This window comes from Triticum aestivum, chromosome 1B (genome assembly GCF_018294505.1).
Source record: "Triticum aestivum cultivar Chinese Spring chromosome 1B, IWGSC CS RefSeq v2.1, whole genome shotgun sequence".
NCBI lineage: Eukaryota > Viridiplantae > Streptophyta > Magnoliopsida > Poales > Poaceae > Triticum > Triticum aestivum.
The window spans coordinates 124,571,399-124,643,487 of NC_057795.1; the positions used below are offsets into that span (position 1 = coordinate 124,571,399).

Below are 72,089 nucleotides of genomic sequence, written 5' to 3' on the forward strand. Positions count from 1 at the left end.
GATCCAAATCACCGAAGATCCTAGTGCCGAACGGACGGCACCTCCGCGTTCAACACACGTACAGCCCGGTGACGTCTCCCATGCCTTGATCCAGCAAGGAGAGAGGGAGAGGTTGAGGAAGACTCCATCCAGCAGCAGCACAACGGCGTGGTGGTGATGGAGGAGCGTGGCAATCCTGCAGGGCTTCGCCAAGCACCGCGGGAGAGGAGGAGTACTTGGGAGAGGGGGAGGGCTGCGCCAGAACTTGGGGTGCGGCTGCCCTCCCACCCCTCCACTATTTATAGGTGGGGAGAGAAGGGGGCCGGCCCCCCTAGATCCCATCTAGGGTTGGGGCGGCGGCCAAAAGGGGGAGGAGTGCCTGCCAAGTCAAGTGGGGGCCCTCCCCCTTAGGGTTTCCCCTCTCCCATGCGCATGGGCCTTGGGGCGGCTGGTGCCCCTGGCCCATTAAGGTTAGGGCACCCCCTTACAGCCCATGCTGCTATATTGGACGTGGTGGAACAATTTCCGGACCTCCGGAATCCTCCGGAACCTTCTGGAAGCTTCCTGGTACAATACCAAAAAACCCGAACTTTTCCCGAAACCCGAACAACAACTTGCCATATATAAATCTTTACCTCCGGACCATTCCGGAATTCCTCGTGAAGTCCGGGATCTCATCCGGGACTCCGAACAACATTTGGTATCCACGTATATCTATTCCCTATAACCCTAGCGTCATCGAACCTTAAGTGTGTAGACCCTACGGGTTCGGGAACCATGCAAACATGATTGAGACAACTCTCCGGCCAATAACCAATAGCGGGATCTGGATACCCATGTTGGCTCCCACATGTTCCATGATGATCTCATCAGATGAACCACGATGCCGAGGATTCGATCAATCCCGTATACAATTCCCTTTGTCTAGCGGTATTGTACTTGCCCGAGATTCGATCGTCGGTATCCCGATACCTTGTTCAATCTCGTTACAGGTAAGTCTCTTTACTCGTTCCGTAACACATCATCCCGTGATCAACCCCTTGGTCACATTGTGCACATTATGATGATGTCCTACTGAGTGGGCCCAGAGATACCTCTCCGTCACACGGAGTGACAAATCCCAGTCTCGATTCGTGCCAACCCAACAGACACTTTCGGAGATACCCGTAGTGCACCTTTCTAGCCACCCAGTTACGTTGTGACGTTTGGTACATCCAAAGCATTCCTACGGTATCCGGGAGTTGCACAATCTCATGGTCTAAGGAAATGATACTTGACATTATAAAAGCTTTAGCATACGAACTACACGATCTTTGTGCTAGGCTTAGGATTGGGTCTTGTCCATCACATCATTCTCCTAATGATGTGATCCCGTTATCAACGACATCCAATGTCCATGGTCAGGAAACTGTAACCATCTATTGATCAACGAGCTAGTTAATTAGAGGCTTACTAGGGACATGGTGTTGTCTATGTACCCACACATGTATCTGAGTTTCCTATCAATACAATTGTAGCATGGATAATAAACGATTATCATGAACAAGGAAATATAATAATAATAACCAATTTATTATTGCCTCTAGGGCATATTTCCAACAGTCTCCCACTTGCACTAGAGTCAATAATCTAGTTCACATCGCCATGTGATCAACACTCACAGGTCACATCGTCATGTGACCGACATCAAAAGAGTTTACTAGTGTCACTAAACTAGTTCACATCATCATGTGATTAAGACTCAATGAGTTCTGGGGTTTGATCATGTTTTGCTTGTGAGAGAGGTTTTAGTCAACGGGTCTGCAACATTCAGATTCGTATGTATTTCGCAAATCTCTAGGTCACATTGTAAATACTGCTTCCACGCTCCACTTGGAGCTATTCCAAATGGTTGCTCCACTATACGTATCTGGTTTGCTACTCAGAGTTATTCAGATAGGTGTTAAAGCTTGCATCGACGTAACCCTTTACGCCGAACTCTTTATCACCTCCATAATCGAGAAACATGTCCTTTATTTAATCCAAGGACAATTTTGACCGCTACCCAATGATCCATTCCTGGATCATTCTTGTACCCCTTGACTGACTCATGGCAAGGCACACTTCTGGTGCGGTACACAACATAGCATACTATAGAGCCTATGTCTGAAGCATAGGGGACGACCTTCGTCCTTTCTCTCTCTTTTGCCGTGGTCGAGCTTTAACTCTTAACTTCATAACTTACAACTCAGGCAAGAACTCCTTCTTTGACTGATCCATCTTGAACACCTTCAAGATCATGTCAAGGTATGTGCTCATTTGAAAGTACCACTTAGAGGTTTTTGATCTATCCTCATAGATCTTGATGCTCAATGTTCAAGCAGCTTAATCCAGGTTTTGTATTGAAAAACACTTTTCAAATAACCCTATATGCTTACCAGAAATTCTACATCATTTCTGATCAACAATATGTCAATAACATATACTCATCAGAAATTCTATAGTGCTCCCACTTACTTCTTTGGAAATACAAGTTTCTCATAAACTTTGTATAAACCCAAAATCTTTGATTATCTCATCAAAGCGTATATCCCAACTCCGAGATGCTTACTCTAGTCCTTAGAAGGATTGCTGGAGCTTTGCATACTTGTTAGCGTCTTTCAGGATTGACAAAACCTTCTGGTTGTATCACACACAACCTTTCCTCAAGGATATCATCGAGGAAACAATGTTTTGACATTCTATCTGCAAGATTTCATAAATCATGCAGTAATTGCTAATATAATTCCAACAGACTCTTAGCATCGCTACGAGTGAGAAAGTCTCATCATAGTCAACTTCTTGAACTTGTCGAAAAACATCTTAACGACAAGTCGAGCTTTCTTAATGGTGATACTTACCATCATTGTCTGTCTTCCTTTTAAAATCCATCTGTACCCAACGGCCTTACGACCATCAAGTATTTCTTCCAAAGTCATGGATCCTCTCTCGGATTTTATGGCCTCGAGCCATTCGTCGGAATCCGGGCCCACCATCGCTTCTCCATAGCTCGTAGGTTCATTTTTATCTAGCAACATGACCTCTAAGACAGGATTACGTACCACTCTGAAGTAGTATGCATCCTTGTCGACCTACGAGGTTTGGTAGTGACTTGATCTGAAGTTTCATGATCACTATCATAAGCTTCTACTTCAATTGGTGTAGGTGCCACATGAACAACTTCCTGTGCCCTGCTACATACTGGTTGAAGTGATGGTTCAATAACCTCATCAAGTCTCCACCATCCTCCCACTCAATTCTTTCGAGAGAAACTTTTCCTCGAGAAAGGACCCATTTCTAGAAAAAATCCTTTTGCTTCTGGATCTGAAATAGGAGGTATACCCAACTGTTTTTGGGTGTCCTATGAAGATGCATTTTATCCGCTTTGGGTTCGAGCTCATCAGGATGAAACTTTTTCATATAAGCGTTGTTGCCCCAAACTTTCAAGAAACGACAGCTTAGGTTTCTCTGAACCATAGTTCATACGGTGTCATCTCAACGGAATTATGTGGTGCCCTATTAAAGTGAATGTGGTTGTCTCTAATGCCTAACCCATGAACGATAGTGGTAATTCGATAAGAGACATCATGGTACGCACCATATCCAATAGGGTGCAACTATGATGTTCGGACACACCATCACACTATGGTGTTCCAAGCGGTATTAATTGTGAAACAATTTCCACAATGTCCTAAATGCGTGCCAAAGCTCATAACTCAGATACTCATCTCTATGATCATATCATAGACATTTTATCCTCTTGTCCCGATGATCTTCAACTTCACTCTGAAATTACTTGAACCATTCAATAATTCAGACTTGTGTTTCATCAAGTAAATATACTCAACATCTACTCAAATCATCTGTGAAGTAAGAACATAACGATATTCACTGCATGCCTCAACACTCATTGGACTGCGCACATCAAAATGTGTTACTTCCAACAAGTTGCTATCTTGTTCCATCTTACTGAAAACGAGGCTTTTCAGTCATCTTTCCCATGTGGTATGATTTTCATATCTCAAGTGATTCAAAATCAAGTGAGTCCAAACGATCCATCTGCATGGAGTTTCTTCATGCGTATACACCAATAGACATGGTTCGCATCTCTCAAACTTTTCAAAAACCGAGTGAGTCCAAAGATCCATCAACACGGAGCTTCTTCATGCGTTTTACACCAATATGACTTACATGGCAGTGCCACAAGTAAGTGGTACTATCGTTACTATCTTATATCTTTTGGCATGAAAATGTGTATCGCTACGATCGAGATTCAATAAGCCATTCTTTTAGGTGCAAGACCATTGAAGGTATTATTCAAATAAATAGAGTAACCATTATTCTCCTTAAATGAATAACCGTATTGCGATAGACATAATCCAATCATGTCTATGCTCAACGCAAACACCAAATAACAATTATTTAGGTTTAACACCAATCTCGATGGTAGAGGGAGTGTGCGATGCTTGATCACATCAACCTTGGAAACACTTCCAACACATATCGACAGCTCACCTTTAGCTAGTCTCCGTTTATTCCGTAGCTTTTATTTCGAGTTACTAACACTTAGCAACCGAACCGGTATCTAATACCCTGGTGCTACTAGGAGTACTGGTAAAGTACACATTAACATAATGTATATCCAATATACTTCTATTGACCTTGCCTGCCTTCTTATCTACCAAGTATCTAGGGTGGTTCTGCTTCAATGTTTGTTCCTCTCATTACAGAAGCACTTAGTCTCGGGGTTTGGGTTCAACCTTGGGTTTCTTCACTAGAGCAGCAACTGATTTGCCGTTTCATGAAGTACCCCTTCTTGCCCTTGCCCTTCTTGAAACTAGTGGTTTCACTAACCATCAACAATTGATGCTCCTTCTTGATTTCTACATTCGCGGTGTCGAACATTGCGAATAGCTCAAGGATCATCATATTGTCCCTGTTAAGTTATAGTTCATCACGAAGCTCTAGTAGCTTGGTGGCAATGTCTTTGGAGAAACATCACTATCTCATTTGGAAGATTAACTCCCACTCGATTTAAGTGATTGTTGTACTCAGACAATCTGAGCACAAGCTCAACGATTGAGCTTTTCTCCCTTAGTTTGTACGCTAGAAAACTCGTCGGAGGTCTCATACCTCTTGACGTGGGCACGAGCCTGAAATCCCAATTTCAGCTTTTGGAACATCTCATATGTTCTGCGACATTTCAAAAATGTCTTCTGGTGCCTCAATTCTAAACCATTTAACATTACCGAACTATCATGTAGTCATCAAAACGTGTATGTCAGATGTTCGCAACATCCACAGACCACGTTCGAGGTCCAGCACACCGAGCAGTGCATTAAGGACATAAGCCTTCTACCGTCCGCATAATTTCTACTGTTAACTTTCAACTATATTTTCTCTAGGAACATATCTAAAACAGTAGAACTAAAGCATGAGCTATGACATAATTTGCAAAGGGGTTTTTGACTATGTTCAGGATAAATAAGTTCGTCTTATGAACTCCCACTCAGATAGACATCCCTCTAGTCATCTGAGTGATTACATGATCCGAGTCAACTAGGCCGTGTCCGATCATCACGTGAGATGGACTAGTCATCATCGGTGAACATCTTCATGTTGATCGTATCTACTATACGACTCGTGCTCGACCTTTCGGTCTCTTGTGTTCCGAGGCCATGTCTGTACATGCTAGGCTTGTCAAGTTAACCTAAGTGTTTCGCATGTGTAAATCTGGCTTACACCCGTTGTATGTGAACGTTAGAATCTATCACACCCGATCATCACGTGGTGCTTCGAAACGACGAACTTTCGCAACGGTGCACAGTTAGGGGGAACACTTTCTTGAAATTTTAATGAGGGATCATCTTATTTACTACCGTCGTTCTAAGCAAATAAGATGCATAAACATGATAAACATCACATGCAATCAAAAAGTGACATGATATGGCCAATATCATTTTGCTCCTTTTGATCTCCATCTTCGGGGCTCCACGATCATCATCGTCACCGGCATGACACCATGATCTCCATCATCATGATCTCCATCATCATGTCTCCATGAAGTTGTCTCGCCAACTATTACTTCTACTACTATGGCTACCGGTTAGCAATAAAGTAAAGTAATTACATGGCGTTATTCAATGACACGCAGGCCATACAATAAATTAAGACAACTCCTATGGCTCCTGCCGGTTGTCATACTCATCGACATGCAAGTCGTGATTCCTATTACAAGAACATGATCAGTCTCATACATCACATATCATTCATCACATTCTTTTTGGCCATATCACATCACATAGCATACCCTGCAAAAACAAGTTAGACGTCCTCTAATTGTTGTTTGCATGTTTTACGTGGCTGCTATGGGTTTCTAGCAAGAACGTTTCTTACCTACGCAAAAACCACAACATGATATGCCAATTGCTATTTACCCTTCATAAGGACCCTTTTCATCGAATCCGATCCAACTAAAGTGGGAGAGACTGGCACCCGCTAGCCACCTTATGCAACAAATGCATGTCATTCGGTGGAACCTGTCTCACGTAAGTGTACGTGTAAGGTCGGTCCGGGCCGCTTCATCCCACAATACCGTTGAAACAAGATTGGACTAGTAACGTAAGCATATTGAACAAAATCAACGCCCACAACTACTTTGTGTTCTACTCGTGCAAAGAATCTACGCAATAGACCTAGCTCATGATGCCACTGTTGGGGAACGTAGCAGAAATTCAAAATTTTCCTACGAGTCACCAAGATCTATTTATGGATAAACTAGCAACAAGGGGAAGGAGAGTGCATCTACATACCCTTGTAGATCGCTAAGCGGAAGCGTTCAAGAGAACGGGGTTGAAGGAGTCGTACTCGTCGTGATCCAAATCACCGGAGATCCTAGTGCCGAACGGACGGCACCTCCGCGTTCAACACACGTACAGCCCGGTGACGTCTCCCATGCCTTGATCTAGCAAGGAGAGAGGGAGAGGTTGAGGAAGACTCCATCCAGCAGCAGCACAATGGCGTGGTGGTGATGGAGGAGCGTGGCAATCTTGCAGGGCTTCGCCAAGCACCGCGGGAGAGGAGGAGTACTTGGGAGAGGGGGAGGGCTGCGCCAAAACTTGGGGTGCGGCTGCCCTCCCACCCCTCCACTATTTATAGGTGGGGAGAGAAGGGGGCCGGCCCCCCTAGATCCCATCTTGGGTTGGGGCGGCGGCCAAAGGGGGGAGGAGTGCCTCCCAAGTCAAGTGGAGGCCCTCCCCCTTAGGGTTTCCCCTCTCCCATGCGCATGGGACTTGGGGGGCTGGTTCCCCTAGCCCATTAAGGCTAGGGCGCCCCCTTACAGCCCATGCTGCTGTATTGGACATGGTGGAACAATTTCCGGACCTCCGGACCCCTCCGGAATCCTCCAGAACCTTCTGGAAGCTTCCCGGTACAATACCAGAAAAAACTGAACTTTTCCCGCAACCCGAACAACAACTTTCCATATATAAATCTTTACCTCCGAACCATTACGGAACTCCTCGTGACGTCCGGGATTTCATCCAGGACTTCGAACAACATTCAGTAACCACATATATCTATTCCCTATAACCCTAGCGTCATCGGGCCTTAAGTGTGTAGACCCTACGGGTTCGGGAACCATGTAGACATGACCGAGACAACTCTCCGGCCAATAACCAGCAGCGGGATCTGGATACCCATGTTGGCTCCCACATGTTCCATGATGATCTCATCGGATGAACCACGATGTCGAGGATTCGATCAATCCCGTATACAATTCCCTTTGTCTAGCGGTATTGTACTTGCCCGAAATTCGATCGTCGGTATCCCGATACCTTGTTCAATCTCGTTACAGGTAAGTCTCTTTACTCGTTCCATAACACATCATCCCGTGATCAACCCCTTGGTCACATTGTGCACATTATGATGATGTCCTACTGAGTGGGCCCAGAGATACCTCTCCGTCACACGGAGTGACAAATCCCAGTCTCGATTCGTGCCAACCCAATAGACACTTTCGGAGATACCCGTAGTGCACCTTTATAGCCACCCAGTTACGTTGTGACGTTTGGTATACCCAAAGCATTCCTATGGTATCCGGGAGTTGCACAATCTCATGGTCTAAGGAAATGATACTTGACATTATAAAAGCTTTAGCATATGAACTACATGATCTTTGTGCTAGGCTTAGGATTGGGTCTTGTCCATCACATCATTCTCCTAATGATGTGATCCCGTTATCAACGACATCCAATGTCCATGGTCAGGAAACCGTAACCATCTATTGATCAACGAGCTAGTCAATTAGAGGCTTACTAGGGACATGGTGTTGTCTATGTACCCACACATGTATCTGAGCTTCCTATCAATACAATTGTAGCATGGATAATAAACGATTATCATGAACAAGGAAATATAATAATAATAACCAATTTATTATTGCCTCTAGGGCATATTTCCAACAGGAAGGAGAGGGAGAGAGGGAGGAAAGAGGGGGCGCCGCCCCCGCCCTCCTTGTCCAATTCGGACTCCCAAGGGGGAGCGCGGGGCCAGCCCTAGGCCCTCTCCTCTCTCTCTCACAAGGCCCATGTTGGCCCATTAGTTCCCCTGGGGGTTCCGACAACCCCCCGGCACTCCGATAATTATCCGGTGACCCCCGGAACACTTCCGATGTCCGAATATAGTCGTCCAATATATCAATCTTTATGTCTCGACCATTTCAAGACCCCTCGTCATGTCTATGATCACATTCGGGACTCCTAACTATCTTCGGTACATCAAAACACATAAACTCATAATACTGATCATCACCGAACGTTAAGCGTGCGGACCCTATGGGTTTGAGAACTATGTAGACATGACCGAGACACGTCTACGGTCAATAACCAATAGTGGAACATGGATGTTCATATTGGCTCCCACATATTCTACAAAGATCTTTATCGGTCAAACCACATAACAACATACGTTGTTCCCTTTGTCATCGGTATGTTACTTGCCCGAGATTCGATCGTCGGTATCTCAATACCTAGTTCAATCTCATTACCGGTAAGTCTCTTTACTCATTGCGTAATGCATCATCCCGCAACTAACTCATTAGTTACATTGCTTGCAAGGCTTATAATGATGTGCATTACCTAGAGGGCCCAGAGATACCTCTCCGAGAATCGGAGTGACAACTCCTAATCTTGATCTATGCCAACTCAATAAGTACCATCGGAGACACATGTAGTGCACCTTTATAATCATCCAGTTACGTTGTGGTGTTTGGTAGCACACAAAGTGTTCCTCCGGTATTCAGGAGTTGCATAATCTCATAGTCATAGGAACATTTATAAGTCATGAAGAAAGCAGTAGTAATATACTAAATGATCATGTGCTAAGCTAACGGAATGGGTCAAGTCAATCACATCATTCTTTAATGATGTGATCCCGTTAATCAAATGACAACTCATGTCTATGGCTAGGAAACTTAACCATCTTTGATTCAACGAGCTAGTCATGTAGAGGCATACTAGTGACACTCTGTTTGTCTATGTATTCACACATGTACTAAGTTTCCTGTTAATACAATTCTAGCATGAATAATAAACATTTATCATGATATAAGGAAATATAAATAACAACTTTATTATTGCCTCTAGGGCGTATTTCCTTAAGGAGCCTCTTCTTCTGACCTGCGACGCCACCGCTTCCCCATCCGCTTCTTCTCTAGATCCAATCCTCCTCCGCCTATCTCCCTCTCATTCGCGTCGGTCCTCTCGATGGATCGCTCGCATGGCTCCTCCAACGAGGCCTTGTCCAGCCAGAAGCGCCGGTGGGAGGGCTCTGTTGAGGGGGAGGTGCATCTGGAGTACAAGGCAGCCCTGCGCTCCAAGCTCCAGGCAGATCATGCTCGGGCGGAGGGGGCCACGGTGGAGCTCGGCGGCCCCTCGTCCCTTGATTCTGGATCTGCTGCGGCCGGGCCCTCTGCTCTCCATGGCGGCTCCTCATCGTGCCCCTCAGACCCCTGGGAGGTGGCGGCCGCAGAAAGTAAGGCTGGCTCTGCTGACCCGATCTCGCGGCCGGGCAGGAGGCGCGGGCCCCAGCCCGGTCCCCGGTGGCCTCGGCTGGTGGCCCGGGCCGGTTCGTGCCTTGCAGCTTCTCTTGGGCGCCGGGTTGCCATCCTCCCTCCGATGGTTCAAGCTTTGCTTCTGGTCCCTGTGGGGACGGAATCCTTCCTCCACCACCCCCTGCTCCGGCGCGCACCCCCCCCCCTTCAACCCAAGTGGCCAACCCCACCCTCACCTGCTTCGCCTACCACCACCCTGGTCACTTTCAGTCCCGATGCCAAAACCCTCCTTTCTGTCTCATCTGCAGGGAGGACGGTCACCTCACGGTCGACTGCCAGAACTGTCTTAAGCCTCCTGCCTTCGTGCACTATGACCTCGGCCTCCCTGGCTATGCCTTCTTCGCGCTCGACAGCGAGGTCCCTCAAGTGATTCCCATCCCTGCTCTCTCAAATGCTGGCATAATGACAGTCAAAAATAAGAAAATCTCTCCCCAGGTTCTCCTCAACGAGCTTCAGCTTTGGGACGATGGTGGATGGGACTGGCAGATCCACCAGTTGTCGGAGTTTGAGTTCGCAGTCATCTTCCCCTCCAAAGAAAGCCTCCGAGTGATATCGTCTTGCACCAGTTTTACCCTTCCCCTTAACCAACTTGTTGTCTCTGTCAAGGCCGCCTTCAATGGTTCAAAAGCCATCTCTCATCTGTCTGATGTTTGGATCCTCGTTGATGACGTCCCACCTATGCTTCGGTCCCCAACCTTCCTCATGGCATTCGATGTTCTTATTGGTAAACCAATTGAGGTCGATCCGGCGTCTTTGCTTGTCCTGGGCCCTTCATAGTTGCGGGTTTGGTGCGTTGATCCTCACTGCATCCGTGGCTCGGTTGACATCTTCCCTTCTGCTAGCGGTTTTTGTCTTAGGGTCTGGGTCAAGGGCGATGCTTCTCAGGTGTTGCCCCCGCTCCCTCGGCCGGCCTCGGACAAGGATGTCAATGATGATGATGGGCTCCCTGATGATTCGAACCCTGGTGTCGAGCATCATTTCACACAGTTTGAGTGGGATGGGCTGACCTCTGAAGATCGTGACTTGCTTATGCAGAACGCTCCGGTGGGGGTGGGAACAAGGATGCGGAGGGTGACATTGGAAGAGGGGCTGCTGCCTCTGATGGAGCGATGGGCACCCCTTTTTCTGGCGTGTGTTCTAACCTTCCAGCCCTCCCTGCTTCGCCTTCCTTCTCTAGCATCGAAGATCTGCCCCTTGCCGGACCTGTGTCTAAGAAGAAGAAGAAGAAGAAGAAATCGTCTGTCAAGAAGTACTCCGCGCGTAGCAGGGCCTCAGAGGGCTCCAAGCAGTCTGCGGCAGGGATGTGCTGCAGGCTTGATGCTGATCTGGGTGCGGCTTCGGGTCCTTCGTCTGCGGCGGCCTCACCGTGTCGTGCTCGCCCCACGCCGGTGCGCTCCCCCACTTCCACTGAACACAAGAGAGACCAGGTCTTCAACAATGGCGAGCGGGCGGCCGACCGGGCGGCGTGGCACGCTGCAGCCAGAGATCTTCCCCTCTCAGGTACCCCTCCATGTCCTCCAACCCCCCCCCCCCGCTTATTTCCCTGTTCGGTTAGTTCTTCCGCCGCATTCCAATGAACATCTTCTGCATATTTTATCGGACGTAGGCATATCTTTTGATCCTAGTTTTGGTTCTCCTTCTGCCTTGTTGGATGTTATTCGGGCCAATGGAAAGGCCCAGGCTGATATTGGCAGGGCCAAGGACGCTGCTTGTCAGGATGGACCCACACTGGTTGTGGCTGGTGGGGTCGAGGTGGCACCTGCAAGGGATCAGGTGCCCTCAGCTGCGCCTCGGTGCGGGGTAGGCAAGCGTGCTAAATCCTGCATTGCCCCATGCAGGTCGAGCCTTCGCCTCAAAAATCTTTCCTTCCGATGAAGGCTCTCTTTTGGAACATTAGAGGTTTTGACGCTAGGGGCGCAGAGACCAGCTTAAAGACCTTGTTCGGTCAGAGAATATTGATATCATTGGACTTGTCGAAACGCTTAAACCCTCCTTCTCTCATAATGAATTCTCTGTTGTTGCTGGGATCGATAGGTTTGAATGGAACTACCTAGCTTCCTCAGGCCACTCCGGTGGAATTCATATTGGCACTAAAAGAGACATGTTTGATTTTGTTGCCTTCGATCATGGCATTTTTGGGGCTAGCACAGTAGTGTCTCACCGATCCCTCAATATGCTGTGGGAAGTTATGGTAGTTTACGGTCCGGCTGGCCATTCCCTTTCCTACTTGTTCTTGGACAAAATTTTGAATAAGATCGAATCTTGTGATCTCCCTTTGCTCATCGGTGGTGATTTCAACTTAGTACCCTCTCCTTTGGATAAAAACTCCCCTAATTTCTCTTGGCCGCTGGTTGATGCTTTCAATGCTTTTATCCGTGATTCTGCAATCCGCGAACTGCCTAGGGTGGGTGCCCGTTTCACATGGATGAATCACCAAGCTTCTCCTATCAGATCTGTTCTTCACCGCGTGTTTATCTATCCTAGGTGGGATTCCTTGCTCCCACGGGCCTCTCTTCGGGCTCTGCCCATAGTGGGGTCTAATCATGCTCCCATGGTTCTCGACGACGGGATTCGCTCCCCTTCTTTTCCTCGGTTTCAATTTGACGCCTCATGGCTCCTGGTCGATGGCTTTACTGATTTGATTTTGTCTAAAATTACTTCCTTCCCGGCCTCTGCTCCTTGATCTTTTGGCCCGATGGACGACTAGCACCAATGCTCGTATTTTTGATGAAAATTTCTTCGTGGCTATGCCAGGAACCATGTTGCTGAGTCAAGGCGTGACAAGGCTTGGCTCACGGCCCAAATTGGCTCCCCAGATGCGTGTGCAGATGGACCTGGGCTCTCCCCCCTGAACGGCGGACCCGATATGCTTTAGAGGAGGCCCTTTTGACCTTGTATCGTCAGGCTAAAATATACTGGAGGCAAAGAGGCACCATTAACTGGACTTTGAAAGGCGATTCACCTACTGCTTATTTCTTTGCTATTGCTAACGGCACGCGTCATCGTTGCATGATTGACAGCCTGATCATCAATAACTCAGGGTGTCTGACCACTCCCTGATCATGTCGCATGTGGTCAATTTCTTCTCCTCTCTTCTCTCTACTAAGCCCGAGGTGGGCTTTAGATTGGCCAATTCTTTCTGGGCTACACAGGAGCAAGTTTTAGCGATGAAAACGAGGCCTTGATGATCCCCCTCTTTGATGAGGAGATTTTTGAAATGGTTCGCTCCGCTAGCTCCAATTCGGCCTCGGGCCCAGGCGGCTTCCCCATCCCTTTCTTCAGGCGATTCTGGCCACAGCTGTGGGGCCTCGTTCAGGCTATCATTCAAGGCTTCTGGTTGGGAACCGTCGACATCTCTCATCTAAATTACGCTGTCCTTACTCTCATTCCTAAAGTTAAAGGGGCAGACTTGATCTCTCAGTTTAGACCTATAGCCCTGATTAATAACTTCGCTAAATTACCGGCAAAAGGCTTTGCTACTAGGCTCTCTCCCATTGCTCATCGCACTCTTAGTCCTTTCCAATCGGCCTTTGTCAAAGGCAAGTTCATACTAGATGGCATTCTGTATCTTCATGAGATTGTTCATGATTTGCGTGCCTGGGGCTCCAAAGCGGTGATTCTAAAGCTTGACTTTGAAAAATCTTACGATTCGGTTAGTTGGAATTTTCTTCGTCAAGTGTTACTGGCCAAGGGCTTCGATGGGGCAGTGGTTCATAGACTTATGCAGTTGGTCACGGGTGGCCAAACTGTGGTCTCGGTTAATGGGAACATTAGTAACTTCTTCGCCAACAACAAGGGCCTGAGGCAAGGTGACCCGGCTTCGCCCCTCCTCTTCAACTTTGTGGCTCTCTCTCTCTCTCTCTCTCTCTCTCTCTCTCTCTCTCTCTCTCTCTCTTTCTCTCTCTCTCTCTCTCACACACACACATCCTGACTCGGGCTACGGCAGCTGGTCATATTACCCCTGTCAGCTCCCATTGAGGGAGTCCTGGATTAGGGGGTGTCCGGCTGGCCGGACTCCCGGACTATGAAGATACAAGATTGAAGACTCCGTCCCGTGTTCGGATGGGACTTTCCTTGGCGTGGAAGGCAAGCTTGGCGATACGATATGAAGATCTCCTCCCATTGTAACCGACTCTGTGTAACCCTAGCCCTCTATGGTGTCTATATAAACCGGAGAGTTTTAGTCCGTAGGACGAACAACAATCATACCATAGGCTAGCTTCTAGGGTTTAGCCTCTCTGATCTCGTGGTAGATCTACTCTTGTACTACCCATATCATCAATATTAATCAAGCAGGAGTAGGGTTTTACCTCCATCGAGAGGGCCCGAACCTGGTAAAAACATCATGTCCCTTGTCTCCTGTTACCATCCGCCCAGACGCACAGTTCGGGACCCCCTACCCGAGATCCGCCGGTTTTGACACCGACATTAGTGCTTTCATTGAGAGTCCTCTGTGTCGTCACGTGAAGGCAGATGGCTTCTTCGATCATCAACCACGACGCGGTCCAGGGTGAGACTTTCCTCCCCGGACAGATCTTCGTATTCGGCGGCTTCGCACTGCGGGCCAACTCGTTTGGCCATCTGGAGCAGATCGAAAGCTACGCACCTGGCCATCAGGTCAGGTTTGGAAGCTTAAATTACACGGCCGACATCTACGGGGACTTGATCTTCGACGGATTCGAGCAACGACCGAGCATGTCGCACTATCACGATGGGCATGATTTAGCTCTGTCGCTGGACAATGCCCAGAGCGCCACTCAGGTGTCCGCTCCGACCATTAGTTCGGAGCCTACTGCACCAGTCGGGGATGGACGGTTGGACGCCGCCCCGGAAGCCGCGATCTCTACGGCCATAGAGCCGGATACCAGCCTGGTCCTTCGCAGGGCCCGTGACTCCAAGGTGCCAGACTCCGCTCCAGACTCTGTATATCCCGCACCTCTTCCGATCGAGCCCGATTGGGCTCCGGTCATGGAGTTCACCGCTGCGGATGTCTTTCAGCACTCGCCCTTTGGCGACATCCAGGATTCACTAAAGTCTCTCTCCTTGTCAGGAGAACCCTGGCCGGACTATGGTCATCACGGTTGGGACGCGGACGATGAAGAAATTCGAAGCCCACCCACCACCCACTTTGTAGCCACTGTCGACGATCTAACCAACACGCTCGACTTCGACTCTGAAGACATCGACGGTATGGACACCGATGAAGGAGATGACCAAGAACCAGTACCTATAGGGAACTGGAAAGCCACCTCGTCGTTAGACATATACATGGTGGACACCCCCAAAGTAGGGGATGGCGAGGAAAAAACGGAGGATGGTCCCTCCAAGAAGCAACCCAAGCGCCAATGTTAGCGGCGCCGCTCTAAGTCCCACCCAAGCAAAAACGGCGATTCCGGCACCAGAGATAACAACATGCCGGACAGTGCCGAAGACAACCCCCTCCAGCAGGATTCAGTGCAGGAGGACGAAGGAGCCAGCCCTCATAAGAAAGCGGCCGACAGAGAGGTTGAGGACGACAATTATATGCTTCCCTCCTAAGACGAGGCAAGCCTCGATGATGATGAATTCGTCGTGCCAGAGGATCCCGTCCAACAAGAGCGTTTCAAACGCAGGCTTATGGCCACGGCAAGCAGCCTCAAGAAAAAATAGCAGCAGCTTAGAGCTGACCAAGACTTGCTATCCGACAGATGGACCGAAGTCCTGGCGGCCGGAGAATATAAACTCGAACGCCCCTCCAAGAGTTACCCAAAGCGTAGGCTGCTACCCCAACTTGAGGAGGATGCTACTAAACCTACATCACCAGCGTACGATGCGCCCGATCGGCCACCCCGTCATTGCGATAGAGAGGCCCTCAGGCCCTCGACTCAAGCCGCACCCCGGCACCGCTCAAAACATACCAGAGTACGGGGAGACGCAACAGACCTGCGAGACATATTGGAGAATAAGGCAAGGCAAACAAGATCGATCTACGGATCGCATGGGCGCCCCGCGTCATGTGACGCTAGCCGTCACGCCGGACATTATAAGTACGGCCCGGCCGAATACAACAGACCAAGCTCGTCCGAGCCGCGTCGCGATATAGCCCAGTACAGGGGCGCCACACACCCACTATGCTTCACAGACGAAGTAATGGATCATCAAATCCATGAGGGCTTTAAACCCGTAAACATCGAATCATACGATGGCACAACAGATCCCGCGGTATGGATCGAGGATTATCTCCTTCATATCCACATGGCCCGTGGTGATGATCTACACGCCATCAAATACCTCCCGCTCAAGCTCAAAGGACCATCTCGACATTGGCTTAACAGCCTTCCAGCAGAGTCAATCAGTTATTGGGAGGACCTGGAATCCGCATTCCTTGACAACTTGCAGGGCACCTATGTGCGACCGCCAGACGCCGATGACCTAAGCCACATAATCCAGCAGCCAGAGGAATCGGCCAGACAATTCTGGACACGATTCCTAACCAAGAAAAATCAAATAGTCGACTGTCCGGACGTCGAGGCCCTTGCAGCCTTCAGGCACAACATCCGAGACGAATGGCTTGCCCGGCATCTAGGACAGGAAAAGCCGAAATCTATGGCAGCCCTCACGACACTCATGACCCGCTTTTGTGCGGGAGAAGACAGCTGGCTAGCTCGTAGCAATAACATAACAAAGAGCCCTGGCACTTCGGATACCAAGGACAACAATGGCAGGTCATGTCACAACAAGCATAAGCGCCGCATTAACGGCGATAACGCTGAAGATACGGCCGTCAATGCCGGATTCAGAGGCTCTAAACCCAGTCAACGGAAGAAGCCATTCAAAAGAAACCCTCCGGGCCCATCCAACTTAGACCGGATACTCGACCGCTCGTGCCAGATACACGGCACTGCCGAACAGCCAGCCAATCACACCAACAGGGATTGTTGGGTGTTCAAGCAGGCAGGCAAGTTAAGTGCCGAAACCAGAGACAAGGGGCTGCATAGCGATGACGAGGAAGAGCCCCGGCCGCCGAACACCAAAGGACAGAAGGGATTTCCCCCGCAAGTTCGGACGGTGAACATGATATACGCAACCCACATCCCCAAAAGGGAGCGGAAGCGTGCTCTCAAGGACGTCTATGTGTTGGAGCCAGTCGCACCAAAGTTCAACTCATGGTCTTCCTGTCCGATCACTTTTGATCGAAGGGACCATCCCACTAGTATTCGTCACGGCGGATTCGCCACATTGGTCCTAGACCCAATTATCGACGGATTTCACCTCACCAGAGTCCTAATGGACGGCGGCAGCAGCCTAAACCTGCTTTATCAGGATATAGTGCGAAAAATGGGCATCGATCCCTCAAGGATTAAACCCACAAAGACAACCTTTAAAGGCGTCATACCAGGTGTAGAAGCCAGCTGTACAGGCTCGGTTACACTCGAAGTGGTCTTCGGATCCCCGGATAATTTCCGAAGCGACGAATTAATCTTCGACATAGTCCCATTCCGCAGTGGCTATCACGCCCTGCTCGGACGCACCGCATTTGCAAAATTCAACGCGGTGCCGCACTACGCATACCTCAAGCTCAAGATGTCAGGACCTCACGGAGTCATCATGGTGAATGGAAACACCGAACGCTCTCTCCGAACGGAGGAGCACACGGCAGCCCTAGTGGCGGAAGTACAGAGTAGCCTTTCAAGGCAACTCCCCAATCCAGGTGTCAAGCGTCCGGATAACGTCAAGCGAGCCCGAAGTAACCTACAACAAACCCGGCTGGCACGCTTTGAGCAAGCATAGCAGTGCGGCCCCAACCCTAGCCCTCGTCAAATGGTGATATCAGTACCACGCGTACATAACTACGCCTTAGAGATACCATGGGCATAAGGGGAGGGGCACAACTACGGCACGCCCAGAATGCGGCTCAACCGCACTAGGGGCTCCCTATTTCGCCGTTTCCTCTTTTTACACTTTCAGGACCCAACTATTCGGAAGGCCTGTCCGGCAATACACTCGCCGAACGCACGATGCAACAGCCAGGGAGAGATCAAGCCGCGTCAAATGTCCAGGTGGTCTCTATAACGAGCTTAATACATGTTCTATTTAAAGTCCCGCAGCTTGTCCCTGGAGGGGGACATGTCAGATAGTCCCATCTCTTGCTTATCGCACTACTTGTATCATTCCCTTTTTTAATAAACAATACATAGCTCTTATCTATTATTGTACTCACCTATTTTTCATATACAAATATGTTCAGTCATGACATTCTGCAACCGTACACTTTGGTACGGACAATACACTAGGGGCTTAAAACACCCCATAACATGGTGTGAGAAGACCGAACACTCTCATGAGTGCGGCACCCCGAACTTATAGCACTATATGCATCGGCTCCGAATCATGTCTTTGGTCAATAGTTGGGTTTGCCCGGCTCCCATGTTTTGGTACCTTATGTTCCGCATTGTTGGCTAAGGTAGCGCTGGGAGAACTACTGCGATTGTGCCCCAGTTGAGCTGGGTTAACACCTCAGTAGAGAAAGCTGAAACTGACTGTCATGATAGCGCGAGAGACCGGTCGCTGTTCGCGAGGTTTTTACGAGTCCTTAAAGACTTATGCCGCTTCGAGCGAGGAACCGGACTTATCCGGCCTAGGCGTGGATAGCGCCCCGAACTCGGTCTTCCGAATACTAGGGGCTTCGCCGAAATTTAAAATTATAGAATTCTATGGCTAAGTGAGAGTGATAAAGCATTATAAGTCCGACGACCTGGTTCGTTGTGCTGAACGCCTTCCTAGATGGACCCAAGAATGGGAACAAGAGCGCTCAGGTTTATCCCGAACACCCCAGCACTCGTGGCATGGGGGTCAAAGCCGACGACTTGCATCTCTCAGATTTGATAAACGGCCGCACAGAAGGTAATATTTTAAATTAACAAGTGTTGCTTCATGCATATGAAAAAAGTTTCAGCGTACAGGATAACAGATGCGAGTCTACTCAAAAATTACATCTTTGGAGCACTCATCCACTATACGGCGGGCACCCTTCAGGACGCCATTATAATACATCTCGGGCGTGCGATACTCCTTGCCCGGCGGTGTCGCGTCCGTCAAAAGCTTCTCCGCGTCCAGCTTGCCCCAGTGCACCTTAGCATGAGCAAGGGCCCGATGGGCACCTTCAATGCAGACGGAGCGCTTGATGACCTCGATCCACGGACACGCATCCACCAGCCGCCGCACCAGACCGAAGTAGCTCCCAGGCATGGTTTCCCCAGGCCATAGCCGAACTACGAGGCCCTTCATGGCCTGTTCGGCCACCTTGTGGAGCTCGACCAGCTGCTTCAGCTGGTCGCTCAGGGGCACCGGATGTCCGGCCTCAGCATATTGATACCAGAACACCTTCTCCGTCGAGCTCCCCTCTTCGGCTCGGTAGAATGCGGCAGCATCATACACACTACGGGGCAGATCGGCAAACGCTCCTGGAGAGCTCCGGATTCGGGTAAGTAACAGATAATTTACTTTTATATTCTTGCTTTGCATAAAAAATGCCTTACCCGCCGCTATCTTCTTCATCGCCTCGATCTCCTGAAGGGCCTTCTGAGCTTCGGCCTTAGCGGTCTTGGCACTCTCAAGAGCCAAGGCAAGCTCGGACTCTCGAGTCTTTGAGTCACGCTCCAAACTCTCATGCTTTTCCACGAGAGCCTGGAGCTCTTGCCGCACCTCCGCCACCCGCACCTCCTGCTTCTCTTGCTCGGTGCGCTCCAAGGCCGCACTGCTTTCGGCCTTGGAGACCGCCTCCTTCAGGATTGCCACCTCGGTCGTGGCCCCTGCAACATTTACGTTGGTCCTGTCATTATTCGCAACCAAGTATTTCTATATACATTTACACACGGTACTAGTACCCTCTTTATCCTCGAGCTGCTTCTTGGCCCGGCCGAGCTCGCTCTCGGACCGGTCGAGGCTTTCCTTCAATGCATTGACCTCCGCAGTCAGTGCGGCAGAGGTTAGCAGCGCAGCCTGCATTCCCATATTGACATATTTTAGTTAGACTCTTGTGTATATCTCTTTAGATCCTCAGCTCGGCTTTTCTTTCCGAACGCCGAACTGAGCATCAGGGGCTACTGTCTATGCGGTAACATTTTTATATGTTTTCAAACACATACCTCAAAGCCTGTTAACAGACTTGTGCAGGCTTCCGTCAGCCCGCTCTTGGCGGACTGAACCTTCTGAATCACCGCACTCAAAACAGTGCGGTGTTCCTCGTCGATGGAGGCGCCATTAAGCGCCTCCAGCAAATTGTCCGGCGCCTCCGGATGGACGGAGGTCACCGGCGTCGTAGGCTTGCCCTTCTTATGAAGGCGCCGCCTGTTGGACTCTGGAACCATTGATGGTTCCGGAGCAGTGTCCGACACCGGGCCGGACTTGGATCCCTCCGGGGCTTTATCCCCTTTGGGCCTGGAGTCCGGGAGGTCGCCTTGCGGCGCCTCCAGGACCACCTCATCCTGGTTTAGTCCCTTTCGGGACTCCACCTCGGCATCGTCCGTAGGGATAGGGGAGGAGGCCGTCGGAAGTGAAGCGCTATTCACATCCGAGAGTCCAAGGAGCCGCTCGTCGAATCGCCGAGCTGAGCTCTGGGCGGGCTACATCATGGAAATTCGGCATCAGAAGCTACCAAATAATAGAGGAGCGCCATAAAAAGTTCGAGTATCCGGACACTTATGACTTTGCCAGGGGCTTGACCCTGGATGGCCATTCCTCCCCGTCGTCTTCGGCATCGGAGGCGTAGTCCGGCAGAAGGGCCTTCCCCTTCTTGGACCCTCCAGCCTCCCCAGATGGGGCGGCCTTCCTTTTCTTCCCTCCCCCCGTTAGAGGGGGAGAGGCTTCTTCTTCCTCCTCCTCCTCCTCCTCGTTCTCCGAGGCGGAGGGTGCTTTGGGGTCGTCGGGCGATGAATCCGACACCACCGGGCGCCGGGAACTCTTTCGGGTCCCCGTGGCTTTCTCCTTGGCCTTCTTCTCTGGCACTACGTGAGGTGCCGGAACCAGTAGTTTCGCCAAGCGTGTGTCCGCTGGGCCTTCGGGCAAAGGGGTCGGACAGTCAAACTGTCCGGATGTCCTCTTCCAGTCCTGTCAAAGGAACGGGAGTTTAGATCCTACATAGAGTCAAACTATGAAATTCGAGCGTCCCATGAAGGACTAAATATAAGCTTACTTCGGAGGCTTGGCGCTTGGCGCAGAATCCACGGTCCTCGGTGACCGAAGGGGAGACCTCGGAACTCTTGAAAAGCACCTTCCAGGCGTCCTCGTGCTTCATTTCGAAGAGTCGGGACAGAGTCTGGTGCTGGGCTGGGTCGAACTCCCACAGATTGAAGTCCCGTCGTTGACACGGGAGGATCCGGCGGAAGAGCGTGACCTGGACTACGTTGACGAGCTTGACCTTCTTGGTCACCAGGTCTCGGATGCAGGTTTGGAGTCCGGTCACCTCTCCCGGATTACCCCACGACAGGCCCGTCTCTTTCCAAGATGTGAGCCATGTAGGGATGCCTGATCGAAATTCGGGGGCCGCTGCCCACTCAGGGTCACGCGGCTCGGTGATGTAGAACCACCCCGATTGCCACCCTTTGATGGTTTCCACGAAGGCACCCTCGAGCCAAGTGACGTTGGCCATCTTGCCCACCATGGCGCCTCCGCACTCTGCTTGTCGGCCTTTCACAACCTTCGGCTTGACGCTGAAGGTCTTCAGCCATAGGCCAAAGTGAGGCTGGATGCGGAAGAAGGCCTCGCACACGATGATAAACGCCGAGATGTTGAGGATGAAGTTCGGGGCCAGATCGTGGAAGTCCAGGCCGTAGTAGAACATGAGCCCCTGGACGAACGGGTGAAGAGGAAAATCCAGTCCGTGGAGGAAATGGGGAAGAAAAACAACCCTCTCATGGGGCCTGGGAGTGGGGATGAGTTGCCCCGCATCTGGAAGCCGGTGCGCGATGTCGTCAGACAGGTATCCGGCCTTCCTCAGCTTTTTGATTTGCCCCTCCGTGACGGAAGAGGCCATCCATCTACCTCCCGCTTCGGACATGATTGGAGAAGGTTGAGGTGGGAAGTGCGGGCTTGGGCGATGGAGCTCGAGCGCGCAGGACGGATAAGCAAAGGAGGAAGAAATCGTAAATGGAAAGGATGGATCCTTATCCCCTTATATGGGCGGCCGAAACTACAAGCCCCCACCATCCTAGTAAAACTCGCTTATCTCCCAAGCGCCGCGGTTAATGGCGCAGTTGGGTTACCCACGCCCGTATTGATGAGAATCCCGGAATAAAGGGACACGATCTCCGCTTCGACAAGACGTGCCAGGGGAACCGCCTCGCTAAACGCGCTGAGGTGGGACAATAAAACGATTCGAATAAAGGCCTGGCCGTGGCGTCACGCTACGGAATACGTCAGTAGATCTGATTGGTGCAAATATTATTCTCTCTGCGGTGGAATGTGGAACTTATTTTGCAGAGCCGAACACTATCCTGGTGTTCAACATCTTCTATGAAGTATTCGGAGGAGGGAACCCACCTTGCAATGTCGAAGACAACTTGCGCGCCGGACTCGTCGTCATTGAAGCCTGGTTCAGGGGCTACTGAGGGAGTCCTGGATTAGGGGGTGTCCGGCTGGCCGGACTAAGACCTTTGGCCGGACTCCCGGACTATGAAGATACAAGATTGAAGACTCCGTCCCGTGTCCGGATGGGACTTTCCTTGGCGTGGAAGGCAAGCTTGGCGATACGATATGAAGATCTCCTCCCATTGTAACCGACTCTGTGTAACCCTAGCCCTCTCCGGTGTCTATATAAACCGGAGAGTTTTAGTCCGTAGGACGAACAACAATCATACCATAGGCTAGCTTCTAGGGTTTAGCCTCTCTGATCTCGTGGTAGATCTACTCTTGTACTACCCATATCATCAACATTAATCAAGCAGGAGTAGGGTTTTACCTCCATCGAGAGGGCCCGAACCTGGGTAAAAACATCGTGTCCCTTGTCTCCTGTTACCATTCGCCTAGACGCACAGTTCGGGACCCCCTACCCGAGATCCGCCGGTTTTGACACCGACACCCATCTTGCCCCTAATGACATCTCTCACCTCCAATACGCGGACGATACCACCATAATGGTTGAATTGAACGATGTTATTATAGCTCACTTGAAGTTCCTTCTCCTCTGCTTTGAAGCACTTTCTCGTCTAAAGATTAACTTTGCTAAGAGTGAAGTCATTGTTACTGGGGTCTCGGACGTTGAGGCCCAAAGAGTTTCTCATCTCCTAAACTGCTCCCTAGACTCTTTCCCCTTCAAGTATCTCGGCCTACTGATCTCCCCCCCCCCACAAGTTCTTGGCTAAGATTTCACTCCGATTGTTACTAAGGTTGGCAACCGGGTCCTGCCGTGGAGAGGCCGCTACAACACTCAAGCTGGCAAGGTCGCCCTAATCAATGCCTGCCTTTCCTCCCTCTCCATGTTCCTGATGGGTTTCTACCTCCTTTCGGGAGGGACCCACGTTGGGTTTGACAAGCACAGGGGTGCCTTTTTCTGGAATTCGGCGGACAACAAGCGCAAATATAGGATGGTGAAATGGAAGTTTATCTGCAGACCTAAAAACCTTGGTGGGTTGGGCATTATTAACACTGGTGTCATGAACAAATGCCTCATCTTAAAGTGGTGGTGGAAAATCATGTATTTTGTGGAGACCCTGCTGTGGCTCACCATTCTCAAGGCTAAGTACTTCCCTACGTTGAGCCCCATGTTTGCTCCATCTTCCGGTGGTTCCCAATTTTGGCATCAACTCGTTAAAGTCCAACCGATTTTCCAATCTTTGGTCAAGTTTTGAGTCAGGAATGGAAAATCTACTCGCTTTTGGTTAGACTGGTGGTGCGGGGAAGCCACCCTTGCGGTGACGTTCCCGGTCTTGTTTTCTTACTGTCCTAATCCGGAGATCTCTATCTTTGAGCTCTCGCTGAATAATTGGGATCTAGACCTTCGTAGAACGCTATCTCCTGAAGAGTTGGAAGACTGGCATCATCTTATTGCTTGCTTCCCGTTGCTCTCGGAGGAAGAGGACTCGGTGGTTTGGCCCCATTCTGCTTCTGATCGCTTTTTGGTTAAGTATGTGTATACTAAACTTATTTCGGGCTCCCCCACTTCCAAGTTCAAGTGCATTTGGAGTGCCCGTGTCCCACCTAAGATCAAAATATTTCTATGGCAAGCATTTCATGGGAAGCTTCCTGCGGCGGATCAAATCCGGAAAAGGAACGGTCCGGGCTCGGACAGATGCGCCTTGTGTGGGGACATTGAAAACACTGATCATATCTTCTTCCGGTGCTCTTTGGCTAAATTTGTGTGGAGTTGTACCCGTTCTTGGCTTCAAGTGGCTTGGAACCCCTCGTGCTTTGTGGATCTACGGAGATTGGTCAACGGCTTATCTGGGGTTTCTAAAAGGGTCTTCTTGGTTGGGTTCGCAGCGATCTGTTGGTCGTTGTGGACCACTAGAAACAAGTTTACCATTGAACATATCTTCCTAGCTAATCCTGTTGATTGCTTATTTAAAACTGGGATATTCCTGCAGCAGTGGAGATCATTGACTAAGGATGCGGACCACGAGGCCTTCGACGTTATGATGTCCAAGATTCGGGTTACAGCTTCCTCCTTGGCGCACAGACATCGGGATGCTTCTTAAACCCTGGCGTCTTCTCTATTTATCTTAGGGTTGGCCTGCGTGTCATGACTGGCTGGTTAGCCATGTATCCAAACTACTTCTATCTGACCCGGCCCGACCGGGCGGTACGCCGAGCTGCCGCGCCCTTCGATGAAGAGTCCTGTCGACGCCATGTCCCTCGCCTTTGACCCGGCCGTGTCGCTGCACTTCGACGTGTTTGTCTTCGAGAAAGATGTATCAGCACAACATAGCAAACAAGCCGAGGCTTCAACGCTCGAGAAAGGGAAAGATGAGGTCGTTGAGGAGGAGGAGGAGCCGAGGGAGCATGTGTTGCCTTTGGAATTGTTCTCGTCGCGTACCTGGCAATGGGAGAAACGAGAATTCATGCCTGGGTATTGTGCCCCAGGGAACCTTTATGACATTCTTGCGACCACTTCGCCTAGAAACCAAACGGTGTGGTCTTCTGAGTGCTGGCGTAGGTCGCTCTACATGCATTGCCACTATAGCATCCTCACGATCCTACGTCCGTCAAAGGGAACTTACGACATGGTTAGACTCCCTGGGAAACCCTGCACGAGGTGCATATACACGTTGCCTTGGAATTCCATCTTAGCAAACTACGAAAGAGGGATTCACTATGTGACGGTCGACGAATTGCATCTTCAAGTATGGATGTTAACCGATTCGACGGATGGTCAACTAGATTGGACACTAGCATACGATGTTAGCCTCAACCCGCACGGTCATATGATTAAGCCTCTTACAATACAGCCCAAGGTGACATGGGGTGTTGTCAGAAGCAGGACTGGACCGACTAGCATAGGCTACAATGACGATTATGATAACTTGGAAGAGAAGGAGGACCAAGCCACAACAAATGACTCTGAATATTTTTGGGACTCAGACAATGACAACTTCATCAACGTGGTCGGAGGAGCTGTCCACCTTAAGCCGCCGGAATGGGGTGCCCACTGTAGGATCATGGGATTCCATCCCCACAAGAATGCACTCATCCTCATACTTGATTGGGCGGTGGTAGTGTATTATCTCGACATGTCGAGGATGCAGTATCTTGGCGACTCACATGAGCTCTTAAAAGACCCTGTGCAAGATGTTTTCTATGTCAAAGGATCGTTTACTTACCGCCCTTGCTACAAGGACGTGCTATGGGTGGGGAAATTTTTCATGCTGTCTTAGACTGGTATATAGCTCTATTGCACTCCCTCCATTCCCAAATATAAGTATTTCTAGAGATTCCACCAAGTTTTTTTTTAGAAAAGGAGGACGACCCCCTGCCTCTGCATCTAGACGATGCATACGGCCACTTTATTAATTATTGACACAAGACCGTACCGAGTCATACAACAATAAGTCTAAAGCCACCAAACTAAGCAACAACCGTCGCTATCCCTATCCAGTTGATGTAGGGGCGCTGAAAGTCTGGGCCTAATACCAAACAGACCACGCAGCCAAACCTAAACATCTAAAGACTTGAGGTCCCATCCAGGACGCCTGCCGGGTATGGGCACCCACCAGTCCGGCGTGCTTCTCAACCAGGACCCCTGCCAAGTGACTACATACGAAGTAAAATAAGTGAATCTACACTCTAAAATATGTCTACATACATCCGTATGTTATATTCCATTTGAAATGTCTAAAAAGACTTATATTTAGGAACGGAGGGTGTATATAGCATTTGAGATGCACTTTACCCCTAGGCTTAATATCGTTTCTATGTATGCTCTCCTGCGTGGTTATATACATATAGTTCCCATTGAACGGAATATTATTTTTTGTTCTGAAACTTGCTCAATAAACTGATGTGTGCTATTTATTTCTTGTGTACAAGCAAGAGATTGCTTGGTCTCTTTAGTACTCCGGATCACTGGTGTGCGTTCGTATAGGTACATATATAGTGTTTCTTGTTTGATCCGGTATATATAGCTTCTTCGTTACTAAGTTTCATGCACCCCTCCCCCAAGTTGATCTGCTCCTGTTGTTTCTCGAAGTTTTGATATTTTTGATGTTCTTGCATTTGCACAAGGACTCACTACAACACGGTAGTATCCAAGGTGTTCTGTAGTATCCAAGGCCGGGTCAGCCACTGACATAGTCGTCCAGGTCAAAACCGAATTGACTTCTAAAAAGCAAATTGACATAGTTTTTTTAGGGTCAAACTGACACAGTTATATACTCCCTCCATTCCATAATGTAGTGCCTATAGATTTTTATAAAAGTCAAATTTTGCCAACTTTGACCAAGTGTATAGAGAAAATTGTCTACATCTACAATACCAAACATGTATATTCTGAAAATATAACTCACGATGTATCCAATGAGGTGCATTTGGTATTCTAGATATACCTACTTTTCTCTATATACATGGTCAAAATTTGTAATGTTTGACTTCTGTAAAAATCTATAGGCACTACATTATGGAACGGAGGGAGTAATGGTTATCACAGATTGGGATTCCATGACTTGGAGGCACTTTCCAAATGAACATATAACAACTTTCAAGGCACTTCCACGACAATTGGACGTCTAACAAAAATTAGAGCAGGGACGACATTAAAACCCAAGTTTGCAGTTGCAGCGCAACAGTGCTTACTGTACCCATCGTAGCTACTGTGCCATAATATTTCTGTACAAGGTGACCTGATCAAAGAACTACTTACAGCTTGCAAAACGATTTGACCTAGCTATTACAATGCGTATGACCTAGACTGGCCTAACTAGTCTCTGCAGAGGACTTGGCGCTCAGTTCTCTTGTGTTGCAAAATCGCCCCGCCGAATGCCCGCCCCCGAAGGAGGATGCATGTTGAAAACGTAAGCAACTTGTCCTGCTACCTGCCCATCAAGTTGACGGATGCCCATGATCGGAAACCACTTAAGAGGCGCTACATTTAACAGGAATGATTCACCAAGAACGAAGAAACACTCCCTTGCCAATTTTTCCACCTATAAAAAAACAGCAGCCAATGTCTGTCATTTTTAGCAGTGGACTGATGTAATGTAATAATGTTGCCTGTTGACTAAGCTGAGATTCTGAAGGTTATTCACAGATGTTAAACAGACCATATGTACCAGAAAATAAATACAGTAAATAAACTACCACTAGACATGCAAAACAAGACACATGGATCCAGTAGATTTATTCACTGTAATGGTGTGATACAACTTAAGAAATGGCGTACCTGTATCTTAACAAACTTTATGTTACTCATGATCAAGATGATCTGCACACTAGATAATGGTCCCGACAATATCTTGATGGCAATATTCTCAAAGAACTTCTGCAAGACGTGGTGGTTGAGTGTTGAACCAGAACCATAATCATCTACCAAAATAATTCGCTTTAGTCTCGTCCAAGGAACTGGTAGTTCATGTTCATCTCCAATAGTTAGATGAGAAGGATCAGCGACATTCTGGACTTTTCTCAGATTGTTTGCAACTAAATTACGCTCAGCCAAATGCAGATCAGGTGTAATGTCAACCATGTTATGAAGTTGAGAGGAAAACTTCAGATTTTTGTCATTCACGACAAGAATGTGACCATTTTCACCTCCAGTCACTAACTTCCTCCAACCTATGTCAGCCTGCGGCCATGGTGGATCTTCTGGATTCATTTTAGAAGTAACAGATGAAGAGCTCAAAGAGCCAAGATTGTGTGCAAATGAACAAGAGTCGCCATTTCTACAACCCTGATCAAAGGAACGACATATCAGAAGCAAAAATGTTAATTCATACCCATCGAGTTGTCAAAATACCAAGTTAACATATACATGCAGTCAGGTAGATATAAAAAGTGAGATACAATGGGCGAGGACCGCCATGGACAATATATTAAGCGAGAGACCACCCGGGTGAGATACCAGAAATTCATTCCTGACGGCATTCAGACTCCAGTCAGGCTACTGCTCAGTTCTCAGTTAGTTAGATATAACTTCTTTTTTTTTGCGGGAAAGTTAGATATAACTTTAACGAAATGCATGTTGGCACAGTATCACTGCTGTCAATGTCATGTGACCTGTTACCACCATTTTATTCCTAGTGTCATCAATGAGTTACATTTAATATTACAATGAAAGAACATGTCAAGTCCTTCGCTGAGGCAGGGAAAAGTGTATCAAGTAGTTGCAGTAGAATATTGAGGATGTAGGTTTGTAGTTCAGTTGGTCTGCATCCGGCTGGCTATAACATGATGTACTATGTCGCAGAAATTGTGGTTACTACAATTTAAGATATGAAATTAGGGCAATCCTTCATTAAGATCTTACTCAACACATAGAAAAATAACCAAATAACGTATATATCCCGCAAATGACGCGCTGGGAAAAAAGGGCAGGTGATAATAGCATGAAAGAATGCAACAGTCCACCTTTAATGTGAGGAAGAACTTGCATGCTCGTTTCGAGGCATTGGATAAATTGTTAAGAGGTCCTCTGTATGTTTCACTAGATCCATCATGGTAGTCCACACACGTCACTGCAAGTTCTATCTTCATCTGTGAACCAATCAAGAAGCATTATATTTATACTACTTTATGTCATATATACAGGTAACTTGACAATGCATACAATTGATATAATACAACACACCTTTTCAATAACCTTCATGAGGGTATTAACAATGTCAGTGGCTCCAAAATCAGTTGCAGAAATATAAGGGATTGCAGCACACCTCTGTGAATCTAAGTGAGAACTGTCAGTTTCCAACGGGAGTGAAGTCATATGCTCTGGCTCCAGCAGTTCAGGATCACGACATTCATGGTGGAATTCAGAGGTCTGAAGGTACTTTGGAGGATTGATTTCCAGAAGAAATTGAGGCCTAAACCGGTGCAGTGTGCTCATAATATTATCATCTGTTCAAAAGAAAGAGTTACCAAGAAATGTCCATATATTGTATTCTTGGAAAAGTATTTTGATATTTGCACTTCTACGAGTAGGTCCTCACACCAACTATGTATATTTTAATTTTTTATTGCAACACAAAATGCTGATGTATAACACAGTAGGCTACAGCAGGCAACACTTTCCACCATCTTATGTACACATTTTCAAACTTTTAGTGGAAAACCATGATAATGTTAGAGTACCTGACACACATCAATAGATGCAAATTGTGCAATCAAAATACACTTCAGAAACTTTTTATCGCAAGTTAAAGGACATACAAATTTTGGAGATGTTGTTAAGTGCTTTCAGCACGAGATTGTGTAATCTACACCATTCTTGTTCAACTTTCAAGATCTCATATGCATTTGATTCTTGGTTCTTGGAAACATTTGTCAGGTACTCCAGACGAAACTTATCCTGAAAAAATTAGAATATGTAACTTTGGTGAAAAATAAATAGTGTTAACAGAATCCAAATAAAAATATATACATTTTTTTCATCAATAATAATATTCACTTAAGGGCCATGATATAGTATCCTAGAAATAGTCATCTACTCCCTCCGTTCCTAAATATTTGTCTTTCTAGAGATTTCAACAAGTAACTACATACGAAGCAAAATGAGTGAATCTACACTCTAAAATATGTCTATATACATCCGTATGTGGTAGTCCATTTGAAATCTCTAAAAAGACAAATATTTAGGAATTGAGGGAGTATTAGGAAAGGTATTACCAGAAAAAGATAGTACGAAAAGAGAATGAGCGTGTAATTGTTACTAAAAAGGACTTGAAAGTTAAGATTACAAATATAAAAATAACCAACTCCCAAAAATGTCCTAGACATATATGCACAAGGTATTTTATTACACATAAGACAAGATGTACCTTAAACATACGCTGCCAAAACTGATATGCCCGGAGATTTGCGATGACTGTAGCTTCCTTCTTGCTAATTTGTTGGAAGGTACGTTCATCAAAATAATCATCTCTAATCTTCTTGCGCTGTAAAACAGAAAGTAGGATACATAACTAAAAGAACACGGGGATACAAGCATGTCACTTGAAGTAACTAGAACATACCAATGCTTGATCACCAAAAGGTTGCAGTATAGGAAGTGGTTGAATGTCCAACATAATGCCTATCAGGATTCCTTCATGGAGATACCCCATCTCACCAAATTTCAGGGTAAGAACAGAAGCATGAAATGACAACGGCAAACTATCGAGCAAATAGCCATAAAATCTGGGATGATACCCTCCAGGGAATGCTGGCTGAAATGCATCAATTTGAACAAGAGTATCTAGAGCATCTTTAATAACACTGGATTCCGGTGGATTGAGAATTTTTTGCAGCAGCACTGCCAACAAGTGACTGTTAGTGAGAATATTACATTAATATAGATATATACGAAGAAGAGTGACAGTGTATAGTAATGAATGATCCCACATACCCAAATATGTTTTGTTTTCAAATGCATGTACTAAGGTTTTTAAGATCTTACTAACTTGTACAGAGAAGTATTTGGTGTTTCTTTTAACTTCAGTAACAAATTTCCATTAATTTTCTTTGCACACTATTGTAACCTCACTCACTCGGGCTTGTAAATACACTTTATAACTATCCAATTTATCGAGATGCAAGCTTTGCGTTTTCTCGAAAATATACGTAACAAATTTTACAGAATTTAGTAGTCCCCATCTATATATCAAAGGATGTACAAAGTGTTAAAAAAATAGGCACTTAGGGACACTGGTAAAATATTTAAATACGAGTAGTAAACATAGTGAGAATCAAAACAGGAATTCTTAATTCAATGACTAAGTTTTTAAAACTTGAAAAAAAAAGATGATACTGAACTCTTAAGATAGGTACAAGTGAGGTGGGTGCATCAATGTCAAAGAATTTGAGAACTGCTCCTATAGTTCACTATTCCTTGGCTGTGTGAATCACAGTGATGCAAAGGCGGTTCATTTTACTGTCATAATCCGAGCACAGAAACATCAAGCAAGATTAGTGGAATTGCAGAGAAAGAATTACCAGTGGGGTCGTCATGCATAGCTATGGACTCTGCACAACATATCATGAGTGCTTGGTCTCTCAAGGATAACATTGAAATGGCAGGGCTTTCATGATCAGGAAAAGCGTTGTAAAATGGCTCTGTTACCAAGCGAAAAATCTGGCCATCACAGGTTCGGCCTGTCCTTCCTTTCCGCTGCTCAGCCTAAAAAAGTTATAACTAGTTTCAACATGAGGGTCAAAAGTAAGTTAAAAGTGAATAGCATCAGTATATCTGTGATACTAACCTGAGACTTGGAAATCCATACAAGCTTAGTTGAGTCGGTTTTCCTGGTTCGGTCCCAATAGACTTGCAATTATCTACAGGAATCAATAACATAAGCAACTCCTGGAATAGTGACAGACGATTCGGCCATGTTTGTGGCCAGTATAACCTGCAATTAAAATATTTGAATGAGTCCGTGGAAGGATTGTTAAATTACAAGATAAGAGGACATTGCTCCAATTATGTAAACATTTTATGTATCCATGCTAAATTTCGCCTCCCATGCATCCTGTTATGTTCACTAAATTGAAATTTGTGTGGTTCCCTCCCCTCAAATAAACTTATGTGGTTACCATAGACGATTTACAGACTAATAACAGTAGGGGGCAGCCATGACGGTGCCCTTGGGGCCAAGGATCAAAATACGGTTCCGTGTTCCGAAAATGTGAAGTGCGAGAGGGTAACAGCCTAACAGGTGCTACGATGCAAACTTTAGGGGTCAAATACAAAACTTATGGCTAGTTTTATGTTTGCCCCATCTGAATGGATCTATTCTGTAGAATTTTCCCCACGTGCTTAGACCCTATGAATGGATCTATCCTGTAGAATTTGCCCCCATGCGATGCGACATATGGCTAGGTTTAGTGATCTATGGAAAACCTCTAAGATTGATTTTTTGGGTGATTCCTGTGATCCAAAAGATCCTCAAAGTAGCTACCGTATAAATGTAACTGATCTCTATGAATTATATTGATCCAATTTTGTTCCAAACTTACTAATGATGATGATGATTAGCAACTCCAAACGAGAGAAGGGGGTTAAAGATACTGGATGCTACGATGTCCTAAACAAAGGTCCTCCAGCACACCACCTCCCAAAATCAGAATTCATTTATTTTCGATGTTATTATCCCCCCAGAAAAAGTGGTCCCTGGTCCCTGGTCCTTACATTGGACAAGGCAAATGATGGAAAAATAAACAAAAATTGGAATCATATGTTGCCGAACAATTGTAGGAAAATGGAGAGAAATGTCGTTATAGCAATGAGCCATTGCAACAATACAATGGCATTTAGCAAATAATGATAGTGATATTATATCTTAGAGATGGTCTGGGCTTCCTGTTTGTGGTACACTCTACATACCACCTGTGCATTGTACTTGGCTTAAAGAACATTGGAATACACAAGTTGCTATTCCACATGGTATCAAGGTTTCAATCATCAAATTCAGTTCCATATAAATACTCCAAGAATACATACCCTACTCCTATGTTACATAAAGGCAAGTGCATTACGCTACTAACACCACACATATGGCTTGAAAGTAGGAACAAATATTCCATGTAGAAAAGATGCAGTTGTACCAAGTTAAATTGGTATGTAACAACTTGTACCTTTCGGCAAGACTCTGAGGCCTTCATAGTTTCCAAAGCTTCATCTGTGTCAATGCTGCGATGAAGAATATGTACTTTCAAAGTTGAACAACCAGACAACCGAGCCCACTGCTCCTCCAATGCATGGTATGTAGGAAGAAAAACCAAAATACTCCTTTCAGTATCTGGTTCACTTTGGTGTATGTGCAACAATAACGTGTGGATAAGATGATACACGTCAGGACTAAGAACAGCATCTGTTTTAAAATGTTCTCCAACACAATACTTTGTCGACAGTGATTCAGAATCCATCTTCAGCATGTTATCAATCTGCATTCCGTTGCATCAGGTAATAAGAAATAGTAGGGGAGCAAAGTAGAAGGTGTGAACCTAATGTATTGATTGTATGAAAAATTAACAAACAACAAACAGGGACCAGGAAAGGTAACAAACACCTAATTATTATTAGTATATAGTACTACTACCACCACTGCTATAGTACTATTACCATCATTTTTTCTGTTAGTGATAGCAGCAATAATAATAATAGAAATAAGTTGGCATGTTATGGTATAATGCTACAATATGTTAAAATGGCTATGCAATATATCAGAAGGATTAAAATCCGTTCTAAAATTCTAAAATATATGAGACAAAGATTACAAAATAAACTACAGCATGTTTGGTAATCAGACATTGAAAATTAGAAGGTACATCATGCAACGAGGGGTATATTAGGGACAGTGAACGAGGATAATTCACTTCATTTTCGAGCAAGAATCTGTATATACCTGCTCAAGATAATGAGTATTTAACCAAAAACTACCACAATTCACGGAACCGTGACGAAAAACTACCACTTTACGATTTTGTGCGAAAAACTATCATTTTTTCATTAATCCTTGACTAAAAACTACCATGTCTGAAAAGTGTCCGTTTTGGCTCTTTTAAACGCGTTTCTGACAGAGTTGGCCCACACATAAGCGGGCTAAAAAAGCAATCGGGTCCCTAGTTTTCTTCCAAAAAAGCAATCCAGTCCTTCCTTCGAGGCCCAGCACGGCGAGCACATCCAGTCCTGTAGCAGCGGCAGCGGCAGGAGGAGGATGGTGGTGAAGAGCGGAGGCGGCAACGACGCGAAGGAGGGGGCCGCGGGCGCGGCGGTGCAGCGGTGGGTGGAGGCCGGCGGCGGGAGGCTGGTGCTGGACGGCGGGCTGGCCACAGAGCTCGAAGCCCACGGCGCCGACCTCAACGACCCGCTCTGGAGCGCGAAGTGCATCCTCTCCTTCCCGCACCTCATCCGCAAGGCAAGCCGCCGCCGCCCAAGTCAATCCGCCGGCCACCGACGTGCGCAGGGGCACCGAAGCTTCCTCCATTCCGTCCTTCCGCCCGACCCGCGCAGCGATCTTGATTCCGCCGGGGCTGGGGAATGGGGGTGGAGGAGGAGGGCGCCATCAACGGCGGCGAGGAGGGCCCCGGCCTTGGCCTCGCGGCGGCGCCGCACGACCGCTGGGTCCTGCTCCGCCCCGGCCAGGGCTACAAGGTGCGATTCTGCCCCGGTCCTCGTCTCTAATCGACTGGCTACAGGACTAGATTGCTTTTTTGGAAGAAAACTAGGGGCCCGATTGCTTTTTTAGCCCGCTTATGTGTGGGCCCAACTAGTCAGAAACGCGTTTAAAAGAGCCAAAACGGACACTTTTCAGACATGGTAGTTTTTAGTCAAGGATTAATGAAAAAATGGTAGTTTTTCGCACAAAATCGTAAAGTGGTAGTTTTTCGTCACGGTTCCGTGAATTGTGGTAGTTTTTAGTTAAATACTCCAAGATAATGGACTTCTCTCTGGAACGTGTTAGTGCATGGGATGCTCGGGATGGTAATCAGTTCAACCTTTCCAATATCTTTAAAGTAATCAACATATCGTGTGCTATCAACAGTGGCAGACATCAAAACCAGCCTATGTGAAGAGTGACATAATATGTATTAGCAATCAGCAGGAAGGAGTTAAGATCATTTTCCACAGTAGACAGAAAACATAAATATTATTAAAAAATTGGATAGAATGCACCAATGCTTGTTACCAGAGTACTTACTTGAAGTCACTCTTTTCCATCATAAACTGCTTGATAATAGCAAGGACAAGATCAGATTCCACAGACCGTTCATGAATTTCATCAAGAATAATAACCTTATATTGCAATGCAGCAATGCCGTGTTGACGAATTTGCTCTAGCATAACACCAGCTGTTTTGAAAACAATTTTTGACCTGATCCATACATTAAAAAAAGTCTAAAAGTCATTCCATAGCAATGCAGCACAAACAATTTACCATATATTGTCAAGCCGGTAAGGATGGATCATGAGATTCAGGTAATTAAGATACTTCAAATAAGTAGAAGGCTATGTGATGGAAAATTGGAAATTTCGAGTCAAATAAGCTCGAAGTAGAGATTAAGATGTCATAATGGTGGCATTCCCAACATAAATGAACTGCAGGTTAACTGTCCAAATCATCTCCTACCTCTTCAGTGTAATGGAGATGAAGAAACTGACATTATGTATATATTTTTTTGGTAAGAATGACACTCCAAACTGACAGGTACTACAAGCCTAAAAGATAAGAAGCAATATAATTTATTTATATGTGCATATGGATTATTTATTTTGGAATAATAGGCATTGAATTGCCAATATAATCTAAAGCCGGAATTGAACAAACTCATTAATGCACGTGGATAACTGGATATAGCTATGAATGGTAAATCATGTCTGCATGACTTCTATGAAAAGTGCATGCACAATTCATATATATAAGGGAGATATCAAAAATTAATGAACAACAAGGATTGAAGGAATACATGTCTATAGCATGATTTCCATTTTCAGCTGTCATGGGTCCACCAACCCAGACCAATCTATACTGCCTGCAGCTCAGCTTTGAAGATAGTTGTACTGATTTCTATAAGGCTCCTAAGCATTCTATGTCAATACAGTGGTTTTTTGGTATCAAGATAACAAAGATCCACTCTAGTTTCAGCTATAGCATGAAACCATGTAATGTAAGGCTAAGGACATGGACTGATCCCCTGTCCTGTGTCTTGAGAATGTCACTTGTCACACTTGCAAGTTGCAGCAGACAGCAGTATCAGGTGAAGTACGAAAGTTTCAGATCCTAGATAGTCGACAATAATCAGATGGTAGAATAATTATAGCAACGCAGTTGGTACCCATAGGGATGTGGTCCTAGACATTGCAAGATCCGGACCACTTATCTATATGACATTTTAATATTTTTTGACAAAATGCAAAAGATTGCTGAAATGCTTCCTCTAGGTAGTACACGTTTCAGGAGTATATATGATGGGGCTGCCTAAGCTAAAGTATCCTGCACAATAATGTCTGTCGAAATCAACGCAGAAGTAGAAGGAACATTCTAATGATATCTGCCTAATATTAGGGAGTGGGGCCACTGATTCACAACGAGGAGCTACCTTGTTGAGGTGAGATTCTTCATATTTGGGTGGCCTATATGATATCCAACTTCTTGTCCTAGCATCGACTTGCGAGAATGAGCCACCCTTTGAGCAATGGCTACCACAGCAAACCTCCGAGGCTGTGTGCACATAATGGGCTCCAGGTTTTCTTCTAGAAGGAATTGGGGAATCATGGAGCTCTTTCCTGCAATGAGATAAACAAGCGACCATATCCATTATCAGTATATAATAATTAGGCCGAAAGTTACATCCGAGCCCAAGACAATTATGTCAAAATCTAGACTGAATGTGTTGGCATCAAGTGAAGAGAGAAGCCATATGGATGAAATCAGCCCCATGAAACTTGAAGCGACGCATGTAGCTGCACCCCTCAAACACAGAGCGTTCCACGAAATCTCCAACAAGCGGACGCAACAATCAACGAACAAATCTGAACTGAAACTCTGTTCAGCAACTCCACATGTACTAGCGCCAGAGGAAATCGAAATAGGAAGGAAATGGGGAATCCGAGGCAAATTCGTAGAAGAAGGGTCGCCATCGACCAAGACAAATATAGCACCATCCCGGCCCAAAACCCCTGCCGTCTTCGTCATCCACTTCCCCTAAAACTGCGAAGAGAGCAAGGTCCCCGAGACCAAGGTTCAATCGCTCTAGAGTTGTGTTCCCAATCCGGCCGAAACTCTGCTCCAAAATCCTCACGTACTAGCGGCAGAGGAAATCAGAATTCAAAACACGAAGAAAAGGGGAATCCGAGACAAATTTGTAGCAATGACTGCCGTAGAAAAAATATAGCAGCATCCTGGCCCAGAGCCCTTGTTGTCTTCATCCTCCACCATCCAGGTTCCTCTCAAACATGCGAAGAGAACAAAGGTCCCCGAGACCAAGGCTTCAATCGAAGTTGTAGCCCCGCTCCGGAGTTGTTCCCAATCCCTCGGAAACTCTGCTCCCAAATCCCCAATGCCGCCACGCCACCCACTACGCCCCCCCCCCCCCCCCCCCCCCCCCCAAAACCCCCCAACGAACAAACAGGTAGAAGAAACCCAGCGGACAGCAGCGAGAAGCGAGCCAGCCTTCTTCCCAAATGGCACAAAACCATCACGCCACCATCTCATCACCCAGAGGCCAGAGCGCGAGCAAGCTGCCGAAGCAGAGAGGAGGGAGGAGATGTTAATTACCGCATCCGGTGCCCCCCACGATCATCGTGACGCGGTTCTCCTTCACCGCCTGGACGATCGTGCCGCGGAAAGCCTCCAGGGCGAGCGTCGGCCGCGGCTGCGGCCGCGCCGCCTCCTCTTCCCCCTCCGCCATGGCCGGCCTCCCAAGGGGGGAGGTGGGCGGCGGCGAGGGCCTTCTCTCCTTGCAATGCAAGTTTCGGCTCCGCGCCTTTTTGCTTGGGCTCTCGTCGCTCGGCGGGCGGCCTTCACTTCCCTCTCTCTCTCTCTCCGTGAGAAGAAGACAAAAGGGTGGCCAGCTTTTTGAGGGGCGAGGCAGAGCCGGTGTGTGGACGGTGGACCGAGCCTACGAAAGCACGTGACGAGCGCCCTCTGCCCTGTGGTGCATCAACACCGGGCTCACACACGTACGGTCGAGTCCCAGCCGCCCGCCTCTACGAACCGAGTTACTTTTCACTTCCATTCACTCTGTTTTTCACAGCTGGCAGCAGCGGAGCATCGGCGCACGGCAAGTTGGCTTGACCGCCAAGTTGACCAGCGCAAGCAAGGGTACCGCTAAAGAGTAAAAAAGGCCATTCGACAGGAATGGTGAGCTGTTTTTGAAAAAAAAAAAGAGTTAGGAGAAGCACACAAAAATATTTTCCGTCAGATATAGCTCTGTGGTTGGCCACGTCTGATTTTCTTTTCACGTAATGGTGATGGACAAGGTATGCAATCAACCTTTAATGATGAAGAGAAACGATGCCAAGCATTGTTGAAAGTCAATGCTTCGAGGAAGATGAAAATCGTTATGTGGAGACTCGCCCCTCCTCGCAAAAAAAAAAGACTTGCCCCTGACTGTTTGCCTACATGCAGTCAGCTTCTACAGGGCTATATCATAGGCGTTGGTGTGCGCGAGATAAATAGAATTGGTGCCAGGTTTACCTGGACCAATCATCAGGCATCCCCGATCCAGTCCGTCCTGGACAGGATCCTTATTTCCTCAGAATGGGACCTCCGCTGCCCTCTAGCTTTCCTCCGTGCCATCACCGGATTGGCTCCGACCACGTGCCCCTCCTCCTATCCTCCGCCGACGACCGGCCGCCAATTCCCCCTCGATTCCGGTTTGAGACATTCTGGTTGTCCCAAACTGGTTTTGTGGCGGCAGTTGGTGCCCGCTGGGTGGAGGCTCGCGCGCACCCCCACCCCCGCCCTCCCTCAGCCATTGACTCCTGGCAATTATGTGCCAAGTGTGGCCGGCAGTTCATGAAGGGATGGGGTGCCAACCTGGGACGTGACCTCCACGATCGCAAGAAGGCCTTGTTGACCGCCATCCAAGCCCTGGACTTGCGTGCTGATGCGGTCGGCCTCTCTCCCGACGAGTGGCTCTCTCGCTACGACTTAGAAGAACAACTCTCTGTCATCTACACTGATGAGGAGGCCTATTGGCATCTCCATGGTGCCCAGAAATGGGTTTTGAAGGGCGACGCGAACACGACCTACTTTCAGGCCATCGCGAATGGCCGTCGTACACGCAACACCATCCCCCTCCTCTGGGATGGCGCGACCCTCCTGCAGGACCCCCGTGACATTCGGGCCCATGTAGACGGGTTCTATAGGTCCTTGTTCTCTACCGCTCCTAGGAGCGGCCTTTTCCTGGCCCCTGATTGCTGGATCGGCCCCCAGCTGGTTTCTGATGCGGAGAACGCGGCCCTTACGGCCCCCTTCCCCGAGGGCGAGGTCTGGGCTGCCATTAGAGGCATGAACCCTACCTCGACTCCCGGTCCGGGCGGCCTTCCGGTTAATTAAATTCTTCCAGTCCAACGTGATTAAACCTGAGGTCATGGCCATCTTCGACGAGTTCTATGTTGGGTCCATCGACCTCGGACGCCTCAACTATGGGATCATCTCGCTCATCCCTAAGGTGCCTGGCGCTTCCGACATCCGCCAATTTTGTCCAATCACGACGGTTATCAATGTGATTTTCCGGATTCTGGCAAAAGGGTACGTTAATAGGGTGACCCTTCTTGCTGAGCATGTTACCCACCCCCAACCAGTCCGCCTTCATTCAAGGGTGGTATATCCTGGATGGGGTGCTTGTTCTTCATGAATTACTCCATGAGGTTCGATCTAAACACCTCAAGGCGGTATTCCTGAAGATCGATTTTCATAAGGCTTATGACATTGTTTGTTGGCCCTTCCTTCAGGAAGTTTTGCTCCGGAAGGGCTTTGACGACCGTTGGATCACCAGAGTGATGCAGATGGTCTCCTGCGGTCGCACTGCCGTGAACATCAACAAGGAGATCGACCCTTACTTCCCCACCCTTTGTGGGGTTTGACAAGGCGATCCCTTCTCCCCTTTCCCGTTCAATATGGTGGTGGATGCTCTTGCCGCCATCCTGGATAAGGCTAAGGCTGCTGGCTATATTCGTTGAATCACCCCCCACCTGGCCGGTGGCTCCGGGATCTCCCTCCTCCAGTATGCCGACGACACCATCATCATGGTCGAAGGCTCGGAGACGGACATCTCCAATCTTAAGTTCTTCTGCTCTGCTTCCAACAAATGCCTGGCCTTAAGATAAACTTCGACAAGAGTGATGTGATGGTGATGGGCTACTCTCTGGCTGAGTGTCTGGCCATTGCCAACCGGCTTAACTGCCGCCTAGGCTCCTTCCCCAAGACCTACTTGGGAATGCCCATTAGCGACTCCTGGCTTACCGTCGCGGACTTGCGCCTGACCGTGGCCAAGCTTCAAACGCGCATCGGGCCATGTTGACACGGGATTTCGCCGAAATAAAATACAGAGTGATATCTATTATCAAAATATGATAAAGTCTCACCTGCAAAAAAATGAAATGATAGTCAGAATATATTTGATATCTGGAAATTTTGCAAAGTGAATAAAAATCTTCATGAAATATTTGTCCCATTTAAAATCACACATAAGCTTCATCCATGCACGCCGTCACCAAATGCGGTTGTTAAATACCTACATAAGATTATAATGTTTCCGAAATATCGACCGTAAGGCAAATGCGAGGCCTATTCCATCGATCATGTGAAATATCAACGCGATGGATAAAATAAAACGTGCGTTGATATATATGTTTAAGGAAATAAGAAGAAAACGCCAGGCCATCATATAATTGTCCGTAAAAGAATATTTGCATATCTCTTTTTTTTATGGCACGACAAAGAAATTGGAATGAATTTTCCAAAAGAAAGAAAACAATTTCAATTAGTCATGATCAGCTCATTTATACAAATGTCTACGTAGATACATGCATAGTGGGTGAGACTAATTTACAAGGTTGCATGGATCAGCTAATCATCACAAGCAAACTAATGGGCTAGCGTCCAAGCCCACACGTTGATAAAAAACTACATGGGCTAATTAGGCCAGTGGTCGGTTCAAAGCTTGGTCAAAGAGCAATTAATCAAAGAAAGGAAATAAAAAAAGCATGCAAGGACTCCCACGTTCCCATGGTTGAGTCAACTAGGATTAAAGAAATAAACAAAAGGAAAGAAAACGCAGCCCACTCGCATGATCCCATGACCTCTAGAACGTGGGTGCGTGCCCAAGTTGATCCATGTGCTCCTCCCTCCTATAAATACCATCATACGGGCTTCTCTTGAGGGTCCAATTCTTGATTCTCTGGCCGCACGTTGCTGCGCTCTTTTCACCACTGCTGCTGTTGTGCTTCCGCTGCTGCTCTCATCCACATATACGTTGTTGCTGTTGTTGCAAGGCCGCCGTTCAGGAGGAACCTGAGGAAGGTAGACAAGGTGGGAATTATGATCCTCCTCTAATCTTCTTGCTCCTCCGCATGTCTCTCATCATATTCATCTTTCTTCTTGGTTGATCATTGTGATACAAACCAAGAAGTATACCTCATGTGTCCTCATCTTGACATTTTGCCTTGGCTGATCATCGTGATACGAGCCAAAGAGTAGTTACGTTTAGGAGAGGAAATTTTCCCTTGGTTGATCATTGTGATACAAACCAAGGAGCATTCGCCATATAGCCTCATCTTGACATTTTGCCTTGGCTCATCATCGTGATACGAGCCAAAGAGCAATTATGTTCAAGAGAGGAAAATTACCCTTGGTTGATCATTGCGATACGAACCAAGGAGCATATTTCACATATTTTTACCTTGACATTTCGCCTTGGCTGATCATCATGATACAAGTCAAGGTGTGAATATGTTTAAAAGCAACAAAATACTCCTTGGCTGATCATCGTGATACGAGTCAAAGAGCACTTATATTTAAGAGAAGAAAATTTGTCCTTGGTTGATCATTGTGATACAAACCAAGGAGCATTCTCCATATAGCCCCATCTTGACATTTCGCCTTAGCTGATTATCATGATACAAGTCAAAGCGCGAATATGTTTAAGAGCAGAAAAGAAAATACTCCTTGGCGGATCATCATGATACAAATCAAGGAGCATACAACATATAATTCCATCTTGTCATCTTTGCCTTTGGCTGATCATCATGATGCGAGTCAAAGTGCGATTATGTCAAAGAGGATAAATTTCACTCCTTGGTTGATCATGGCGGCCCACACTAAGGAGGACATATTCTCCCTTCCATCATAAATGAGAGCGACGCAAAGGTAAAGCTCGGGGAAAACAAATATGGAACATACCCAAACACCATATAACCAGCTACATAAAATCATAGAATAAATATGCGCTTACAAAAATGCACTCTTCATTTGTTGGAGTTGCACAAAACAAGACAATGTAAATTGTGCGTGTACCTTCAATCTAGAGCATGAAAATGTATAAATTGGATGCTCGCCAAATTATGTTTAAAGCCTCTTGTTGGTTACACTGCGGACATACATGCTATGCCACGTCAGTAGTAATACAAACATGGAGGTATAAACATCACATACATCTGTCATATAGATTATGAAATGAGCATACTCTAATGCATATAGAATATGCTAAGTGAAATCTAATGTGTAAACATGAGATAATAAAAATGTTAGTTGTCTCATTTTGCACTAAAATAAAATATGCCCATAAAAGAAAATGAATGCGTGTAGGTTAAGTAAAAAAATATAATCCTACATATCTAAAAATATGAAATCTAGAGCGTATAGGCTAACATGGATTAAATCATATACCATCATCGCATGCATGGTTATATATGCGTCAATAAAAGATGTAGCATGCATGTATTAAGTGGATACTCTGCTAGTCGACTCATCACTCCTTAAAATGAAATGACCTGAAAGTTGATTAAGATAGCCGCATGGTCATACTAGCATATGTTGGTTAAGTCGACTACACAAATTAGATATCTGCAAAAGCACACATTGCACTCGTACTCTATGTACTACTCATAATAGTACAAGGGTAAAAATATAAATGAACAAAACACATGATAACTTGAAGAAGATCGAGGATGCTCCCCCGAGCACACCGGCGTCAACGACAACGAGGAGGAGCGGTTTTTTATTTATTATTTTCTAGTGGTCATGTGTTGCAATTCTATGTAATAGGATAGTTGGAATTCTTAATCAGGGGTTTTCTTTTCGGAGATGTAATTAACAGAGTTTTTATGTAAATGTAAGAGTTCTGGAAATAAAGTACCTGCAATGTTTGATTCTACCCTTATTTTATGCATTTAAATTTTACTCTGTATCAATGACGTGGACGCGTGTTTCACGCCCGCCATTTTCCCGTCATCAGATTCTGGCACGCCCGGTGGGACGAATTTCTCCCCTCATCTTTGAATTCCAACATGGCATTGCAACATATGAATTCCCATAGCACATAAATCATAAAACATTATGTCCCCATATGCAAAAAAAACAAAGAAAACTAATATATGGTTTTCTTTATTTTGAAGGCATGGAGGGCCAAGTGCAGCAGTTTGTGACCCTTCGCTTCGGTGACCTTTGGCTTAATGTGCCAATTGGTCCTATCGTGACCTCACTAAGTGAAAGCTGGAAGACTACTGCCGCATCTCCAGTTGCACCAGATCAAGAAGAAGTCACTTCTCCACCAATGGAGGGGTTCACACCTGTTTTGTCAAAGTCTGCAAAGAGAAAAATGAGGGCTGCTAGAAAGAGGGTTGCTCCGAGCTCTGCACGAAGATCATGTTTTAAAAGAAATGAAGCATGGGTTAGGATATGAGGTTTGTATGGCCTCGGCTGAGTATACAGACATGACGGAAGCATCTCCAAATGGGGGCACCAATGTGGATGACTTAGAAGAAATAAATATTGGTACGACTGATGATCTTCGTCCAATTTTTATTAGCAAACATTTGTCCAAAGAAAATAAACTAAAATATCAGGAGTTCCTGCGTGCGAATAGAGATGTATTCGCTTGGACTTATGAAGAAATGCCTGGGTTAGACCCAAACATAGCTGTCCATCGCCTCGATGTGCGAGATGACGCCACACCAGTGAAGCAAGCTCAAAGAAAGTACCGGCCTGAGATACTTCCACAAATAGAAGCCGAGGTCGACAAACTCATAGCCGCAGGGTTCATTAGAGAAGTCAAATACCCCATATGGGTCTCTAGTATTGTACCCGTTAAAAAGAAGAATGGTCAACACGCATATGTGTAGATTTCAGGGATATGAATAAAGCATGTCCCAAAGATGACTTCCTGATACCCATCTCCGAAATACTAGTCGATGCTACTATGGGGCATGAAATATTTTCTTTCATGGATGGTTGTTCCGGCTATAATCAAATTAAAATGGCACCTGAAGATGAAGAGTTAACAGCATTCCGCACACCTAAAGGCATATATTGTTATAAAGTAATGCCTTTCGGATTACAAAACGCTGGGGCGACATATCAACGAGCAATGACAATCATCTTAGACGGGTTGTTATATGTGATTGTTGAATGCTATATAGACGACATAGTTGTGAAATCAAAGCATGAACAAGACCACTTGAAACACCTTGAAATGGTTTTTGAGCGTCTTAGGCAACATAATCTAAAAATGAACCCCATGAAGTGCGCGTTCCTCTGGAAAATTTCTCGGTTTCGTGGTTACAAAAAATGGTATTCAGATAGATCCAAGCAAAATCAAGGCGATCGTTAAGATGCCCACCCAACCCACCCACTAACTTACATGAACTGAAGAGTTTTCAGGGCCACCTAGCATATATTAGGAGGTTCATCTCAAATTTATCTGGGAGATGCAAACCTTTCTCGCGACTTATGAAGAAAGGAGTCCCTTTTGAATGGGATCAAGCATGCCAAAATGCATTCCTAGAAATTAAGAAATATTTGATAAATCCCCCTGTTTTAGGCGCACCGATTAAAGACCGACCATTAATTCTCTATACTGCTGCAATGCCTACTTCACTAGGTGCACTCCTGGCGCAAAATAATGATGCAGAAAAGGAAACGTCCCTGTATTATCTTAGCCGCACCTTGGTAGGGGCCGAGTGCAACTATCCAGACATGGAAAAAATATGTCTCGCACTGGTGTTCGCTGCACAAAAGTTGCGACACTACATGTTAGAACACACTGTACATTTAGTCTCAAGAGCAGACCCTCTCAGATATATCTTAAGTAAAATGGTACTCTCGGGGAGACTAACTAAATGGGCGATGCTTTTGTCACAATTTGACATCACGTATATACCGCAAAAAGCCGTAAAAGGCCAAGCTTTGGCTAACTTCCTTGCGGCACATCCGATCCCAGATGATTTTCCTATAGATGATGACTTGCCAGATGAGGACGTATTCGCCACGACGGTAACAAAATCAACATGGCAAATGTACTTCGATGGCGCTTGTCGGCAATCTGGGTCAGGCGCCGGAGTCGTTTCCATTACACCTGATGAAGGGGTGATCCCATACTCATTTACCCTAACTTCGGCAACGTCAAATAATTCAGCCGAATATGAAGCTCTTATCATTGGGCTTGAAATAGCAATAAACATGGGGCTCGATACGCTCTCTGTTTATGGGGATTCACAATTAGTGATTAATCAACTGATGGGGACCTACATGGTAAAGAAACAAGAATTGTTGCCATATTTCAAAAGGGCAAAAGAGCTCCTAGCTATGTTCAAAGATCTAAATATTCAGCACATAGTTAGAAATCAAAACGAAAAGGCTGACGCTTTAGCCGGTTTAGCTGCAAGTATGTCACTAGACTCACATGAAATGATGGACGTACACGTAGAGGAACGAAGAATACTACCAATATTTGTTGAAGAAGAAGAAGCGATAGTATCTTCTGCAATGACAGCTGATGTATGTGAAATCGAGGTAGGGGATTGGCGAGCACCATTCCTAGAATATCTGCTTCACGGATATCTACCTCTTGATGCTAGCGAAAGATCTAGAATTCGCAAAAGATCAATTCATTACACATGCATCAATGACATACTCTATAGGCGTTCTCATGATGGCATATTATTGCGCTGCCTTGCTGGAAATGAAATTATGGAGGCCTTAAACGAGGTGCATGCTGGAATATGTGGCTCGCACCAATCAGGTCCTAAATTGCACTACCAATTAAGGCGTCTAGGTTACTACTGGCCCACAATGTTTGAAGATGCCACTAAATTTGCAAAGAAATGCCACGAATGCCAAGTGCATGCTGATTTCATACATCAGCCGCACGAACCACTCCATGCGACCAATATGTCTTGGCCTTTTGAAATGTGGGGAATGGATATAGTTGGTCCAATTCATCCACCGTCCTCCAAAGGTCACAAATTCATTTTAGCAGCAACAGACTATTTCTCCAAGTGGGCTGAACTTACACCACTAAAGGAAGACAAAGCGGAGAATGTAGAACATTTTATAAGAACACAACTCATTTATCGCTTTGGCGTTCCTTCTCGGATTATGTCTGATAATGAAACTCCTTTTAAAAACAAACAAGTGGAGAAATTATGCTCAAAATTTAAGATAGACCATCATTATTCCACGGCATATAACCCAGCCGCCAATGGACAAGCAGAAGCTTTCAACAAAACTCTTTGCAAGTTACTAAAGAAAGTTGTATCAAAAAATAAGCGTGACTGGCATGAAAAGCTTCTTGAAGCCTTGTGGGCTTATAGAACCACAACACGCACAGGAATGACACCTTATTCCTTAGTATTTGGAGGAGAAGTTGTTCTACCTTTGGAGGTACAGATCACGTCACTGAGAGTCGCTACACATGAAAATTTGTTGGAGGAAAAATCAGTACAATTACGCCTCGATGAATTGGAAAGACTAGAAGGAAGACGACTTCAAGCTTTGCAAAATCTTGAGGCATACCAAGCTAGGATGTCGCGAGCATTCGACAAACGAGTCAAAAGAAGGTCGTTCAAACAAGGAGATCTAGTACTCGCGTCATTCGTCCCATGAATATCACGCGGCGGATGAAAGGAAAATTTGAACCAAAATGAGAAGGGCCTTTTGTCATAAAAGAGGTTTATTCTAGCGGCGCGTATAGGATCATATCACCAGATGGGAAATACTCACTGGCACCGGTAAATGGGAAATTCCTTAAGCGTTATTATGCATAAAAAAATACACTCCATATCCTCACGAGTCTAAACTGGGGCACATAAGGAAAAAACTCACTCCATACCCTCACGAGTCTAAACCGGGGCACAAAAAAAATTACTCCAACAACCTACGAGTATAAACTGTGATGCAAAGAAAAGAAATCATCAAGTGTACTCCATACCCTCAAGAGTATAAACTGGGGCACACCAGAAAATAAAGTTACTCCAACAACCTACGAGTATAAACTGTGATGCAAAGATAAGGACACATAAATTTTACTCCGATATCCTACGAGTTAAACTATGGCGTAAAAAAATGATGACTCCAAATTCGCATAAGCTTAAACTGTTGTATAAAAGGGCAGTGTATATAAAAATATATGAATAAATTTGTAAAAGATAAAAATGAACAATGAAATAAAGTAATAAGGCTTCAAAAAATGTAAATAAATAAAGGGGCCCAAGCTAGTTCATGCAATTAGCACGGAGTATCCATTCCACATAGAAAGCAGCGCTATATGAATAACATTGCATAGTCCATCAGTACACCTGAATAAATCCCATGCAAACATACGCGAATGGTGCTATTGGCGTGTGAGAAGACACGAGAAAATGGGTTCGCCGATTGGCCGCCTTATGCAAGTCTGAGTAGGAAATGTAAACAGACGACATGTCTAATTTATTGAGGGCCAAATAAAAAACCTCAGTTGGACATGGAGCGCCAGTCCTTCAGACTTATAATAATAGACTTGGCTTCGTCCTCCAGCGTCGATGTCTTCCCTTTAAGAGCCTCCAATTCCTCGGAAGCTTTCACATTAGCTTCGAGCAAATCTTCATGCAACTTCTTGGCTTCAGCTTGCTTGGCGGAACGGTCTGACTCTAGTTGCTTGACCCTTTCTTCAGTTGTAAGCAACTCAGCAGTAGCTTCTTGCAGTTGAGCAGAGAGGGCCTCCACACGTTCCTTCTTCTCAGCTTTTTCCTCCAGCATGGATGACATCTCTTCCGCTAAAGTTTTCAGAGATGCTTCAATGGATTCAGCCCTGCTCTCTGCTGCAGTAACAAATTCAGACTTTTGCTTTGACTGATCCTCAATGGTTCTGCGGGTTTCTTGCACTGTATCTGATATCGAAACAAATTTTTCCCAAGCCGCACGGACAGGGGCAATTTGGGGAACAATATCACCAGCAGGGAGCATCGACCGAACTGCCTGAAAAATCTCATGGCGTTGAGAATCTGTTAATGTTGGGGCATCTAAGGCTTCAAAAGCATTCTTCAACAACAAGTCGATAGCGTCCAGAATGGGCTTGGTAATAGCGGAAATATCCATGGGTGGCGCTGAAATTTGTGTAATTATTCCCTCGCCACTGACGAGATTAGAAGCTCCTTCCGCACCACCTGGCGATAAGAAGGAGCGGCAAGATAAATGATACTGCAATGAAATTAATAAATAAAAAAGATACAGGGTACGATAAAGCTACCGTGCGTAGAGATAGGCGAAATGTTTGAAATATCAGCCTGCGAGGCCACGCCTGAGTATAGATACGTAGGGGAGTTGGAAGATTAAGAGAGGGTTCTGATATATCAAAATCCTCAAATGATAGATCAGAACCTATGACATTATCATCAGTCCCTATATCGTCAAGTTCATGCATAAAATCAACCAACTCGTCAAGATTACATGGGCTTTCTCCAAGAGAAATTTCAATCTTCCTTTTTACAACAGGTCTTTCCTCCCCACCGGAAGAGATTATTGCATTTGGACTAGGTTCCTCTGAGTCCCTATCAACCAAAATGTCAGTACCCTCCTTCCTTGCATTTAAACGTGTGCCTGATACTGTCACGTTTATAAGTGGCCGGGGATTGGAAGAGGAACTTGCAGCAACATCATTTGGATTATTTTTTCCGCTTCTAAAAAATAGCAAAAAATAATAATATCAGTCAGTAAATAGTGGTGTTGGCGCATAATAGTAAAAAAATACGTATATATATTACCTGTTGCAACAAAGGTGGCGGGGCATTGTTATCCAAGTGGTAACCTCTTAAGATGTCCCTCCAATGATTCACTGCCGGCATTTCTCTCGCCTCAATAGCTGCAAGATATTCCTCTTGCCGTTCAGCAGACACCCTCTTTACTACGACAAGATCCCCTTCCAAAATCTTGCGAGGAAAAATATGTTTCTTCCCATTATTCACATATTTGGCAAGCCTTTCTTCATAGGAATCTCGCCCGTGCATGTTACCTTGACGAAGCTGGCCTAGAACGCTGGTGAAAGGTTGGATGAAAATGGTCCACCAGTTTGTCCATGCCACTGAGGAATTGCCCACAAAATCTTTGTTGGGAATATAGTGAGGCTGTTTCGGATTCGAGCGCAATAAATGCCACCAGTGTGCATAAGCAACACTAATGTCATCTATTATATATAAACTGCGCAATGGAGTATATGGTACTTGCTGATCCGATTTGAATTGTCGAGCCACCCGGTCAGGATGATATGGCTCAACAATGCACAAGTCGTCATCATAATCGGACCTTCTCCACGGTAGCATCCCTCGACGGATGGAAATGGTGAATGCTTTTTGCAGCCAACGAGTGCTAGCCAAGTCAGAGAAATTTGAGGGGTACCACACAATATTCTTGTGTTTCTCAAAGAAATCATGCGCCTTTTCAGGGCTAAAATCGTGTGGAATCCTAAACATAGTCCCCACCATAGATAATTCCCTGGACAAAGCTTAGGAGTTGGGAATTTGCTCACTTTTGCTCGTTTACCAAATACATTCTTCAGATAAACCCCCATCCAGCCGATAATGAAATGGACGGGCCATCCCCTAATCCGGTAGCATGGTCCTACAGGATGGGTGCCAATGCGACGAAGCGAAAAATAGATAGAACAAAATGCTGGTGGAGCTAATGAAATTCGACGCCCTAGAGCGATCCAGGACGCCATCACAAGGACGCCAGCGCGAATGTAGGCTTCCCGGCCAATGACAACAAAGTAGCACAACCAAACAGCAATGTACGCCGCGACATACAAGCGGACCTCACGAAGAGACGCGAAAGGAACGGAAAGGTCTCGCCGGTTGTGAAAATAGTCACACCAGACCTGGAAAGTCACGTGACCGCCATTGTTCTTGGCAAGCTGATCATGTGCGGATAATAGGTCCGGTAAGAAGTCAGGGAATTGGCAAAGGGAGGGGTCTAGTGCATGTTCTGGTGGGATAAATTCTTCATATAAGTCTCCATCCAGAGGAAGACCAGCCATTTGATACATATCAAGGAGTGTAATAGTACGTTCACCACATGAGAATAGGAACGTGTTGGTTTTTGGATTCCATTTTTCTAACAGAGATCTTAGCAAGGCGGGTGAAATAGAATAATCACCCAAAGAGCAGTAAATGGCTCCACATAGGTAATCTGAACCTTCACCAAGTCCTTTTAAGGAAAAAGAATGATTTCGTAAGATGTTTGCCCCCCATTCATTATAACCTGAAGGACGGGGCATATACTCAATATCATGACGTTCCCAAGTCAGACCTTTGGATACCATCCTAGTACCCAGACAGAAAGCTGTATCAGTTCGCGGTGAAGCCGCCAATGGGTAATATGAGTAAGCTAGTTTGGACTGTCTCGCTCGCCAACCGCGAGGGCCGTAGTCGAGTTCACCCTTTGGTATACTTATAGCTTTAACTATGGGACAGTCTTGGTCATCGAAGCTAGGTTCATATAGTTTCTGTTGCTTGGCTAGCTCGACAAGGGATAGTCGATGTGAGGAAACCGTGGGCGAATTCTGCGCCATCTCTATACAAGAAAAATATACGTGTGTTGGTACAGTTACAAGTCATGTTCAAAACAGCAAAAACAAGTGACCATGGTAAATGAATGGAAATTTTACCACGGAGGAAATAGTCCGAGCGAAGCCAGCCCCTGATGAAGAGGAAAGGATTTGCACTCTACAAAAAGTGATGATGACTATTAGTGCTAAAAAATTATGCAAAGGTCAAATACCAGCAAAATGAATTATCCTAAAAAAGAGATACGTGTCAACTTTGAAAGGGTTGATGGATGCAAAACTTTGAAAAAAGTTGATATATGCAAAACCTTGAAATGTTGGTAATTCTTGCATCAAATAAAGAGAAGTCTCATTGATCTCGCAGTTTGTACGTCGGACCAAGTTCATATAAACTTGTCGGCACGCCAACTGTGAGAAGGATATATATATATGTGTGTAGCCTTAAAATGAGCATCTTATATATAAATTAAGCTCTACAGTTTGTATGTCGGATCAAGTTCATATAAACTTGCCGGCACGCCAACTGTGAGGAAGATATAATTTTGCATATTTAAACGGCCATCTAATAAATAAAACATTGATCTCACAGTTTGTACGTCGGGCTAAGTTCATGAAAACTTGCCGGCACGCCAACTGTGAAAAAGATATACTCCCTCCGTTCCAAAATAGGTGACCCAATTTTGTACTAAAGTTAGTACAAAGTTGGGTCATCTATTTTGGAACGGAGGGAGTGTGATCAAACAAGCATCTTATATAAACTTGGAAAGAGTTGATAATTCCCGCATGAATAAAAGGGAGTTTCGTTGATTGTATGACAGATCTCACAGTTTGTACGTCGGGCCAAGTTCATATCGACTTGCCGGCACGCCAACTGTGAGAAGGGTATACGTTTGATCTTTAAAACGAACATTTTAAATATATAAAATAAAATTGATCTATGCAATTGTACGTCGGACCAAGTTCGTATATAACTTGCCGGCACGTCATTGCGAGACCAAATTTCCGCATACATACGGGACAAGATGCACAATCATTCGTGGCCTAAAGGCAGGCTACGTGCATGGATTCATCTATAAATTATTCATCCAATCTGTGATGCTGGTATATGTATAAGAAGAAAATAGGACAGTATGTATAGTACCTAAAGAGAGAGCAGGTATACGTCCGAAACTAAAATATGGTTGTTTTGCCAATTGTACCTAAACCTTCCTACAATGTTGAGGGAACAAAAAATCAAGAGGCAATCTAAGGACGTAAATCATGTACGTAGATGTCTATTTGAATGAATTAAGTACAAACTTACCAACATAAGATCTGGGCTTCAGCGACCGATGCTAATCTTATTCATACATAGAAAGGAAAGGGAATCAGAGATGAGAATCATCTGAGAGAATGATGAGAAAAATACAATCAATGATTGCACATCAATGCGTACCTAGTAGTCCAAAGAATAGCAGGCCACTCATAAAAAGGATCTGGACTTTTGGCAGGAGTTATGCGTGAGGTAAATAGAGTCCCCTTGCAAGCCGATAGGTACAAGATATATATAAGGAGTGGTATGCGCTCCGGCCGGACGCAACTACATGGCGGAAGGCCAGCGTCTTGTAACAAATTTTCAAGATTGAGTCATTATCCAATGAAGGGACTAACAAACTTTCAAAAGGCAAGGCTAGATAAATATTAACTGGATATTTTAAACAGAATAAGTCTGTCACCTACACTAAAAAAAATTGAATCAAAGAAATATATGTGAAACGGAATATGGCTACATATATATTTTCGAGTTCTGAAAGTGAATCAAAGAAATATTCGCTTCCAGAACTCGAGGGGCATCTGTTGACACGGGATTTCGCCGAAATAAAATACAGAGTGATATCTATTATCAAAATATGATAAAGTCTCACCTGCAAAAAAAAAAGGAAATGGTAAAGTCAGAATATATTTGATATCTGGAAATTTTGCAAAGTGAATGAAAATCTTCATGAAATATTTGTCCCATTTAAAATCACACATAAGCTTCATCCATGCACGCTGTCACCAAATGCGGTTGTTAAATACCTACATAAAATTATAATGTTTCCGAAATATCGACCGTAAGGCAAATGCGAGGCCTATTCCATCGATCATGTGAAATATCAACGCGATGGATAAAATAAAACGTGTGTTGATATATATGTTTAAGGAAATAAGAAGAAAACGTCATGCCATCATATAATTGTCCATAAAAGAATATTTGCATATCTCTGTTTTTTATGGCACGACAAAGAAAATGGAATGAATTTTCCGAAAAAAAGAAAACAATTTCAATTAGTCATGATCAGCTCATTTATACAAATGTCTACGTAGATACATGCATAGTGGGTGAGACTAATTTACAAGGTTGCATGGATCATCTAATCATCACAAGCAAACTGATGGGCTAGCGACCAAGCCCACACGTTGATAAAAAACTACATGGGCTAATTAGGCCAGTGGCCGGTTCAAAGCTTGGTCAAAGAGCAATTAATCAAAGAAAGGAAATAAAAAAAGCATGCAAGGACTCCCACGTTCCCATGGTTGAGTCAACTAGGATTAAAGAAATAAACAAAAGGAAAGAAAACGCAGCCCACTCGCATGATCCCATGACCTCCAGAACGTGGGTGCGTGCCCAAGTTGATCCATGTGCTGCTCCCTCTTATAAATACCATCATACGGGCTTCTCTTGAGGGTCTAATTCTTGATTCTCTGGCCGCACGTTGCTGCGCTCTTTTCACCACTGCTGCTGTTGTGCTTCCGCTGCTGCTCTCATCCACATATACGTTGTTGCTGTTGTTGCAAGGCCGCCGTTCAGGAGGAACCTGAGGAAGGTAGACAAGGTGGGAATTATGATCCTCCTCTAATCTTCTTGCTCCTCCGCATGTCTCTCATCATATTCATCTTTCTTCTTGGTTGATCATTGTGATACAAACCAAGAAGTATACCTCATGTGTCCTCATTTTGACATTTTGCCTTGGCTGATCATCGTGATACGAGCCAAAGAGTAGTTACGTTTAGGAGAGGAAATTTTCCCTTGGTTGATCATTGTGATACAAACCAAGGAGCATTCGCCATATAGCCTCATCTTGACATTTTGCCTTGGCTCATCATCGTGATACGAGCCAAAGAGCAATTATGTTCAAGAGAGGAAAATTACCCTTGGTTGATCATTGCGATACGAACCAAGGAGCATATTTCACATATTTTTACCTTGACATTTCGCCTTGGCTGATCATCATGATACAAGTCAAGGTGTGAATATGTTTAAAAGCAACAAAATACTCCTTGGCTGATCATCGTGATATGAGTCAAAGAGCACTTATATTTAAGAGAAGAAAATTTGTCCTTGGTTGATCATTGTGATACAAACCAAGGAGCATTCTCCATATAGCCCCATCTTGACATTTCGCCTTAGCTGATTATCATGATACAAGTCAAAGCGCGAATATGTTTAAGAGCAGAAAAGAAAATACTCTTTGGCGGATCATCATGATACAAATCAAGGAGCATACAACATATAATTCCATCTTGTCATCTTTGCCTTTGACTGATCATCATGATGCGAGCCAAAGTGCGATTATGTCAAAGAGGATAAATTTCACTCCTTGATTGATCATGGCGGCCCACACTAAGAAGGACATATTCTCCCTTCCATCATAAATGAGAGCGACGCAAAGGTAAAGCTCGGGGAAAACAAATATGGAACATACCCAAACACCATATAACCAGCTACATAAAATCATAGAATAAATATGCGCTTACAAAAATGCACTCTTCATTTGTTGGAGTTGCACAAAACAAGACAATGTAAATTGTGCGTGTACCTTCAATCTAGAGCATTAAAATGTATAAATTGGATGCTCGCCAAATTATGTTTAAAGCCTCTTGTTGTTACACTGCGGACATACATGCTATGCCACGTCAGTAGTAATACAAACATGGAGGTATAAACATCACATACATCTGTCATATAGATTATGAAATGAGCATACTCTAATGCATATAGAACATGCTAAGTGAAATCTAATGTGTAAACATGAGATAATAAAAATGTTAGTTGTCTCATTTTGCACTAAAATAAAATATGCCCATAAAAGAAAATGAATGCGTGTAGGTTAAGTAAAAAAATATAATCCTACATATCTAAAAATATGAAATCTAGAGCGTATAGGCTAACATGGATTAAATCATATACCATCATCGCATGCATGGTTATATATGCGTCAATAAAAGATGTAGCATGCATGTATTAAGTGGATACTCTGCTAGTCGACTCATCACTCCTTAAAATGAAATGACCTGAAAGTTGATTAAGATAGCCGCATGGTCATACTAGCATATGTTGGTTAAGTCAACTACACAAATTAGATATCTGCAAAAGCACACATTGCACTCGTACTCTATGTACTACTCATAATAGTACAAGGGTAAAAATATAAATGAACAAAACACATGATAACTTGAAGAAGATCAAGGATGCCCCCCCGAGCACACCGGCGTCAACGACAACGAGGAGGAGCGGTTTTTTATTTATCATTTTCTAGTGGTCATGTGTTGCAATTCTATGTAATAGGATAGTTGGAATTCTTAATCAGGGGTTTTCTTTTCGGAGATGTAATTAACAGAGTTTTTATGTAAATGTAAGAGTTCTAGAAATAAAGTACCTGCAATGTTTGATTCTACCCTTATTTTATGCATTTAAATTTTAGTCTGTATCAATGATGTGGACGCGTGTTTCACGCCCGCCATTTTCCCGTCATCAGGCCATGGCAGGGTAGATGGTTGTCAAAGGTGGATCGGACAATTCTCATTAACTCATCCCACTCCAGCCTCCTCTTGTTGCTCATGAGCTTCTACAACCTTCACGAGACTCTGCACCATGAGATCGCCAAAGTCCAGTCTCGTTTCTATTGGGCAGGCGACAACAATAAGCAGAAATACCATATGGTCAGCTGGCCTGACATTTACATGCCCAGGGAACAAGGAGGCCTCGGTATCATGTGCTCTAAGCGCATGAATATCGCCCTCCTATCCTGATGGCTCTGGCGCATCTCGCAAGGTCACAGTGGCCTCTGGCTCGACATCATCCAGAACAAGTACCTAAAGGAAATATGCCCTAGAGGCAATAATAAAGTTATTATTTATTTCCTCATATCATGATAAATGTTTATTATTCATGCTAGAATTGTATTAACCAGAAACATAATACATGTGTGAATACATAGACAAACATAGTGTCACTAGTATGCCTCTACTTGACTACCTCGTTGATCAAAGATGGTTGAGTTTCCTAGCCATAGACATGAGTTGTCATTTGATTAACGGGATCACATTATTAGGAGAATGATGTGACTGACTTGACCCATTCCGTTAGCTTAGCACTTGATCGTTTAGTATGTTGCTATTGCTTGTTTCATGACTTATACATGTTCCTATGACTATGAGATTATGCAACTCCCGTTTACCGGAGGAACACTTTGTGTGCTACCAAACGTCACAACATAAATGGGTGATTATAAAGGGGCTCTACAGGTGTCTCCGAAGGTACATGTTGAGTTGACGTATTTCGAGATTAGGATTTGTCACTCCGATTGTCGGAGAGGTATCTCTGGGCTCTCTCGGCAATGCACATCACTATAAGCCTTTCAAGCAATGTAGCTAATGAGTTAGTTGAGGGATGATGCATTACGTAACGAGTAAAGAGACTTGCCGGTAACGAGATTGAACTAGGTATTGAGATACCGACGATCGAATCTCGGGCAAGTAACATATCGATGACAAAGGGAACAACGTATGTTGTTATGCGGTTTGACCGATAAAGATCTTCATAGAATATGTAGGAGCCAATATGAGCATCCAGGTTCCGCTATTGGTTATTGACCGAAGACGTGTCTCGGTCATGTCTACATAGTTCTCGAACCCGTAGGGTCCGCACGCTTAAAGTTCGGTGACGATCAGTATTATAAGTTTTTGTGTTTTGATGTACCGAAGGTAGTTTGGAGTCCCGGATATGATCACATACATGACGAGGAGTCTCGAAATGGTCGAGACGTAAAGATCGATATATTGGATGACTATGTTCGGACACCGGAAGTGTTTCGAAAGGTTTCGGACATATACCGGAGTACCGGGGGGTTACCGGAACCCCCCGGGGGATTTAGTGGGCCCCATGGGCCCTAGTGGAGAAGAGGAGGGGCGGCCAGGGCAAGCCGCGCGCCCCCTCCGCCTCTAGTCCGAATTGGACAAGGAGGGGGGGCGGCGCCCCCCCCTTTCCTTCCTCTCCTCTCTCCCTTCCTTTCCCCCTCCTACTCCAACTAGGAAAAGAGGGAGTCCTACTCCCGGTGGGAGTAGGACTCCTCCCTGGCGTGCCTCGTCCTGGTCGGCCGCCCCTCCCCCTTGATCCTTTATATACGGGGGCAGGGGGGCACCTCTAGACACAACAATTGATCATTGATCTCTTAGCCGTGTGCGCTGCCCCCCTCCACCATATTCCACCTCGGTAATATCGTAGCGGTGCTTAGGCGAAGGCCTGCATCGGTAGCATCATCAACACCGTCATCACGCCGTCGTGCTGACGAAACTCTCCCGCAAAGCTCTGCTGGATCGGAGTTCGTGGGATGTCATCGAGCTGAACGTGTGCTGAACTCAGAGGTGCCGTACGTTCCGTACTTGATCGGTCGGATCGTGAAGACGTACGACTACATCAACCGCGTTCACTACTAGGAAATAGCTTATAGGTAGACGCTTACTAATAGCGCGTTATTTTGACCCACGCTACTGCTAATTACTAGTAGCGCGCTGTATTAACCCCTCGCTACTAGTAAATATTAGAGGTAGTGCATGAAGAAAAAACGCGCTACTAGTAAATAGCTCCCACGAATAGGCCATAGGAGTAGCGCAGGTTTTACTGCATGCGCTACAGCTAAGTGAATAGATGTAGCGCGGGTGAGACACCCCTTGCTACTACTAAGGCGTGTCCACTGCTGCACCATCCACCTTGATCCACTCCCACCCATCACTCTCTCTCGCGAACCCCTAAGAAAATCTCTCTCTAGCGAACCTCACCCCGACCCCTCGGTCGAGCTCCCCTCCACTACTAGGGAAAACCTTATACACAGAATCTTAGCAGCAGCGCGTCACAAAAAAAAGCGCTACTGCTAATTAGCAGTAGTGCGGGTTTTTAACCCTCGCTACTACTAAGCGGTCTCTATCGTGCCCCCCGACACATGCCATAGTAGTAGCGAGGGGTATAAACCCGCGCTACTACTAAGTTGATAGTAGTAGCGCGGTTTTATACCCCTCGCTACTACTAAGTACGAGGTAGGTGAAGTCGCCATATCCTCGATCGAATCCCCATCTCCTCCCCCAAATCCCTCCTCTCGTCCACCACTCTCTTCTCTCACTTTTCATACGCTCTCACATGGACCTCTTGCCCATGCACCCATCCTCCTCCATGGCGCCCAAAGAGGCCGCCGCCTCGCGCCACCGGCATCTAGGAGCTCGCCGGTCTTCCACCGACGTCTAGGAGGCCACCGCCCCGCGCCACCACACCGGAGCACCTCGCCACCGATGACTAGCTCCGCTGCTCCCTATATCACCTTCCTCTCTCCCTCGGTTTTCCTTTTCTCTCTCTCCCTCTGGTTTGACTCACCCTCCCATATCCATGCCCGTGCAGGTCATCACCATGGATGACCCGGAGCTATTTGGCATGGTCGGGAAGAGGAGCCCCACGCCGCGGCTTGGCTCTGCCATAGAAACGGGCCATCTCCAACAGCCACTGCTGGATCTGGTCTTCCGCTGTCCATTCATGCCTTCGGCGACGCCAATCATCGCTAGATTTTACCACTGCTGCCATTGACAGCACGCACGGGATCGAGATTTTTTTTGTTTTTGAAAGTAATAGCAGTAGCGCGGGGTATAAGACCCGCTACAGCTAATTAGCAGTAGCGCTGTTTGCAACGCACGCTATAGCTAACCATGTACTCCCTCTGTTCCTAAATATAAGGTGTATTAGTTTTTGAAAAAGTCAACTGTTATCTATGTTTGACCAATTTTACAGCAAAATATATAAAGATTTATAATACTAAATATATAAAATGTAAAAATATAGTTCATGATGAATCTAGTGATAATGATTTGGTATTTCAGATATTGATATTTTTGTCTATAAACTTGAGGACCTCCGTTCCTCAATATAAAGTGTATTATTTTTTCAAAAAGTCAAACTTCTCTAAGTTTGACCAAGTTTATAGACAAAAATATCAATGTCTGAAATACCAAATCATTATCACTAGATTCATCATGAACTATATTTTTTACAGGGCGGTGCTATTTAGCGCGCGAGCGTTCCAGCGCTCGATTTCCGACCGAAACGCAGGTAAGTCAAAGTTTCCTTTTTTTGACGGGATCTCAACCTTCCTTTTAAGTAAAAACCTGTGACAGAAAAATTAAGGGACGCACCTGGCCCCACCCCCGTTGAAATCAGGGGGGGCAGAGAGATTTATGGAAGGCAACGCTGGGCCCCACCTGTTTAATTTATTGCGATAGAGATTTAAGGAAGTAAAGACTGGGTCCACTAATTAATAGAATTAACTGGAGGAGAGGTTATGGATCGAGCGTTTCAACGCTCGCCCGCAAAGGAGCGTTCTCCGAGAATCTATTATACGACCTCCTCATGCCAGTGGTGGATCTTGAATTTGAAATCAGGGTGGTCCTTATTTCCTTTCTAACAAACATACACTACTAGGGAAAGAGTCGTGCTATGCACACGATAGGGGGAAAAATTCTATGAGACCATGTCTCACGGATTAGCAGGTGAGACACATCCTGATGGATGACACGTGACATTCACAAATCACAAAGCATCCACCCCATCCCCCACCTGAAATCAGGGGGGAAGAGATTAGATGCTTTGTGATTTGTGAATGCCACATGTCATCCATCAGGGCGGGTCTCACCTGATTTATATGAGACCTGGTCTCATATAATTTTTTCCCCACGATAGGAATCAGACGATTAACAGACGATGACTAATTTAGGCCGAACATGCGTATGATTGAAAGAGCCCAGCCACTGGATTTACATGTCGTGCAGACGTCGGGCACAAGTATCGTGCACAACGTAGTTTCGCTAGGGAAAAGCTTAGCAGTAGCGCGTGTTGAAGGCATAGTTGGAATTCTTAATCAGGGGTTTTCTTTTCGGAGATGTAATTAACAGAGTTTTTATGTAAATGCAAGAGTTCTGGAAATAAAGTACCTGCAATGTTTGATTCTACCCTTATTTTATGCATTTAAATTTTACTCTGTATCAATGACGTGGACGCGTGTTTCACGCCCGCCATTTTCCCGTCATCAGATTCTGGCACGCCCGGTGGGACGAATTTCTCCCCTCATCTTTGAATTCCAACATGGCATTGCAACATATGAATTCCCATAGCACATAAATCATAAAACATTATGTCCCCATATGCAAAAAAAACAAAGAAAACTAATATATGGTTTTCTTTATTTTGAAGGCATGGAGGGCCAAGTGCAGCAGTTTGTGACCCTTCGCTTCGGTGACCTTTGGCTTAATGTGCCAATTGGTCCTATCGTGACCTCACTAAGTGAAAGCTGGAAGACTACTGCCGCATCTCCAGTTGCACCAGATCAAGAAGAAGTCACTTCTCCACCAATGGAGGGGTTCACACCTGTTTTGTCAAAGTCTGCAAAGAGAAAAATGAGGGCTGCTAGAAAGAGGGTTGCTCCGAGCTCTGCACGAAGATCATGTTTTAAAAGAAATGAAGCATGGGTTAGGATATGAGGTTTGTATGGCCTCGGCTGAGTATACAGACATGACGGAAGCATCTCCAATGCAATGTGGATGACTTAGAAGAAATAAATATTGGTACGACTGATGATCTTCGTCCAATTTTTATTAGCAAACATTTGTCCAAAGAAAATAAACTAAAATATCAGGAGTTCCTGCGTGCGAATAGAGATGTATTCGCTTGGACTTATGAAGAAATGCCTGGGTTAGACCCAAACATAGCTGTCCATCGCCTCGATGTGCGAGATGACGCCACACCAGTGAAGCAAGCTCAAAGAAAGTACCGGCCTGAGATACTTCCACAAATAGAAGCCGAGGTCGACAAACTCATAGCCGCAGGGTTCATTAGAGAAGTCAAATACCCCATATGGGTCTCTAGTATTGTACCCGTTAAAAAGAAGAATGGGCATATGTGTAGATTTCAGGGATATGAATAAAGCATGTCCCAAAGATGACTTCCTGATACCCATCTCCGAAATACTAGTCGATGCTACTATGGGGCATGGAATATTTTCTTTCATGGATGGTTGTTCCGGCTATAATCAAATTAAAATGGCACCTGAAGATGAAGAGTTAACAGCATTCCGCACACCTAAAGGCATATATTGTTATAAAGTAATGCCTTTCGGATTAAAAAACGCTGGGGCGACATATCAACGAGCAATGACAATCATCTTAGACGGGTTGTTATATGTGATTGTTGAATGCTATATAGAGAACATAGTTGTGAAATCAAAGCATGAACAAGACCACTTGAAACACCTTGAAATGGTTTTTGAGCGTCTTAGGCAACATAATCTAAAAATGAACCCCATGAAGTGCGCGTTCCTCTGGAAAATTTCTCGGTTTCGTGGTTACAAAAAATGGTATTCAGATAGATCCAAGCAAAATCAAGGCGGTCGTTAAGATGCCACCACCCACTAACTTACATGAACTGAAGAGTTTTCAGGGCCACCTAGCATATATTAGGAGGTTCATCTCAAATTTATCTGGGAGATGCAAACCTTTCTCGCGACTTATGAAGAAAGGAGTCCCTTTTGAATGGGATCAAGCATGCCAAAATGCATTCCTAGAAATTAAGAAATATTTGATAAATCCCCCTGTTTTAGGCGCACCGATTAAAGACCGACCATTAATTCTCTATACTGCTGCAATGCCTACTTCACTAGGTGCACTCCTGACGCAAAATAATGATGCAGAAAAGGAAACGTCCCTGTATTATCTTAGCCGCACCTTGGTAGGGGCCGAGTGCAACTATCCAGACATGGAAAAAATATGTCTCGCACTGGTGTTCGCTGCACAAAAGTTGCGACACTACATGTTAGAACACACTGTACATTTAGTCTCAAGAGCAGACCCTCTCAGATATATCTTAAGTAAAATGGTACTCTCGGGGAGACTAACTAAATGGGTGATGCTTTTGTCACAATTTGACATCACGTATATACCGCAAAAAGCCGTAAAAGGCCAAGCTTTGGCTAACTTCCTTGCGGCACATCCGATCCCAGATGATTTTCCTATAGATGATGACTTGCCAGATGAGGACGTATTCGCCACGACGGTAACAAAATCAACATGGCAAATGTATTTCGATGGCGCTTGTCGGCAATCTGGGTCAGGCGCCGGAGTCATTTCCATTACACCTGATGAAGGGGTGATCCCATACTCATTTACCCTAACTTCGGCAACGTCAAATAATTCAGCCGAATATGAAGCTCTTATCATTGGGCTTGAAATAGCAATAAACATGGGGCTCGATACGCTCTCTGTTTATGGGGATTCACAATTAGTGATTAATCAACTGATGGGGACCTACATGGTAAAGAAACAAGAATTGTTGCCATATTTCAAAAGGGCAAAAGAGCTCCTAGCTATGTTCAAAGATCTAAATATTCAGCACATAGTTAGAAATCAAAACGAAAAGGCTGACGCTTTAGCCGGTTTAGCTGCAAGTATGTCACTAGACTCACATGAAATGATGGACGTACACGTAGAGGAACGAAGAATACTACCAATATTTGTTGAAGAAGAAGAAGCGATAGTATCTTCTGCAATGACAGCTGATGTATGTGAAATCGAGGTAGGGGATTGGCGAGCACCATTCCTAGAATATCTGCTTCACGGATATCTACCTCTTGATGCTAGCGAAAGATCTAGAATTCGCAAAAGATCAATTCATTACACATGCATCAATGACATACTCTATAGGCGTTCTCATGATGGCATATTATTGCGCTGCCTTGCTGGAAATGAAATTATGGAGGCCTTAAACGAGGTGCATGCTGGAATATGTGGCTCGCACCAATCAGGTCCTAAATTGCACTACCAATTAAGGCGTCTAGGTTACTACTGGCCCACAATGTTTGAAGATGCCACTAGATTTGCAAAGAAATGCCACGAATGCCAAGTGCGTGCTGATTTCATACATCAGCCGCACGAACCACTCCATGCGACCAATATGTCTTGGCCTTTTGAAAAGTGGGGAATGGATATAGTTGGTCCAATTCATCCACCGTCCTCCAAAGGTCACAAATTCATTTTAGCAGCAACAGACTATTTCTCCAAGTGGGCTGAACTTACACCACTAAAGGAAGACAAAGCGGGGAATGTAGAACATTTTATAAGAACACAACTCATTTATCGCTTTGGCGTTTCTTCTCGGATTATGTCTGATAATGAAACTCCTTTTAAAAACAAACAAGTGGAGAAATTATGCTCAAAATTTAAGATAGACCATCATTATTCCACGGCATATAACCCAGCCGCCAATGGACAAGCAGAAGCTTTCAACAAAACTCTTTGCAAGTTACTAAAGAAAGTTGTATCAAAAAATAAGCGTGACTGGCATGAAAAGCTTCTTGAAGCCTTGTGGGCTTATAGAACCACAACACGCACAGGAATGACACCTTATTCCTTAGTATTTGGAGGAGAAGTTGTTCTACCTTTGGAGGTACAGATCACGTCACTGAGAGTCGCTACACATGAAAATTTGTCGGAGGAAAAATCAGTACAATTACGCCTCGATGAATTGGAAAGACTAGAAGGAAGACGACTTCAAGCTTTGCAAAATCTTGAGGCATACCAAGCTAGGATGTCGCGAGCATTCGACAAACGAGTCAAAAGAAGGTCGTTCAAACAAGGAGATCTAGTACTCGCCGTCATTCGTCCCATGAATATCACGCGGCGGATGAAAGGAAAATTTGAACCAAAATGAGAAGGGCCTTTTGTCATAAAAGAGGTTTATTCTAGCGGCGCGTATAGGATCATATCACCAGATGGGAAATACTCACTGGCACCGGTAAATGGGAAATTCCTTAAGCGTTATTATGCATAAAAAAATACACTCCATACCCTCACGAGTCTAAACTGGGGCACATAAGGAAAAAACTCACTCCATACCCTCACGAGTCTAAACCGGGGCACAAAAAAATTACTCCAACAACCTACGAGTATAAACTGTGATGCAAAGAAAAGAAATCATCAAGTGTACTCCATACCCTCAAGAGTATAAACTGGGGCACACCAGAAAATAAAGTTACTCCAACAACCTACGAGTATAAACTGTGATGCAAAGATAAGGACACATAAAATTTTACTCCGATATCCTACGAGTTAAACTATGGCGTAAAAAAATGATGACTCCAAATTCGCATAAGCTTAAACTGTTGTATAAAAGGGCAGTGTATATAAAAATATATGAATAAATTTGTAAAAGATAAAAATGAACAATGAAATAAAGTAATAAGGCTTCAAAAAAATGTAAATAAATAAAGGGGCCCAAGCTAGTTCATGCAATTAGCACGGAGTATCCATTCCACATAGAAAGCAGCGCTATATGAATAACATTGCATAGTCCATCAGTACACCTGAATAAATCCCATGCAAACATATGCGAATGGTGCTATTGGCATGTGAGAAGACACGAGAAAATGGGTTCGCCGATTGGCCGCCTTATGCAAGTCTGAGTAGGAAATGTAAACAGACGACATGTCTAATTTATTGAGGGCCAAATAAAAAACCTCAGTTGGACATGGAGCGCCAGTCCTTCAGACTTATAATAATAGACTTGGCTTCGTCCTCCAGCATCGATGTCTTCCCTTTAAGAGCCTCCAATTCCTCGGAAGCTTTCACATTAGCTTCGAGCAAATCTTCATGCAACTTCTTGGCTTCAGCTTGCTTGGCGGAACGGTCTGACTCTAGTTACTTGACCCTTTCTTCAGTTGTAAGCAACTCAGTAGTAGCTTCTTGCAGTTGAGCAGAGAGGGCCTCCACACGTTCCTTCTTCTCAGCTTTTTCCTCCAGCATGGATGACATCTCTTCCGCTGAAGTTTTCAGAGACGCTTCAATGGATTCAGCCCTGCTCTCTGCTGCAGTAACAAATTCAGACTTTTGCTTTGACTGATCCTCAATGGTTCTACGGGTTTCTTGCACTGTATCTAATATCGAAACAAATTTTTCCCAAGCCGCACGGACAGGGGCAATTTGGGGAACAATATCACCAGCAGGGAGCATCGATCGAACTGCCTGAAAAATCTCATGGCGTTGAGAATCTGTTAATGTTGGGGCATCTAAGGCTTCAAAAGCATTCTTCAACAACAAGTCGATAGCGTCCAGAATGGGCTTGGTAATAGCGGAAATATCCATGGGTGGCGCTGAAATTTGTGTAATTATTCCCTCGCCACTGACGATATTAGAAGCTCCTTCCGCACCACCTGGCGATAAGAAGGAGCGACAAGATAAATGATACTGCAATGAAATTAATAAATAAATAAAGATACAGGGTACGATAAAGCTACCGTGCGTAGAGATAGGCGAAATGTTTGAAATATCAGCCTGCGAGGCCACGCCTGAGTATAGATACGTAGGGGAGTTGGAAGATTAAGAGAGGGTTCTGATATATCAAAATCCTCAAATGATAGATCAGAACCTATGACATTATCATCAGTCCCTATATCGTCAAGTTCATGCATAAAATCAACCAACTCGTCAAGATTACATGGGCTTTCTCCAAGAGAAATTTCAATCTTCCTTTTTACAACAGGTCTTTCCTCCCCACCGGAAGAGATTATTGCATTTGGACTAGGTTCCTCTGAGTCCCTATCAACCAAAATGTCAGTACCCTCCTTCCTTGCATTTAAATGTGTGCCTGGTACTGTCACGTTTATAAGTGGCCGGGGATTGGAAGAGGAACTTGCAGCAACATCATTTGGATTATTTTTTCCACTTCTAAAAAATAGCAAAAAAAATAATATCAGTCAGTAAATAGTGGTGTTGGCGCATAATAGTAAAAAAATACGTATATATATTACCTGTTGCAACAAAGGTGGCGGGGCATTGTTATCCAAGTGGTAACCTCTTAAGATGTCCCTCCAATGATTCACTGCCGGCATTTCTCTCGCCTCAATAGTTGCAAGATATTCCTCTTGCCGTTCAGCAGACACCCTCTTTACTACGACAAGATCCCCTTCCAAAATCTTGCGAGGAAAAATATGTTTCTTCCCATTATTCACATATTTGGCAAGCCTTTCTTCATAGGAATCTCGCCCGTGCATGTTACCTTGACGAAGCTGGCCTAGAACGCTGGTGAAAGGTTGGATGAAAATGGTCCACCAGTTTGTCCATGCCACTGAGGAATTGCCCACAAAATCTTTGTTGGGAATATAGTGAGGCTGTTTCGGATTCGAGCGCAATAAATGCCACCAGTGTGCATAAGCAACACTAATGTCATCTATTATATATAAACTGCGCAATGGAGTATATGGTACTTGCTGATCCGATTTGAATTGCCGAGCCACCCGGTCAGGATGATATGGCTCAACAATGCACAAGTCGTCATCATAATCGGACCTTCTCCACGGTAGCATCCCTCGACGGATGAAAATGGTGAATGCTTTTTGCAGCCAACGAGTCCTAGCCAAGTCTGAGAAATTTGAGGGGTACCACACAATATTCTTGTGTTTCTCAAAGAAATCATGCGCCTTTTCAGGGCTAAAATCGTGTGGAATCCTAAACATAGTCCCCACCATAGATAATTTCCCTGGACAAAGCTTAGGAGTTGGGAATTTGCTCACTTTTGCTCGTTTACCAAATACATTCTTCAGATAAACCCCCATCCAGCCGATAATGAAATGGACGGGCCATCCCCTAATCCGGTAGCATGGTCCTACAGGATGGGTGCCAATGCGACGAAGCGAAAAATAGATAGAACAAAATGCTGGTGGAGCTAATGAAATTCAACGCCCTAGAGCGATCCAGGACGCCATCACAAGGACGCCAGCGCGAATGTAGGCTTCCCGGCCAATGACAACAAAGTAGCACAACCAAACAGCAATGTACGCCGCGACATACAAGCGGACCTCACAAAGAGACGCGAAAGGAACGGAAAGGTCTCGCCGGTTGTGAAAATAGTCACACCAGACCTGGAAAGTCACGTGACCGCCATTGTTCTTGGGAAGCTGATCATGTGCGGATAATAGGTCCGGTAAGAAGTCAGGGAATTGGCAAAGGGAGGGGTCTAGTGCATGTTCTGGTGGGATAAATTCTTCATATAAGTCTCCATCCAGAGGAAGACCAGCCATTTGATACATATCAAGGAGTGTAATAGTACGTTCACCACATGAGAATAGGAACGTGTTGGTTTTTGGATTCCATTTTTCTAACAGAGATCTTAGCAAGGCGGGTGAAATAGAATAATCACCCAAAGAGCAGTAAATGGCTCCACATAGGTAATCTGAACCTTCACCAAGTCCTTTTAAGGAAAAAGAATGATTTCGTAAGATGTTTGCCCCCCATTCATTATAACCTGAAGGACGGGGCATATACTCAATATCATGACGTTCCCAAGTCAGACCTTTGGATACCATCCTAGTACCCAGACAGAAAGCTGTATCAGTTCGCGGTGAAGCCGCCAATGGGTAATATGAGTAAGCTAGTTTGGACTGTCTCGCTCGCCAACTGCGAGGGCCGTAGTCGAGTTCACCCTTTGGTATACTTATAGCTTTAACTATGGGACAGTCTTGGTCATCGAAGCTAGGTTCATATAGTTTCTGTTGCTTGGCTAGCTCAACAAGGGATAGTCGATGTGAGGAAACCGTGGGCGAATTCTGCGCCATCTCTATACAAGAAAAATATATGTGTGTTGGTACAGTTACAAGTCATGTTCAAAACAGCAAAAACAAGTGACCATGGTAAATGAATGGAAATTTTACCACGGAGGAAATAGTCCGAGCGAAGCCAGCCCCTGATGAAGAGGAAAGGATTTGCACTCTACAAAAAGTGATGATGACTATTAGTGCTAAAAAATTATGCAAAGGTCAAATACCAGCAAAATGAATTATCCTAAAAAAGAGATACGTGTCAACTTTGAAAGGGTTGATGGATGCAAAACTTTGAAAAAAGTTGATATATGCAAAACCTTGAAATGTTGGTAATTCTTGCATCAAATAAAGAGAAGTCTCATTGATCTCGCAGTTTGTACGTCGGACCAAGTTCATATAAACTTGTCGGCACGCCAACTGTGAGAAGGATATATATATATGTGTGTAGCCTTAAAATGAGCATCTTATATATAAATTAAGCTCTACAGTTTGTATGTCGGATCAAGTTCATATAAACTTGCCGGCACGCCAACTGTGAGGAAGATATAATTTTGCATATTTAAACGGCCATCTAATAAATAAAACATTGATCTCACAGTTTGTACGTCGGGCTAAGTTCATGAAAACTTGCCGGCACGCCAACTGTGAAAAAGATATACTCCCTCCGTTCCAAAATAGGTGACCCAATTTTGTACTAAAGTTAGTACAAAGTTGGGTCATCTATTTTGGAACGGAGGGAGTACGTGTGATCAAACAAGCATCTTATATAAACTTGGAAAGAGTTGATAATTCCCGCATGAATAAAAGGGAGTTCCGTTGATTGTATGACAGATCTTACAGTTTGTACGTCGGGCCAAGTTCATATCGACTTGCCGGCACGCCAACTGTGAGAAGGGTATACGTTTGATCTTTAAAACGAACATTTTAAATATATAAAATAAAATTGATCTATGCAATTGTACGTCGGACCAAGTTCGTATATAACTTGCCGACACGTCATTGCGAGACCAAATTTCCGCATACATACGGGACAAGATGCACAATCATTCGTGGCCTAAAGGCACGCTACGTGCATGGATTCATCTATAAATTATTCATCCAATCTATGATGCTGGTATATGTATAAGAAGAAAATAGGACAGTATGTATAGTACCTAAAGAGAGAGCAGGTATACGTCCGAAACTAAAATATGGTTGTTTTGCCAATTGTACCTAAACCTTCCTACAATGTTGAGGGAACAAAAAATCAAGAGGCAATCTAAGGACGTAAATCATGTACGTAGATGTCTATTTGAATGAATTAAGTACAAACTTACCAACATAAGATCTGGGCTTCAGCGACCGATGCTAATCTTATTCATACATAGAAAGGAAAGGGAATCAGAGATGAGAATCATTTGAGAGAATGATGAGAAAAATACAATCAATGATTGCACATCAATGCGTACCTAGTAGTCCAAAGAATAGCAGGCCACTCATAAAAAGGATCTGGACTTTTGGCAGGAGTTATGCGTGAGGTAAATACAGTCCCCTTGCAAGCCGATAGGTACAAGATATATATAAGGAGTGGTATGCGCACCGGCCGGACGCAACTACATGGCGGAAGGCCAGCGTCTTGTAACAAATTTTCAAGATTGAGTCATTATCCAATGAAGGGACTAACAAACTTTTAAAAGGCAAGGCTAGATAAATATTTAACTGGATATTTTAAACAGAATAAGTCTGTCACCTACACTAAAAAAAATTGAATCAAAGAAATATATGTGAAACGGAATATGGCTACATATATATTTTCGAGTTCTGAAAGTGAATCAAAGAAATATTCGCTTCCAGAACTCGAGGGGCATCTGTTGACACGGGATTTCGCCGAAATAAAATACAGAGTGATATCTATTATCAAAATATGATAAAGTCTCACCTGCAAAAAAAAAAGGAAATGGTAAAGTCAGAATATATTTGATATCTGGAAATTTTGCAAAGTGAATGAAAATCTTCATGAAATATTTGTCCCATTTAAAATCACACATAAGCTTCATCCATGCACGCTGTCACCAAATGCGGTTGTTAAATACCTACATAAAATTATAATGTTTCCGAAATATCGACCGTAAGGCAAATGCGAGGCCTATTCCATCGATCATGTGAAATATCAACGCGATGGATAAAATAAAACGTGTGTTGATATATATGTTTAAGGAAATAAGAAGAAAACGTCATGCCATCATATAATTGTCCATAAAAGAATATTTGCATATCTCTGTTTTTTATGGCACGACAAAGAAAATGGAATGAATTTTCCGAAAAAAAGAAAACAATTTCAATTAGTCATGATCAGCTCATTTATACAAATGTCTACGTAGATACATGCATAGTGGGTGAGACTAATTTACAAGGTTGCATGGATCATCTAATCATCACAAGCAAACTGATGGGCTAGCGACCAAGCCCACACGTTGATAAAAAACTACATGGGCTAATTAGGCCAGTGGCCGGTTCAAAGCTTGGTCAAAGAGCAATTAATCAAAGAAAGGAAATAAAAAAAGCATGCAAGGACTCCCACGTTCCCATGGTTGAGTCAACTAGGATTAAAGAAATAAACAAAAGGAAAGAAAACGCAGCCCACTCGCATGATCCCATGACCTCCAGAACGTGGGTGCGTGCCCAAGTTGATCCATGTGCTGCTCCCTCTTATAAATACCATCATACGGGCTTCTCTTGAGGGTCTAATTCTTGATTCTCTGGCCGCACGTTGCTGCGCTCTTTTCACCACTGCTGCTGTTGTGCTTCCGCTGCTGCTCTCATCCACATATACGTTGTTGCTGTTGTTGCAAGGCCGCCGTTCAGGAGGAACCTGAGGAAGGTAGACAAGGTGGGAATTATGATCCTCCTCTAATCTTCTTGCTCCTCCGCATGTCTCTCATCATATTCATCTTTCTTCTTGGTTGATCATTGTGATACAAACCAAGAAGTATACCTCATGTGTCCTCATTTTGACATTTTGCCTTGGCTGATCATCGTGATACGAGCCAAAGAGTAGTTACGTTTAGGAGAGGAAATTTTCCCTTGGTTGATCATTGTGATACAAACCAAGGAGCATTCGCCATATAGCCTCATCTTGACATTTTGCCTTGGCTCATCATCGTGATACGAGCCAAAGAGCAATTATGTTCAAGAGAGGAAAATTACCCTTGGTTGATCATTGCGATACGAACCAAGGAGCATATTTCACATATTTTTACCTTGACATTTCGCCTTGGCTGATCATCATGATACAAGTCAAGGTGTGAATATGTTTAAAAGCAACAAAATACTCCTTGGCTGATCATCGTGATATGAGTCAAAGAGCACTTATATTTAAGAGAAGAAAATTTGTCCTTGGTTGATCATTGTGATACAAACCAAGGAGCATTCTCCATATAGCCCCATCTTGACATTTCGCCTTAGCTGATTATCATGATACAAGTCAAAGCGCGAATATGTTTAAGAGCAGAAAAGAAAATACTCTTTGGCGGATCATCATGATACAAATCAAGGAGCATACAACATATAATTCCATCTTGTCATCTTTGCCTTTGACTGATCATCATGATGCGAGCCAAAGTGCGATTATGTCAAAGAGGATAAATTTCACTCCTTGATTGATCATGGCGGCCCACACTAAGAAGGACATATTCTCCCTTCCATCATAAATGAGAGCGACGCAAAGGTAAAGCTCGGGGAAAACAAATATGGAACATACCCAAACACCATATAACCAGCTACATAAAATCATAGAATAAATATGCGCTTACAAAAATGCACTCTTCATTTGTTGGAGTTGCACAAAACAAGACAATGTAAATTGTGCGTGTACCTTCAATCTAGAGCATTAAAATGTATAAATTGGATGCTCGCCAAATTATGTTTAAAGCCTCTTGTTGTTACACTGC

The 72,089-nt window shown here is 45.0% G+C and overlaps 2 protein-coding genes across 2 annotated transcripts; both read right to left on the reverse strand.

Annotated features, from left to right (window-relative positions):
• Positions 1 to 27,307: 27,307 nt before the first annotated feature.
• LOC123088034 (zinc finger CCCH domain-containing protein 4) lies at positions 27,308 to 32,105 on the reverse strand. Its single transcript, XM_044510184.1, has 9 exons — positions 31,963 to 32,105; positions 31,697 to 31,880; positions 30,739 to 31,016; positions 30,544 to 30,660; positions 29,936 to 30,074; positions 29,361 to 29,623; positions 29,141 to 29,266; positions 27,957 to 28,463; positions 27,308 to 27,720 (listed from the first exon to the last, which is right to left on the reverse strand). The coding sequence occupies exons 2-9, from the start codon at positions 31,767 to 31,769 to the stop codon at positions 27,520 to 27,522; spliced, it is 1,704 nt and encodes a 567-aa protein (XP_044366119.1). The 5' UTR covers positions 31,770 to 31,880; positions 31,963 to 32,105; the 3' UTR covers positions 27,308 to 27,519.
• Positions 32,106 to 35,116: 3,011 nt separating this feature from the next.
• Positions 35,117 to 38,224, reverse strand: LOC123077669 (zinc finger CCCH domain-containing protein 4). The gene is made up of 4 exons (XM_044499964.1): positions 37,978 to 38,224; positions 36,800 to 36,986; positions 35,401 to 35,574; positions 35,117 to 35,264 (listed from the first exon to the last, which is right to left on the reverse strand). The coding sequence occupies exons 1-4, from the start codon at positions 38,108 to 38,110 to the stop codon at positions 35,117 to 35,119; spliced, it is 642 nt and encodes a 213-aa protein (XP_044355899.1). The 5' UTR covers positions 38,111 to 38,224.
• Between the last annotated feature and the right edge of the window lie 33,865 nt (positions 38,225 to 72,089).

What these genes read in the sequence shown, in the direction of transcription:
- LOC123077669 (XM_044499964.1), bottom strand. Translation starts at nt 38,110, where the DNA reads ATGGCGGAGGGGGAAGAGGAGGCGGCGCGGCCGCAGCCGCGGCCGACG. An exon ending in CGTGGGGGGCACCGGATGCG is followed by an intron (nt 36,987 to 37,977) that starts GTAATTAACATC and finishes ATCTCATTGCAG; the next exon opens with GAAAGAGCTCCATGATTCCC. An exon ending in AAGAATCTCACCTCAACAAG is followed by an intron (nt 35,575 to 36,799) that starts GTAGCTCCTCGT and finishes TGTATGGATCAG; the next exon opens with GTCAAAAATTGTTTTCAAAA.
- LOC123088034 (XM_044510184.1), bottom strand. Translation starts at nt 31,769, where the DNA reads ATGTTATCCTTGAGAGACCAAGCACTCATGATATGTTGTGCAGAGTCC. An exon ending in TAACAACATCTCCAAAATTT is followed by an intron (nt 29,624 to 29,935) that starts GTATGTCCTTTA and finishes TCTTTTGAACAG; the next exon opens with ATGATAATATTATGAGCACA. An exon ending in AGTTCTTCCTCACATTAAAG is followed by an intron (nt 28,464 to 29,140) that starts GTGGACTGTTGC and finishes TCCTTTGATCAG; the next exon opens with GGTTGTAGAAATGGCGACTC.